General features: G+C 39.0%; 1 protein-coding gene and 1 pseudogene across 1 annotated transcript; both read right to left on the bottom strand.

The window, feature by feature from the left end:
- Window positions 1–12398: 12398 nt before the first annotated feature.
- Window positions 12399–31504, bottom strand: LOC104440195 (transcription factor MYB14). The gene is made up of 3 exons (XM_039313977.1): window positions 31221–31504; window positions 30036–30251; window positions 12399–12864 (listed from the first exon to the last, which is right to left on the bottom strand). Exons 1-3 carry the CDS (start codon window positions 31502–31504, stop codon window positions 12399–12401), a joined length of 966 nt encoding a protein of 321 aa, XP_039169911.1.
- A 1795-nt stretch (window positions 31505–33299) lies between these two features.
- On the bottom strand, window positions 33300–34739 carry LOC120294078 (annotated as a pseudogene).
- Between the last annotated feature and the right edge of the window lie 37350 nt (window positions 34740–72089).

Below are 72089 nucleotides of genomic sequence, written 5' to 3'. Positions count from 1 at the left end.
TTGCTGCGCACGTTCCCTCCTTTGACTTCTCTCTCCACGTTTTCTTTTCCCATTTTCGAACACCCCTCCCCAGCCGACAAACCCCCTTCAGTTTGGTCTTCTTTTGCCCTTGTTCTTTTGACGTTTTTTAAACCTATCCTTATCTCTCACACTTTCTTTCGTCCCTCACAGCTCACTTTCTCTCTCTCATTTGTCTCTCATCTCTCTAGAAGACCCACGAAGGAAGACCCCACCACAGCCGACACTCCCTCCTCCTTAGTGCGTTGGTCTTCCGTTTCGTTGGACTGGATGCAGCTGTCTTCTACTTCTTTTTTTATTCTGACTTCACGGAAGCAGCCCCTCCATTTGGATCGCACAGCCGCACGCCTCCATCGATCTCCATCTTCTCTGCTCTCTGCGGCGTCACCAAAGTCAACCACAGCCGCTTCGAAGACCCATCCGCTCCAGCAATTCGGTCTAGTTCGGCGCCAAAGCGAGAAGCCGCGAAATCAGCCCTCTGCCAGCCGTGGACAGCAGCCTATTTCTTCAGATTGCAGCAAGCGTTTGCAGGTTTTGTGATTCGTTTTTCGGCCCCATCCGTGCTCCCGTTGGCAGTCCCGCTTTGAGGTTTATTGGTCCTCGCCGCGTGCTCGTCAATCTGATCCGAGCATATCTTTAATCAGGTGAGTTTAGCTCACTAATCATTGATTAGTAGACTAATTATGCTTAAGAGTTCATTAGTGTTAATTAAGTAGGATTATGTGGTTAGATTAGAGTAGATTAGTGATTATTAATTAATTGTGATGCATATTAGACAAATTGATTGTGCATTTAGCAAGTAGACTTGTCCTATTATTTATTTAATGCATCTCGGTATTTTTCCCAGACCGTTTTGGGTTCCAAATAGGTGATACGGGCCTAAGTTTGATTTATTAGTATTTATTAATTAATTTTTATAATTAATTATTTAATTAATTATTTTTCGAAAATAAGGCTGGGATAGCCGACGACTGAAATTTCGTGATGATTGTCGTGGTGTAGTCCATTTATTTATTTGAGCTCTACGTTGCGTGGAATTGAATTAATTGTGGAATTTTAAGAATTGTTTCTAAGTTGTATTTATTTTAGTAATTGATTAACGAATAATCAGGTATCGCTTGTTAGTGCCAAAGTGTTGTGGTGGACTTCCGATTGTAGTGGAAATTGTGGAATTGAAAGTGAATATGTATAGTGGATCAATGGTAGGTTATAGATCACCTTAGAGAAGGCACGTGGGTTCGGTGATTAAGTATGGCATCTTGAAAGGGACACGTAATTTGATGCATTACCTCGGAGAATGCACGTGGTCTCAAAGGGTACATTTGGCATCTTGAAGAGACACGTGGGCTCGGTGACTTGATGCATCGCCTTGGAGAATGCACGTGGGCTTGGTGACCTGATGCATCACCTTGGAGAATGCATGTGGGCTCAATGAATTAGCATGTCGTCTTAGAGAATGCTTGTAGGCTCGGCGACTAGATGTTCCATCGAGGGAAAAATGTATTGTATCAATTAAGTGACCGGGTAAGGCCGAGCTGACATGTAATCAACTAGGTCGATTGATTATTGCTTGATCTAAGGTTGTGAATTGATTGATTGATTGAATTGATATGACCGAGAAATGGTCTAATTGTCATGTAATCGACTAGGTCGATTTGATTGACATTTCGATATGTTATGATTGTTTGAGTACCTATTGAACTGTACTGATTTGCAGGTGGAATCTGAGGCCAAGGTAAGTCCTCCGACTCATGTTGTGCATAGGCAATCCTTTTAGCGTATTGGTTTCCTAATCTGGTCTTAGGGAGTAGAACTCGCTGAGACGTTATCTTACTGGTTATTGAATAACCATTTTCAGGTCCTTAGACGGCATTGGTGAAGGACAGAGGCCTGAAGTGAAGGAGGGGAAACCTGAAGAATTGACGATCCTATCGGACTAGATAGTCATAGGGCAAATCTCTTTTGTTGGGAGTCAAGTATTTGTTGCAGATTTGAATTTTATGACCTTGTGGTTTAAAACCTGACTTGACCATTCATCTTGTATATATTTGCACTATGGTTTGCAATATATATAAGTGTGGTTGCTTTTAAAGTGAAAATTTAGAGTCCTACGTTTCTATCCCATTGTTTTATTGTCTAGGGATTTATCATTGCTTCCGCTTGTGCTTATTAAAATGAATGGGTCAGCGATATGTCCTGGGATATTGCTAGCAATTGACCAAGGGTGAAGGATGGGCACGTGACCGAGGATCGGGGCGTGACATTGAAATTATAACTTTACCATAAAACATGCTCTTTAATTACATAACATAATTTTACTAACAAGCTATTTCTTATTAAATGATCCTAACATGCAAAGTATTTGACATGCACCTAATATTTTTGTATTTTTTGTTAAAATTTGTAATAAAAGGAAAACTTAATTAAACTATCTAAAATGAATAATTTTCTAACCTAGTTTAGGGATTAATTTGATTTAAACCTTATCCTATCTTAGAAAACTATTTTTTTATTAGAAAAGCGATTATTAAAATGTGCAAACATTACTAAAGACCCTATCTTTAAAATGTTATTTAAATCCAAACCTAATCTATTCCAAAAATTATCTAAACATGCAATCTAAAAATGCAATCCTAATTTACGAAACCAACATGTTCTGACGCAAGATTTGATTTTTTGATTTGATTTATATTTTTTTAATGTTTTTCATGACAAGCAGTTATAAGATAAACATTATATCTAAACTAACCAAGATATTCATCAAACGAATGATTAAAATAATTGAAAAAATAATCCGTCGTCTCATGAATTAAATTAACGATTATTTTAATCCTAAACATCACAACATATAAGAAAGTTCAAAATAATTAAAAATTTGATCCGAAATCTTACGGACCAACTTAATAATTATATTGATTTAATAATCAAAACACTATCAAAATGCCCCAAAACCAATATAATTAAAAATGATCGACGTCTTACGGATCAAATTAATAATTACAGTAATTATGGGCAAAACCCTACGGATAATGCCTATAATATTCATGAAATGGACATCGACATCCAATGTTCTAATTTAAATAATAATGAAGCTTAATTAAAAAATAAAAAACTACATTGACTCTTTCTTTTTTTTTTTAAACAAAAGGGAAACCGGCGCGCGGAATTTGCGACCGAAGATTTGTGCTGGGGTCGGGGATGGTGGCGTGGGCGTTGGGCAGCAGGAGCAGTGATGGCAGCGATGCTTGGAGCTCCAGCGAAAGTTGGCTGGCGGCAACAGTGCTGGTGGTGGCTGCAGCGAGGCGGCAAAGGTGCTACTGGTGGCTGTAGCGAGGCGACGAAGGGCATCGACAGACAGCCGAGAAGAGATGGTGGTGTCGAGGTGTTGGTGATGTGGGTTGTTGGCGTCGGGCGCATGTATCGGACAAGCGGAGGTGTGGGCACGGCGACGGCGTCGGCAGAGTAGGGACGATGGTTTGGCGTCGGACGGAGGTAGAGGCTCGGTCGTTGGAGCTCGGGGTTGCAGCGAAGGTGGTGCGAGGTTGAACAGAGACAGAGGCGTGGTCGTTGGGGCGTCTGGCGTTCGGTGCTGCTGGTGTTGGTAGAGAGAGGCGGAGCGAGCGATGCAGCGGTGGCGACACGGCAACGTCGATTGCAGAGGCACAGTTGTTGAGGCGTTTGGTGTTTGATGCTATTGGTGCGAGCAGAGGGAGGCGAAGCAAGCGACACAGTGGCGGTGAGCACAATGACGGCGATTTGCAAAGGCACGCGGAGGGTGGTTGGTGCTCAACGACGGAGGAGGGAGACACTAGCGAGCGACGGCGGCGGGGGGCACGGTGCCGGCAGGGTGGTGGAGGTCGGCGGTGTTGCGCGTTGGGCATAAGCCAAGTAAGAAGACAACTCTTTTTTTATTTTTATTTTTTGTCTTTTCCCTCTCTTGTCTTTTCAACAGGCTTTCTCATTGCTGCACTCTTCTTTCTTTTCCTCTGACAAAAGAAGAAAAGAAAGAAAATTGTGGCTTCCCTAGTCAACGAAAGAGGGGTTCTTGCTTCTCCTTTTTTCCCCTTTTTTATCTCTCTCACGCCTTGTTTCACGAATTCTCTCCCTCCCGCTTCTTCTCAGTACTTTTTCTTGCATGAATTCTTTTCATGAATTTTTTGGTCCCCTCCCTCTTTTCATTCATGCGGGCTAACCCCCTTTTATATGCAACGAAATTGAGCCCCTATATGGAAGAAGCATAATTTCCTTTTTCTTTTTGATTGCATCTCGTGCGGCCAAGCTGTAATCTTCACAATTTTATTTCATTTTCTTTCCTTTATTCACGCCCATCGACAATTGAAAGATCTTATGTTTCTTTTATTATGTCAAAAATGCATATTACCCGAAGATTAACAGCAAATATATATCCCATTTGAAATATTCCATCGAAACCTTCCAATTTTCAGTGAAATATACCTCTCGGTATATATCATTTGAATATATAAAATATTTATTGAATATATCAAATCATTATTCCTTATCAGAAGAAAATGCACCTAAAATTATATGCTATGCAAATTTTTTTTAGGGGTTAAAATTAATCCCTAATTTTTATGCAAAAAATCAATGACCGGGTTGCCAAAATTTAGGTGTCAACAGCTGCCTCTCTTTGAAGGTGAGCTCATAGAGATTGCCTTCAAAGAAAAATCGAGACCTAAATTTTGGTCATGCACATACATTGAATGATTTTTGTTGGAAAATGAATTCCATTTTTTTTTTAAGACTATTTATGTGATGCATGGAAATGTTAATGCAAATGGTAAAAGGAACCTACATGGAATAACTTACCATCAAGGAGGGTAGAGTAATTCAAGATAGTGGGTGTTACATGTGCAAGACCCGTACCTTTCTACGGTCGCCCGGAATATTAATAAGGCTTTGTTAGGAGACTGCTTTTCTAGGACCCGTACCTTTTTACAGTCGCCCAATATGACAATATTAGTTGTCTAAGACCGAACCTTTCTTCGGTTGCCTTAATGAAAAAAAAAATTTGCTTTTCCAGGACCCGTACATTTCTATAATCGCCTGGATAGGAAACAAATGTTGTCTAAGACTCATTCCATTCTACAGTTGCCTAAATGGGGATTCTTTTTCTATGACTCGTACCTTTCTATGGTCGCTTGAATAGGAAATGGCTTTTCCATGACCAGTACCTTTCTATAGTCGCCTATTAGAGCCATAAATATTGTCTAGGACCCATACATTTCTACGGTCGCCTAAATGGGAAAAACTTTCCAAGACCCATACCTTTCTACAGTCGCATGAATGAGAAATTGCTTTTCTAAGACCCATACATTTCTACGGTCGCCTAAATGGGAAAAACTTTCCAAGACCCATACCTTTCTACAGTCGCATGAATGAGAAATTGCTTTTCTAAGACCCATACATTTCTACGGTCACCTGTTAAAGCAATAAATATTGTCTAGGACCCGTACCATTCTACGGTCACCTAGCATTGCGGCATAGATCATCTGACCAGGGCCCGAACCTCTCTTCGGTCGCCTTAATTAGATTGAATTTGGAGAAAAATCTTTGAGAGACAGCTCAACCGAGTCAAGTGTCGATGCACTTGAGAGAACATACCTGCATAATGACAAGTATTTAGAGATTGAGTAGAGATATACTTACCTAGTGATATCTCTGATTCATGGGAAGATGTCTCCTGGAACTTAGATATCCTATGAAGGTCTCTCACCTCCTAATATCATGAGGCATTCGTGTTAGTTAAGAGGAACTTCAGGCTACGGAAGCACACCGATTTGATAGGGGGACTCTGAGCTATAGAAGCACGCCAGGTCATATCAAGGGACACCGAGCTATGGAAGCATGCTGAGTCGATGAAAGGGACTATGGGCTACGAAAGCACGTCGGGTCAATATAAAAGACACCGGGCTACGAAAGCACGTTGGGTCGATGAAAGGGACTTTGGGCTACGAAAGCACGCCAGGTCAATATAAAGGACACCGGGCTACAAAAGCACGTCGGGCCAGTGAAAAGGGTTTCGGGCTACGAGAGCACGCCGAATCTCGAGAATTCAAGGAGCAACTTGAACGTCAAGTATTACTTGATCTTCAAGAAAATATTATCTATTAGACACGATTAGAGCAAAAACTTATATGCATTCATCAAAGAGGCAGACAATTTGAGCCACTTTAAAATGCACATTTCAAAGTTCAAGTTCAGTGAGGTTTTCATCAATTCAACCAAGGTTTATGCATAATGACCTTTACATCACCCAAATTTCCACTAGAGAGAATTATCATTCAAGACAATTTTCACTCATGACATGGATTTCCTATGAATACTAAATGAGACTTTTAGTTAGAAAGGACTTTCACTCATTCTCATTTAGAATGGCTATTTTATGAGAATCACTCTATCTCACCATATTGACAAGGGTTCGAATATTCTCGCAAGCAATACGACCTTACCAATCTAAGAGGTCTTTAATAGGGACCGTAATGTGGGCTTGGTCAATGGCTTAACAAATTGACTCTTTAAGTCAAGGCTATTGAAAGAATAACTTCATAATCATCTCCGGGTTTACAAGTCAAGAACTCTGCAAAATGAAAAAGAAATAATCATGCCCACACTTCTTTGAGCAATGCTTATGAACTCCCATGCTAATTCAAGTGCCCTAATCAAAAGAGACTTTGCAAGGGATGTAACGTAGGCTGGGTTCATGGGTTGAGAAATGAAAGGATCATTAGGCTCAAAATATATGTAAAGGGTGAAAGTTGATGATCATCTTGGTATTGTCGCCGGTCTCCTTCTTCACCAGGGATTGTCTTTATAATGCCCCATTGATTGTAAAAACTCAACATTTGTGTTCTTTGAATGCTGCTCCATAAGGGATACAACCTTTTGCAATTGATAGTCACCTATCTTGACTCGTTTTTTTTTTCCATCTATGAGCATTGGCCTTACTTCTACCGGCACATCAGTTTTTCATGCCTCTAGTTTTCATGCATTTTTTTCTTCACTCTTTTTTATGGGCATTGGCCTTACTTTTACCGGGCGCATTGCTTTTTCATGCCCCTTAGCTCTATTTTGATTTCAATTTTTACGCACAATGCATATGTCAAGCAATTACACTTTGAATGACACTTGAACTTTCAAGGGTCTTCATCTACCTTTTGCCTTGTCCTAATGTGGGGGATGATCATCAACTGGGTTTGAAGAAATAAAATTGCAGGCTCAAGTGAGCTATGCAAATGATATAAGTATGTAGGATAGAGAAACAAATGCTCTTTGTCATCCTAAGGCACTTAAATCACCACATGAATTCAATGTAGTAGCACGACTTGAAAATCGATGCAAGTGAGAGCAAGAAAATTTATTTCCATTTTCCTCATCTCATGATGCCATCTTACCTCCTAGTTGCCCCAATGTGGGGTGGTTCTTGACAGGGGTAATTTGAAAAGAATCTCCATAAGTGTATAAGGCTCAAAGGGGTTAAGCAACGGATCAGGTGTAGTGTTTGGGGTAGAGAAATAAACTGCCACTCATCATTTCGGTTGTCGTACCTTTTACGAGAGAACTTTTCCCTTTATGGATATGAATCTTCCTACACTCATCTCACAAGTGTATGAGTAGGGGACTGTGTATAGGATAGGGTTCACTTTTCATCATCCCAACTCATCTCATTTAGTATGCTCAATCCATTCATCATTTATTAAATTAGTCCATCTTGATGTTCTTTAGTGGAATTGGTGGACTAAACATGTAAGAGTCACCATGCAAAATCCTTTTTAAAAGAGCTCTACTAAAAAATATATTTATAGTTTTAAGCATTCATTTAAGGGGTTGCTCCACAAAGAGATTGCCTTAGCACTGTATGTCTTTGGATTGTCCCTATTATTCAAGACTGAAAATCCGCTTTTGCCCTAGAATCTGTAGTGCTCCTAATTCATCATCTGTTGAGTAACAGTTGAACCAATTGATCAATCATTGCAACCCGATGTGCCTTTCTCGGATGCTTTCTTATCAGGCCAAGAAAGTAATGCTCTGAAACATGAAGCAAATGAGTCAAAAAAAATTAAACAGGCTAACCTAATGCATGCTTTTGGAAATAGCTTGAAAAATGAATTTTTTATTCTTTTTTTTTTTTGGAATTTTTTGATGAGGAAACATGAAGAAGCCCAGTCCTTAGAATTTCTCATTGGATGCTATTTTCTTTTCATTGTTGAATATCGTCACCGGGCTGGTTTAGCATACCCCATCATGTCCTCAAAACAAAACTTGTAATTTTATTGATATTCATCAATCGAATCACATTTATTAAATGGCAAATGCAATGCTCAATCCCTAAATGGAAAGCAAAAAAGAAAATATTGAAAACATTTCCTAGAATGCAATAAAAATTCCCACTCAGGGGAATGTGCGAAAGCAATAAATTAGTCACTCTCGTGGGCTAGGGCCCATTTCTTCTGATGGTCCTTTGTCAACGGCGCCTATAAGGAGGTCATCAAACAGGCTCATGATTCCTTCTAGTGCATCATCATGGTTCTCTGTCTTTGGAGGTGCTGGATCGTCCATGCCGCCCCATCCATCTGGGACAATATCTTGAGGGTCAATGTAAAAGCTGGGAGGAGCCGAATACTTCACATAGTAGTCGAATTTGTCACTTGGCTGTCTCGGGGTGTCCATCACTTCTACTCCATCGTGCATCATTCTAGGAGGGCCAGGAAACGTCTCGCGAATGTTGTGAGGTAACGAGTTTTGCCTCCCTCACCCTTGCTTAGGTGGCAAGTTTTGCCTTTCTTGTCTCTGTCCTCCATAATTTTCTTCACCTCTTCCATGGTGTCCCAATCCAGCAAAATGGGACCTCCGAGGGGTTTCAATGGTGTCAAATGCCTTGACCCCTTCTTCCAAGACCATATGGTATCATCTGAAATCAAAAAAATGGAAATGAACTGTACGACGGTTTTCCCCATCGCATATAAAACAAGAGTGATGACGAAACCTTGTCATGGACCGACAAAAATTGCAACAAAGTAAGTAAATTGCAAAGTGAGAGTTCAAACAACTTACCTTCACCGAGAATTGATCACAATCACATAAACACATGCATGAAAAGTGAGGCTCGATTTCTATCTAGACGGCTTAACAAAGTGGAGCTAAGAGGATGATCTGACCGTCGCAGTCTTGCGTTTAATGTGTCAGGTCCTCTTAACTTTGGCTCAGTCGAATGGAATGCCCTATAGTCATGCAGTCTTGCGAACATGGACAAACACAATCAACACCATGAAAAACTTTCGGGGAAGAGAAGGTCAACCTCTAGATAGCAGTCTCGCTTTTGAGAAAGTGTCATTCTCAACACCATCATAAGAATCCTATCGCAGCCCAGGTCCGGCAGTAGGTTGTGTGTGCAACAATAGTGTAGTGCTAAAAGCAATAAAACATTCACAACAATTTAAATGCAAATAACACTTCTATTCAAGGAAAACTAAATCATTAATCTCAACACCTCCTTGCAAGACAATGATTAGCATAGACTACTTCTCCTTATACCTCCCATCTACAAGAACATTTAACACTTTATATTAGGGGCGTACTTGGTGTCCTCGCTGCCAAACAAAAATATTTTTGAAAGAAAAAGAAAAATTGACCTAAGTCCACTAAGAGTTTTAACTCAAGTCCCTAGTGGAGTCGTCAAGCTGTCGCGACCTCCTTAAAGTAGGCTGGACCACCTAAAGGTTCGGCTAATGGACTACTAAGTCTAAACTTAGCTCAGACTTTCCTAAGCCCATACCAAATCACGACTTAGGTTCAAATATTTAGCATGAAAAAGATTATTAGCTAGGAGTCGCCACTAATAAGTTTTCGGTAGGTTGATTAGACAGCTAAGTAAAATAACAGGATAATTATTTTACTCCTACGAACCAGAGACTTTGGGTACGGGGACTTGGTTACACTAGATTTCTCTAATGCCCTTTCGGTACCATTCTTTTTATTTTCAAAAATATTTTTGCAGGCAACTTGGATTTATTTTAACCTAAATCACTATCATGCAAATGGGTGATTGCACGGGTGCTCAATCATTATTAAACACTCAAAGAATCAAATAAATTGCATCAAAAGAATTAAACGCACAAAGCAAGCAATTTTTTTGGGTTTTCTTTTATCTTCAAATTATAACTTTAACATAAAACATGCACTTTAACTACATGACCTAATTTTACTAACAAGCTATTTCTAATTAAATGGTCCTAACATGCAAACTATTTGACATGCACCTAATATTTTTGTATTTTTTTGTTAAAGTTCGTAATAAAAAGAAAACTTAATTAAACATTCTAAAATGAATAATTTTCTAACCTAGTTTAGGGATTAATTTGATTTAAACCCAATCCTATCTTAGAAAACTATTTTTTAGAAAAGAGATTATTAAAATGTTCAAACATTATCTAAGACCCTATCTATAAAATATTATTAAAATCCAAACCTAATCTATTAAAAAAATTATCTAAACATGCAATCTAAAAACGCAATCCTAATTTACGAAACCAACTTGTTCCGATGCAATATTTGATTTTTTGATTTTTTGATTTTTGTAATTTTTTTTAATGTTTTTCAAGACAAGCAGTTATCAGATAAACATTATATCTCATGCCTCTCTCCGTCGTCCTTCACCGTCTCCTTCGCGAAGTGCTCTCTGGTGTCCATCTGAGATCAGCCATCCCAACCTCAAAGATCGCCTCCCACCGTTCTGCTCTCGCGCTTGCGTCGCACTCGTAGCAGGGTAGTTGGGTAAGCTCGAAAGCTTCAATTCCATCGCTCGTTCGTCCAATTTCGCGGTCTCCGCTGAAGATTCCACTGTCGTCCTTCACCGTCTCCTTCGCAAGCTGCTCTCTAGTGTCCATCTGAGATCAGCCATCCTAACCTCAAAGATCGCCTCCTGCCGTTTTGCTCTCGCACTCGCATCACACTCGTAGCAGGGTAGTTGAGTAAGCTCAGAAGCTTCGATTCCATCGCTCGTTCGTCCGATTTCACGGTCGCCACTGAAGATTCCGTTGTCATCCCTCACCGTCTCCTTCATGAGCCGCTCTTCGGTGTCCATCCGAGATCAACCATCCGAACCTCGAAGATCGTCTCCCGCTGTTCTGCTCTCGCACTCTCCTCTCTAGGTAAGATTTCCTCGCCTGTACCTTGACGACTCCCCCTTTCATTCTTGAAGCAGCGTTTCCTCATAGTTGGCAGGGGTTTGAGTTCTCTTCCTCGCGTCACTCCTTCACACTCGCTGCCCTCGAGCTCTCCTATCACCCTCGCGCTCGCTTTTGTCCAGGTCAGATTTTCTCAATTTATGTTGTGATTTTTGTGGAAATTTATGTGGGTAATTGAATATCTTATGGCTCCTTTCCCCTCGAATTGTCCTCTTTGTTCACTGATTTTCTTAACTATGTCCAGCACAATGATCGTAGCAGTTTAATGTGTGGTCTACTCTACATGTTTACGCTATTTTATTGGGAAATAAGTAAAGTTATCTGCCTTCTAAGTTCCAGAAATCTATTTAATACTATTATATAAAGACATGGTTATGTAAAGCAAAACAGTTCAGGATCTCATGAATTATTTGAAGTTCTGTCACGTAAGGTTCTGTATTTGAAGACTCGTGAAGAGTGGATGGCTTATATTTATCTATATGAGATTTGCGTGAATAAAGAAGAATTACTTTAAGATATTGCCGGTATGCAATCTAGGAGGAGCTATATATGACAATTTTCAAAAGAATATCAAGGAAAGACTGCTGGTGGTTTCCAAGAGATTTCAAGATTGACCCTTTGAAAATTCTTTGCTGTAATTTGATTGCTGTTATATGTTCTACTAGTCTAACGAATCCTCCTTCTTTAGGAAAACTATAGTCAGTTTGCTTTCCAGACCCTTTGATCTATATCTAAAATATGTGAATCTTGAACGTCTATTATTATATCTTGCTTGAGCATGAAAGCCATTTCCATGTGACGTTAGTTTATTGTCCGAATTTTTCTTAACTGAGGTCTCGCTTTCACGTCACCTCAACAAGTTCAAATGGAGAGACAATTTCCCAGCGCCACTTAATATTGCTACCTTCCCAACCTGCGATACCTATGAACTGTGATTTTTCCCGATAGAACATGATTAATTCAGTATGTATAACGAGTTATTAACTGCTTGTGGCTAAGATACAATCATCCAAACGGGCATATATTGGTTGTAATTCACATTTCCAGATGATTATTCAAGTATATACATATCTTATAGAAAGGTTGCTAAATTGACAGAACCAACTACCCTATAAATCTGTTCTTTATAGGCACACACAAGGTTACTGATCATTCTAAACAGACCAATTTTCTTAATCAATAGAAAACATCATGAGAAGATTCATCTAGTAGGAGCCGGGATTCGATATTGTTGTCGGTGATAAACGGTTCAGTCCAGAAACTCCCGCTAGACTCTGCAATATATGTGTCGCGAGAAGCTTCGTACTCCGTGTCTGAGAAGTCCACAGCTTCCATGCACGGCAATAATGAAGTCTCCCTCGAGCTCGAAGATGAATGGAGGGACGCAAACCCTTCCACGATCTGAGCAGTCATAGGGCCGTCCATAGGAAGGTCGAGAATATTGTTTGGACTTGTATCGGATATATTATTAGGTATAGCTTCATGATCCCATGAATGATTTTCTGTGATGGTTGCTTCTTGTGGAGACGTTGTTGATGATGGTGGGGTATTTTGATTCAAGTGCTTCTTCAAGTTGGTGTGCCAGTGAGTCTTGACTTTGTTGTCCGTTCTCCCTGGTAACTGAGATGCAATGGCTGACCATCTGTAATATATTGCATGTACAAATCGAACATTAGATATTCCCCTTTCTGGTTAAAATGTGTCATTGTTTTCGTGACGTTTGTTAGTTGCAGAGTGACACACTTGTTCTCCTTTTACAATGTGAAAACTCTCTATTAGTTGTTTTTAACTGTATTGACATAAAACTCATTTTCTTTGGTTGTTCTTTGAGGCTTCTATCTCCTCTGTTAGTTGTTCTTTACTAGTTCACCTTGATTTGGCTTTAATTCAATTGCTGAATTTTTTTCTTTATCATATGTCTCTCAAATCTGTTCATGCTCATATTGTTGGAAGATGGCGACTTCAACAATGGAAAAGGCATATTGGACTGCTGAAGATGTGGAAACATTTTATAAGTTGTGTGTTGAACAAATCAATAAGGGTATTCGTCCTGCAACCAACAAGAGAGATGGATGGACTGTCATAATTAATAAGTTCGAGGAGTTGAGGCGCAAAAAGTACGATAAAACTAAAATGAAGAGTAAGTGGGATAATCTTAAGGAAGAATGGAAAAGATGGAGGACATTAGTTTATAGTGAAACGGGATTAGGATGGGATCCAAGGAAGAAAACCATCGATGCGAGTGATGAATGGTGGGAGAGCAAAATCCAGGTGTTTATCATTTGTTCTTTTACTTTTCGATTAAGTTCTCATTTTTAATTATATACAACTTACTCAAACGCTTTTTATAACAGGCCAATCATAATGTTAAGGTTTTTAAGACAAAAGGCATACCTCCTGATCTTTAAGTGTCGCTAGATAGAATGTTTAGGGATATAATTGCTACTGGAGGAATCACTTGGAATCCTGCACAAGATTTATGTATTGATAAGGATGTTGATGCCACACAATGCAATATTGATGATGCCATAGGATCTACTGATGATAATTTGGAATGTCATGTGGATGAAAATATTGATGAACCAATTCAAAATCAGGCTCATAAAAGAGTAGCGTAGACTTCAATGAGGCAAACTCGAGGAAAGAAAGACAAGAATTTGAGCCCGGCACAAATGCTTGGAAGCCAAATTAACAGGCTTTCTTCTGTTGTTGAAAGTAGGAGTGCTGATGCTGTTGCCTCTCGAGTATATGAGGGATTTGGTCCTTACAAGGACCTCATATCTATGTTGGATGTCATACCGGAGATTGTGCAAGATGAAAAGCAGTACTTTTTTGCAATCAAACATTTTAAGAAAAGGGTGGACAATAGGCAGGTCTTCATGAGCTTGAATACTTATGTCCTGAGGGTGAAGTATCTCAAGCTTGAGATAGAAGAACTTAATCATGACTAAAATGTTGTCATAGCTTCTTATTTGAATTCTTGAATATGCTATTTTATTTTTATATGCTAACTCTATTTAAATTATGTATGGACCTAATTTATATTAATTTTTTTAATGTGAGAATTGTTTCTAATTGGGGTTTTCTTTATGTGGTTGACTTTGCATATATATGTTGATTGATACTATTGCTTTTCTTAATGGATTGTCAAGATTATTCATTATTTTTCTTATTCTAACTCTATAATTTGTTACGTTAGGCAATTATGGATGATTCTCAAGAAAAGGAAAATCGTGAACAAGAGGAAGATGAATTATTGGATTTGCTTTCAATTGCCAATGCTTCAATTACTTTTCAAGCAACGCACCTTAGCAAACAACCTTCTATGACCTCATCATATACAGGTCATGCATGGATGAGAGAGTTGATGGCTGAAGATACTAATCCAATAAGTTGCTATAATATGTTTAGAATGCATAGGGATGTATTTAATAATTGAACACATGACTTAGTAACACGCTATGGCCTTAAAGGATCTAGGAATACTAATGTTGTAGAAATGGTTGGAATGCTTCTTTATATATTGGGACATGGTTTAGGTAACAGGGTAGCACAAGAGCGTTTTCAATGCTCTAGGAAAACCATAAGTAGGCATTTTAGTTTAGTTTTAAATAAAGTATGCAATATGGGAAAAGATTTGATCCAACCAATTGCTCGACAATTTCGGGAAGTTCCGGAGAAGATTAAGAAAGATCAACGATTTTATCCATCTTTTAAGGTAAGTTACGATTGTACAATAAAAACAAAAAACTAAATTTAAATCATGTAATATTTGCATTATTTGTTTTAGGATTGCATTGGAGCTATGGATGGTAAACATATCCCAACAGTGTTACCAGGGTATGATCAAATTCGCTTTATTGGTCGAAAAGGAAAGACAACTCAAAATGTGTTGACCGTATGTAATTTTAATATGGAATTTATTTACGTTTATGCCAGTTGAGAGGGACAAGTTCATGATACTCGAGTCATCTATGATGCCATTGGAAGACGCGATGCACAATTTCCCCATCCACCTCCAGGTTGGTTAATTAATGGTTTATGAACATCCATATATAAATATATATTTATGTGGCATATGTTAATTAAATTTATATTATATTTGTGTAGGTAAATATTATTTAGTAAATGCTAGATATCCAAATCTCACAGGTTATTTGGGGTCATATAGAGAAGTTATATATCATTTGCCAGAATTTCGATAAGGTCCTACACTTACGGGTCATCGAGAAGTGTTCAACCGTGCACATTCCTCACTTCGCTCAGAAATTGAATGAGCCTTTGGCGTATTAAAAATGAAGTGGAAGATTTTAACTACTATGCCAAGTTATCCTTATGAAAAGCAAGTGCAAATTGTCATAGCTACAATGGTTTTGCACAATTTTATAAGAAAAATGCTGTAACTGATACGATTTTGAAATAGCAGATTTGGATCCTGAATATGAATATTCAGTTGACCATGATGTTGTAAATGAGGGGACAAGTGCTTCAAATGATAATGCATTCCCTAACATGTCACATTTACGTGATGAAATAGCTATGAACTTAATAAATAGTTAAGGACCTTTGTAATATTTAACTATAACTTATTTCTTTCTTTCAGACATATGTTGTTGTCATGTTTATTGTAATGAAATTACTCTATTTTTAATTGAGTTTGATGTGATTTTTTTATTTAAAATTTTATTAATATGTCTCTTATACATTATTATCAACTTGAAAAAATATATAAAAGTTAAGGTCATTGATTTTTATTTTTGATTTTAAACAAATTAAAGTTGCAAAATTTTAAAATTGGCACATGAAAGGACTTTCCAAATTTAATGTGTTTACCAAACAGCATTTTCCCCAAGTTGCATCTCAAGGCATCTTTTCAATTTTTTACCAAACAGCATTTGCATTTCGCCAAACTCCTTTGGACTAAAGGCCTTTGCATTTCTCCAAGGACATTCCCCCAAAGCCGAACCAAACGGGACCATAATTAAAACATGATCGGACGTCTTACGGATCAAATTAATAATTACAGTAATTCTAGGCAAACCCTACGGATAATGCCTAAAATATCCATGAAATGAACATCGACATCCAATGTTCTAATTTAAATAATAATGAAGCTTAATTAAAAAAAACTACCTTAACAGCTTCTTCTTTTAAAAAAAAATAAAAGGAAACCGGCGCATGGGATTTGCGACGATGATTTGCGCCGAGGTCGGGGACGGTGGAATGGGCGTTGGGCAGCGGGAGCAGCAATGGCAGTGATGGTGCTGCTGGTGGCTGCAGCGAGGCGACAAAGGTGTTACTGGTGGCTGCAGCGAGGCAACAGAGGGCAGCAGCAGGCAGCGGAGAAGAGACGGCGGCGTTGGGCATCGGTGACGTAGGTTGCTGGCGTTAGGTGCACGAATCGAACAGGCGGAGGCACGGGCGTGGCGACAGCATCGGGCAGAGCAGGGATGGTGGCGCGACGTCGGACGGAGGCAGAGGCGCGGTCGTCAGAGCTCGGGGTTGCAGCTGAGGTGGTGTGACGTCGGAGAGAGATAGAGGCGCCGTCGTCAGGGCGTCTGGTGTTCGGCACTACTGGTGCGGGCAAAAAGAGGCGGAGCGCGCGATGCAACGGCAAGAAGCGTGGTGATGTCAATTGTATGGGTGCGGTCGTCAAGTCGTCTGGCATTTGGTGCTGCTGGTACAGGCAGAGGGAGGTGGAGCAAGCGACGCAGCGGCGGCGAGCGCGGTGACAGCGGTTCGTGGAGGCGCACGGAGGGTGGATGGCGCTCAGCGACAAAGGAGGGAGACACGGGCAAGCGATGGCAGCAATAGGGGGCGCGGCGACGGTAGGGTGGCGAAGGTCGCTGGTGTCGGGCGTTGGGCATAAGCCAAGGAAGAAGACGACTCTTTTTTTATTTTTATTTTTTGTCTTTTCCTTCTCTTTGCTCACTCTCTCCTCTCTTGTCTTTTCAACAGGCTTTCTCATTGCTGCACTCTTCTTTCTTTTCCTCTGACAAGAGAAGAAAAGAAAGAAAATTGTGGCTTCCCTAGTCAATGAAAAGGGGGTTCTTGCTTCTCCTTTTTTCCCCTTTTTATCTCTCTCATGCCTTGTTTCACGAATTCTCTCCCTCACGCTTCTTCTCTGTACTCTTTCTTGCACGAATTCTTTTCATGATTTTTTTTTGTCCCCTCCCTCTCGTCATTCGTGCGGGCTAACCCCTTTTTATATGCAATGAAATTGAGCCCCTATATGGAAGAAGCATAATTTCCTTTTCTTTTCGATTGCATCACGAGCGGCCAAGGTGCAATCTTCACGATTTTATTTCATTTTATTTCCTTTGTTCATGCCCATCGACGATTGAAAGATGTGATGTTTCTTTTATTATGTCAAAAATGCATATTACCCGAAGATTAATGCCAAATATATATCCCATCTGAAATATTCCATCGAAACCTTCCAATTTTCAGTGAAAGATACCTCTCGGTATATATCATTTGAATATATAAAAGATTTACTGAATATATCAAATCGTTATTCCTTATCATAACAAGATGCGCCTAAAATTATATTCTATGCAATTTTTTTCTTTTTTTGGCATTAAAATTAATCCCTTAATTTTATGCAAAAAATAAATCACTAGGTCGCCAAAATTTAGGTGTCAACACTGTGCATCTTGAGGAAAAACATTGTTTTGGGTATTTTTCCTTTTTTTAACATTAAAAGAATATTTTGATTTTTGATCTTTTTTTGAAAAATAAATATTTTTTGGCATTTTTCTGATTTTTTTTTGAAAAATTGGGGAAACATGAGATATTTTGGGGTTTTTTTTATTTTTATAAAAAAATAAATTATTATTTTGGTATTTTTATTTATTATTAATTATTAAAATATTATAAATGACCCGGCTCGGATTCCCGAGTTGGGCTTGACCGGGTCGCCACCAATGGCCCATAGGCATGCCACATGGGTCGAATCGAGCTTCCTCAGTCCACAAAGTCGGCCCATGGATTTTGCAAAGCCCAACCACCGTTGACCAAAAATGGTCGAAGCCCTACCTAGTTGAGATCCATGCCCGACTCGGTTTTCGATCAAAACCCTACCCCGTTTGGAAACCTTCGCCCGACCCGATTTTGACTTGATGGGCGCCCCTCTCCTTGCTCACGTCTTTGCGGCACTGATGATGGTGGCTGAGGCATCGCTGGGTAGACAAACGGCAACGATGACAGTGACAATGATGACAATGACGATGGCAATGAGTCGCTCAACGGCGTTGCGGTACAACGGCGGGCTATTCAATGGGGGTGGTGTCACGGTACAGCAATAGCAAGCAAGGCTTGCATCGAGGGACCTGGGGACGCAACGGCAAGGTGGCAAGCGGTGTCGGAGGATGGTGGCTCGGCTCAAGGCAGCTGGTTTGGGGCTCGATTGCGGCGATGGCGTCGAGGCTACGAGGGTGTTCGATGGCGCGAGGCTAGTCAACAAGCGACACTTTGGTTGGTCATCGGGGGACAGAGTGGCTTAAGGACAATGCCAAGTGGTAACGACACGGTGAAAGTTCGGTACAACGACCACGAGTCTTTCCCCTTTCTAGATCCGGTGTCCATACGACCTCTTCTTCTCTTAGAGCTCCAAATCTAGCCTCGATCTCGACCTCCCTCTCCGGCCGACCTCGGATCTTCGGCCACTCACCTTCGGGCCTCCCCTAAAGTCTCTCAGGGAAGGATTTCGAGGCTTGCTGTCAGTGATTGCTCTCGACGTCGTTTTGGCCTTCCCCCGACTCCTTATTTATAGGCGCAAAGGGTCGGTCGGCGAAGGCTAGGTCGGCGATCCTTGGTGCGCCAACCGGCCTCATTCTGCTGGCCGAACCGGCGTCATCTTAGCCACCCTCCTATGTCCCTTGTTCTGCATTAATGGCATGTCTCCCTCACTACCGGTCTACCCTCGCCTCAACCTGTAGCTTGTCATCATGCATGAAACACAAAGGCATGGGGAAGAAGATGGAAGAAGAAGGAAGAAGGAGGGGGAAAGGGGGCCAGGTCACGCGGCCCGGTCGTAGGGGCCTGCACGAGAGAAAAAAAGGAGGGGGAGGGCTCGTAGGCCCACCCCGGCTGTTGTTTCTGTTTTCTCTTTTTTTCCATTTTTTGGTTTTCTTTTCTTTTTCCTTTATTATTATCTATTATTTATTATCCGAAAAGAGTAGAAAAAAGACAATATTAAGAATTATGTCGCATTATGGTAAGATGAAGTTAAAATTTAGCAAATTAAAGAATGACCTCCTTAAATCATAATATGTCTGTTGGAGAAATCTTCTTGGACTATTTTGAAGCTGACAAAACGTTTCCATCAGTCTAGTCTGAAGATTTACAGACTCTACTATTTAAAGTCTGAAGACCTCTGGACTGTCAGACTCAAGACTCAAAGTCTATTCTCATTAACAGTTCCTAATCCGTCGAAGAAGGGCTATCCGAACTGGGTGTTTCATTAAGGATTTAACCTTATCGACTGGAGAAGATCTCTTGGCTGGATATGACATAACCGAATTCTTTATTTGATCATGATTGATTCAGAGATTAAGGATCCGATGATTGGCGAAGTATACTCGGAAGGTTCTATTTATGGAAACCGAGATCCTGATTGTATGGGCGAGCAGGATTGATGGGCTATCGACATGTTCCTTAAATAGCTCAAATGATCTTCCTAATTGACTCCGTCCAACAGGTAGATTGAAGGAATTTCTTTGGTAAGTGTCAACGGGTATGATGGCATAAAAGAGTATATAAGGAAGACGTTCTAGTTGTTCGAGTGTGTGCGCCATAGAAGAATTCCAAAGTCTGAAGCTCTTTGTTCTTAGTCAATTCATTTGTTGAGCGAAATCTTGTACGCAAAAAAGAGTCTATATCTTTGAGAAACCTTGAGGAAGTGTGGTAAAGTATCTACACTGTGGAATCAAGGGAGAGCTTTGCTTGTCAGTAACAACTCTTTTGTTCATAGTGAAATCCAGCCGGTGGGCTGTCGGTGAAGAGTGGACGTAGACTTGGAATAAGCCGAACCACTATAATCTCGTATTCGTTTTCTCTTCCTTACTCTTTTTACTTTGATCATAATTCGTTTTTGCTAACAAAAGGCGAACTTTCTTTCTATTGTCTATTTCGTATTGCTCTCTTATCTCGAGAAATTACTTTTTCACCTATTCACCCCCTTCTAGGTGCTTATACTAGCTATCTCAATTGGTATCAGAGCCTGTGTACTCACTTTGTTTGAAGTGTTTTACTTCAGAGTTAAAGATCCATGACTAGTATGTTGGCTCCAGGGCTAGTAGAAAGGCAAAGCAATACCAAACCGCCTTACTTTGATGGAGAGGATTACAACATATGGAAAAACAAGATGAAGGCGTTCCTAAGATCAAAGGATCCTTTGGAATGGAACGTTGTAGACAAAGGAATCATTCCTAAAGCTACACTTGTCTCAGAGAGAGGAAAAGATACTGTTGAGTCTAGTGAAATGCCTCAGGAAGAGATAACCAAGAGACAAGCTCTTGATGCAAAATCAATTTATTCTTTATATTGTGCTTTGTCACCCACTGAATATAATAGAATATCTTTTTGTGTTACAGCGAAAGAAGTTTGGGATAGATTACATATCACCTATGAAGGAACCGATCAAGTGAAAGAAACCAGAATCAATATTCTCATCGGTCAATACGAAGCCTTCAAAATGAAATCAGGAGAATCTATTACTAACATGTTTAGTCGTTTTACAGAAATCGTGAATGGTCTTGAAAATCAAGGTCAACCAATTTCTGATCCCATGAAAGTTAACAAACTACTGCATGGACTCTCCAAGGATTGGAATCACATAAAGACCTCAATAAGGAAGACACAAAGAATTATGCCACTTTCGGTTGATGAATTGGTTGGGACTCTTCAGTCTTATGAAGTGGAGCGAATCAACGAAGATGAAGATCCTAAAGGTAAGAAATCCATTGCATTAAAATCTAATTATGATTCTGATGTTACAGATTCTGAAGACGATACGGATGATGAGGAGTTTGCTCTCATGATAAGAAGATTCAGAAAGCTGAACAGAAAAGGAAGAAGAGTCAATCCAAAGAAACAAATTTTTCAAAATCAACGAGACTAAGTTTGTTGAGGATGATGAATCAAACAAAGATGTAGTCTGATTTGAATGTAAGAAAAAGGGACACATTAGACCCAACTGTCCTCTTCTGAGGAAGAAGAAAGGAAAAGCTAAAAAGTATCGAAAAGCTCTTAAAGCAGAAACCTGGAGTAATACAGAGTGTGAAGAAAGTGATGATGATTATGCCAATATATGTTTGATGGCACAATCTGATTCAGATTCAAACTCCGAGACAGACTTCCGATTCTGACGGTGAATTTGAGTTGAGTAACTTTAAAATCCCTATTAAAGTTTCTAAATACATTGATGAGTTGTGTTTTAGTCTTAAGACTTCTCTTAAAAGGATTTCCAAACTCAAAAAGGAAAACTTTGCACTGAAACAACAAGAAAATGTTTTGAAAGAAAAAGTAAAATGTTTAGACATGAATGTTTCTACTCTTAAAGAAAGTGAAGATAATCTTTTGAAAGAAAATGTATTTTTAAAAAATGACATATCAAATATTTCCAAAAGATTTTCAATAGGATCTGAGAAACTTGAGAAAATTCTTTCAGCTTAAAGACCTTATTTCAATAAATCTAGTTTGGGAATGACTATGGAAACCATTCCTTTAATTGATTTTCCTAAAGTGAATGAAAGAATTAAGCAAAGACCCACAAGAAATGCTTACAAAAATCATTTTAAAAAGATCTTTGTAAAACCAATAGGTCGCAATGCTCTCAGATATTCAAAGTGCAATAGTGCAGATCATTTTGAAAATAAAGTCATATGGTTTGGAAACCTGTTAAGAAAGTATGGGCAAAAACTGCATATCATACTAACACCAATGGACCCAAGAAAATATGGGTACCAAAGAAAGCTTGAGTCTCTTTTCTAAATGCAGGTCAATATCAAGAAAAAGGTTAAATGGTATCTGGATAGTGGATGCTCAAGACATATGACAGGAAATTCAAGTTGCTTCATAAAACTCATACAAGTAAATGGTGGAAAAGTCTCATTTGGAGGAAACAGCAAAGGAAGAATTGTGGGATTCAGAACCGTAAAGATTGGAAACCTCACAATCAGCAATGTTTCTTTAGTGGAAGGACTCAACTACAATGCTCGACGTATCGATCACTGTGATACCAATTTCAAAATCAACTTTCAAGAGAGAATATGTTCAGAAACCAGTAAAGATTCTACTCAGTCATTCATGGGTCGAAGACATGAAAATATCTACCTCTTGGATGTGAAACCAGATGAATCGCAATGTCTACTCAATTCAAGACGAAGCGAACTTATGGCACAGAAAGCTTGGGCACATCAATATGAAGCAGATAGCCAAAATTTCAGCAAAGAAGCTTGTTCGTGGTTTACCCAATCTATCATACCAAAAGTCTTATCTATGTACACCATGCATATTGGGAAAGCAGGTGAGAAATTCCTTTAAACCAATAAATCAAGTTTCCACTAATCGTGTATTGTAGCTTCTGCATATGGATCTCTTTGGACCAACCAGAACTCAGAGCATTGGAGGTAAGAAATATTGCCTAGTAATTGCGGATGACTACTCACGATTTACTTGGGTATATTTCCTGACAAGTAAGTTTGAAACCTTCTCTTACTTTGGAAAATTTGCTAAAAAGGTTCAAAATGAAAAAGGGTATGTTATTTCAAGTATAAGAACAGATCATGGAGGTAAATTTGAAAATCAAGATTTTACAAAATCTTGTGATGAATTTGGTTTTCAGCATGTGTTTTCCTCTCCATATACTCCAGAGCAAAACAGAGTTGTGGAAAGAAAGAATAGGTCGCTTCAAGAAATGACTAAAACTCTTTTAATTGAAAGTAACATCTCTTCATGATTTTGGGCTGAAGCAGTTTCTATAGCCTTGTTATATTATTAATAGAGTTTTTCTAAGGCATATTCTAGAAAAAAACCCCCTATGAGTTATTCAAAGAAAAGAAGCCTATTGTTTCATACTTTCATGTGTTTTGGATGTAAATGCTTTATATTAAAAATGCAAATGATCGAGTTGGCAAGTTTGAAGAAAATCGACGAATGCATCTTCTTTGGATATTCTACCTCAAGCAAAGCCTACGAGTCTACAACAAGAAGACTCAACTGTGGAGGAATCAATGAATGTCAAATTCCAAGATTCTATGTAAAATGAATCTATTCGTACTCATCTTGAAGAATCAACTCAAGCCCAGACTCTACAAAGTCTAAATCTTAAGAAGCAAAGCTGGACTTTGAAAAACTAGCAACAAGTGATTATTGAAGATTCAAATTAAGGAAGTGATCATCAACCCGACAAATCAACCAAGAATCGGAAGCATAAGTCCAAATCATCCCAAAGATCTCATTATTGGGGACATTAATGAAGGAATTCGTACAAGATCCAAAAGGCGCGAAGAGTCTAGTGTTGTGGCTCTTATTTCTAAAATATAACCCAAAAACATAGAATAAGCTTTATCTGATGAAAGCTGGATTGAAGCTATACAAGAAGAACTCGGACAATTCAGTATTAATGATGTCTGGGAATTAACTCCTAAACCAAAAGGTAAATCTATTATTGAAACTAAATGGGTTTTTAGGAACAAGATGAACAAGAAAGGAAATGTCGTAAGAAACAAAGCAAGACTCGTGGCCAAAGGATATACGCAAGAAGAAGGGATAGACTATGATGAGACTTACGCACCAGTAGCGAGGTTAAAAACAATTAGATTATTACTTGTTTTTGCTTGTCATAAGAGTTTCAGGTTATTCCAAATGGACGTTAAAAGTACTTTCCTGAATGGATTTATCCAAGAGGAAGTCTAACAACCACTAGGTTTTGAAGACCCAAGGAAACCAGATTTTGTATTCAAACTCAAAAAGGCTTTATATGGTCTAAAGCAAACACCTCAAGCTTGGTACAACAGGCTGAGTAAGTTTTTAATTCAAAATGGCTTTGTCAAAGGTAAAGTAGACACTACTCTGTTTATCAAAAGAGAAAGCAAAAGTTTTATACGTGTTCAAATATATGTTGATGATATTATTTTTGGATCCCCTAATGAAAGTCTGTGCAATAAATTCTCTAGGTCTATGCAGGATGAATTTGAAATGAGCATGATGGGTGAGTTAACCTTCTTTCTCGGGCTTCAAGTGAAACAACTGAAGAAAGGAACTTTTATTCATCAAGAAAAATATGCTAATGATCTTGTCAAAAAGTTTGGACTAGAAAATTGCAAAAAGGCTGATATACCAATGTCAAGTTCCTCGAAGATAGACAAAGATGAAGGAGGAAGAAAAGTTGATCAGAAGTTATACAAGAGTATCATTGGATCACTTATTTATCTTACTACTTTTAGACCTGACATTTTGTTTAGTGTTTGCATTTGTGCCAGATTTCAAGCAGACCCTAAAGAATCTCATTTAAGTGCTGCAAAGCGTATTATCAAATATATTGCATCAACTTCAAACTTTGGTTTTTGGTATCCTAAAAAGGGAGACTTTACTCTTCTTGGATACTCAAACGCAGACCTAGCCGGATGCAGAGTTGATAGAAAGAGCACCTCAGGTACCTGTCAACTACTTGGAAGCATGACAGTATCTTGGTTTTCAAGGAAGCAAAGTACAGTAGCTCTCTCTACAGCAAAAGCAGAATATGTAGCTCTTGGGAGTTGTTGTTCACAAATTCTGTGGATAAAACAACAACTAAGAGACTTTGGAATTGAAGATTCATGCACGGAGATTAAATGTGACAACACCAGCGCAATCAATCTCACTAAGAATCCAATTCTTCACTCAAAAGCAAAACATATAGATATTCGACATCACTTCATTAGAGATCATGTTCAAAATGGAGAAGTTTCGATTCAATTTGTTGACTCAAAAACCAACCGCGAATATTTTTACAAAGTCTTTAGAGAAAAATCAATTTGAAGCTATTCGTTCCAAACTCAAAATCTTAAAGTCTCGAGGAAATTCAGACTCGGGACTGAAAGTCTAAAGATACCTGGACTCGATGATCAAGTTTTTCTTTTGTAAGTTATTTTACTTTATTATCTCTCGAATCTCATCTCGAAAAGGTACGATCATCAACCATGTTTGATTATTGCTATCTTTAATTGACGTGATTATTGCAACGTTTCCTTTTCGAAAAAGGAGTTATTTTTTAAATGACAATTATCTAATTTTTTTAAAAAGGCAATTATTTTAAAAAAAATGCATCTTTTTACTTTCTTTTATGACGTTCCGTATGCCTCTCTTCGACTGTCTTATATACTGTTGTTTCTTCTTCGCTTTACTCTCAAAAACCCTAAGAGAGCACCGGTCTTCCATTTCTATTTTCTTCTCTTGTTTAATCTTCGAAAAGTTGTCATCTTTCTTAGGAAAGTCAAGTTTGGAATCTTTCGAAGACTGTAAAGATGTCGTCTCAAATGAAGTCTTTGAGGATCGCAAACAGGGGACCATAGCAAATGCGTGAGGGGCCTACGCACTTTGATCTCATCGAGGAAGAAGAGTTTCCTAGTTTTCTAGTCAGCAGCAGAGCCCACAACATTCTCAGCAGTGTCCATCTACTCCATCTAGACCATAGGATGTTGCTTGTCGAGAAGAGGAAGAAATAATCAAAGATGCAGAACCCATAAGATCTTCTAAGCCCTCTTTTATCTACAAGCTTTATCGTGCTTTGAAAAGGGGTGGAACTCCTTTGAACCACATTGATGAATTTTTGAAAGACAAAAGGTACAAAAAGAAACCTTCTTTTTACGCACAATGGAACGGTTGGGAATTGCCCCTGCTGGATCGGCAGAAGAAGCAATGGCAAATATTCCAATCAATCCTCGTGTTGGAGGGCTGAATCAGATAGATGGGAATGATGATGACAAGTTGTACAATCAGTTCTAGCCAAAAATGGGTGTTGCAGCAAAAATTTGGGGAAAAAGGACAGACTTGTTTCGATCGGATGAACAAAAGCATGTATACTCTAAGTTGTTGAAGTGTGGGATGATAAACCCTAGAAGTGTGGATTTTGATTTCCTTGATGCTGTGAATGTTAATTTAAGGGAAAAATTTAGTCTTCTTCAACTTGAACAGTTCTGTTCTGACTCTACAGAAGCCTATGCTGAACTCACTGCTTATTTCTATTCGAATCTTAGTTTATTGGATGCGAATAGATTCTCTTTTAGTGTCTGAGATCAGGACTATGTGGTGGATGTAGATATGTTGGCTGATGTCATTGGGGTTGAGAGAGGGAGATATCAACCTATCAATATCTCCATTGCTCGTGCTACGTTGGAACTTGTTAAGGATAGAAAGACAGAGGTAAAGGTTTCTTACTCGAGGATGAGTGCGTTTAACATTTTGCTTCACAAGATTGTGCTTAATTGCCTCAGACCAAAATCTACTTCAAAGACTGATGTTTCAAACTTAGAGGTAAAGCTGATGTATGCAATCAATGCTGGGAAAAAGTTTTCTCTTCCTCACACTATTATGTTCCACATGTATAGAGCAGTGGTGAAGGACAATGGTCAACTTCCTTATCTAGCTCTTGTGACAAAGTTATTCAGACATTTGAATGTTCAGCCTCCACGATTTCTCTGTGTTCGATCTTGTGATCAAATGGTAGTGGGACTGAAAATGGTGTCTAAAATGCGTCTGAAGGAACTCAACAAGGCGTTGGAGAAATTCAAGGAGAAAACCCCTGTCAAAACTCATCAAATCTCTTTAGCAACAAAAAGAAAAGGGAATGAGCCCATGGTTGCTCTATCCAAGAAAAGAAGAGCTCTCATCGTTGAGGATGAAGATGATGAGGAAGACATCACCATTTCTGCAATGGCATTGAAAAACCTGAGTCGTTCTGTTCCATAATCAACGGACCGACAAGAGAAAGACTCAGAACAGAGGACTAGAGAAAGAGAAGATTTGGAAGCAGAAGAGAAAGAAACAAAGGAGAGAGAAGCTGAAGAAAGAGATGCAGAGGAGGAGAGATTTGAAGAAGAGGAAAGAGGAAATCAAGAGGAAGGAGAGCATGAGGAACTCTCTTCTCCACCTGAAGGCATGGAAACAGGGGGAGACCATGAGAAAAGAGGAATGTCCTCATATCCTGCTACCAGTGAAGGAGTCAGTCGCTCTCCAGTAGATCTAGAGGACATCTATGCCTCTCAATTTCCTGAAGAGGGACATGATGTTTCATCGCCCAATCTGCGTGATTATGCTGATTTGCCATCGTCTGCCTTTACTCCATCTGATCGTGCAGAAGCCAGTATGCAAACTGATAATTCAGCAGATTTTCGCAGAATTCTTGATGTTCTCTTAGAAATGAGGGGTCAGATATATGCTCTGGGATGCGAAGTTCAGAATTTGCAGACTGCAGGTCAAGCTTTTTCAGTTTCTTTGAATGATCATATCCAAGCCCTTTCTCTTCAGATTCAGGCAAATGCTAAGGGTGAAGATGTGGCACAACTGAAGGAGGACTTGAAAAAGCTGGAAGACATTGTCCAGTCAATGGGAGACTTCCAGCTCATTCATGTTCCCAAGCATTCTTGATTCCATTCTCTTCCCATCTAAACCTTTTTTAAGATGACAAAAAGGGGGAGAGATGTGATTTAAAACTTTGAACCTTAAACTTTTTGAACTTTTGGTTTGTTTTGATGTTCGACTTGACTTTTGTGTCTAGCTGTGGACTGAATTTGGGATTTAGGTTTGACTGCTTATATTAAGTACTATTGATATCTTATGAATGGCTTTACTCACATGAAAGACTAACCTATTTTTTGTGGTTGTAGATTCTAGTGTTATCATTAAGTTATTTATCTTTATGAGATATCCATATTTGCTTGAGTAAAGTTTTGCAGGTCAAAGTTATCCAAATCTGAAGGAAAGTTTTGTCAACATCAAAAAGGGGGAGATTGTTGGAGAAATCTTCCTGGAGTATTTTGAAGCTGACAAAACATTTCCATCAGTCTAGTCTGAGGATTTACAGACTCTACTATTTAAAGTCTGAAGACCTCCGGACTGCCAGAATCAAGACTCAAAGTCTATTCTCATTAACAGTTTCTAATTTATCGAAGAAGGGCTATCCAGAACTGGGTGTTTCATTAAGGATTTGATCTTATTGACTGGAGAAGATCTCTTGGCTGGATATGACATAACGGAATTCTTTATTTGATAATGATTGATTCAGAGATTAAGGATCCGATGATTGGCGAAGTATACTCGGAAGGTTCTACTTATGGAAACCAAGATCCTGATTGTATGGGCGAGCAGGATTGATGGGCTATCGACATGTTCCTTAAATAGCTCGAGTGATCTTCCTAATTGATTCCGTCCAACGGGTAGATTAAAGGAATTTCTTTGGTAAGTGCCAACGGGTATGATGGCATAAAGGAGTATATAAGGAAGACGTTCCAGTTGTTCGAGTGTGTGCGCGATAGAAGAATTCTGAAGTCTGAAGCTCTTTGTTCTTAGTCAATTCATTTGTTAAGCGAAATCTTGTACGCAAAAGAGAGTCTATATCTTTGAGAAACCTTGAGGAAGTGTGGTAGAGTATCTACACTGTAGAATCAAGGGAGAGCTTTGCTGTAACAACTCTTTTGTTCATAGTGAAATCCAGCCAGTGGGCTGTCAGTGCGGAAGAGTGGACATAGGCTTGGAATAAGCCGAACCACTATAATCTATGTGTTCATTTTCTCTTCCTTACTCTTTTTACTTTGATCATAATTCGTTTTTGCTAACAAAAGGCGAACTTTCTTTCTATTGTCTATTTCGTATTGCTCTCTTATCTTGAGAAATTATTTTTTCACCTATTCACCCCCCTCTAGGTGCTTATACTAGCTATCTCAATGTCAAGGGGCAACAGTGATCTAATTATCTGCTTAATCTTTCATCATGAGAGAAGCATAAATATTTTAGCCAAGTTGATAAAATGGATGTGTTTCCTATTAATTTGAAGCCACGAATTATCGTAAGGATTCCCACGTAATATATGTATTAGACATAAGCAATAATTTCTCTCTACTTTATGAATATGAGTATGCATATATTGTTTGTGAATTACCTGGGGAATTCACAACTGAGAATTGATTTCTGAACATATTCCTCCATAAGTACCCGTCGTCCATCAATATATGATCCAGTCTTGTATGTGTAACCAAAGTTTTTCTACAGAAAAATGAGTAATTCACACTTTATGTTAGAATTATTTAGATCCATATTTATCTCTTAACTAATAACAAAACAAATAAAAAAACATAGATGAGAAATTACTGAAAATGGATGTATCATTTGGTGAAGTACTCGGGTAATTCGGAGTTGAAAATTAACTTCTGATCATATTTCCTCCATTGATGCCCGTCATTGATCAATTATGGTCTAGTCTTGTCCATGTATCTTAAGTCCTTTTGTGCAAAAGTGAGTAATTCTCATTAAGCCTCTTTCATCCTCTGCCCAATAACAAAATAAATGAAATAGCAAAACAATCATTTCTATTCTCTGCAAGCTAGACAAGCTAGTTATATTCCAATCATCATCTGTTAAGTCATGTCCCAAAATCATATTAATAGTTAAAGAATCTTTGTTTGTATTCCATTTTTTTCCTAAATTCTAAGAGATCTTTACACTGTCATTTTCGAACATGTGATGCTCGCCTTATATGTAATCGTTCTTCCCAAAAAGAACCTTCATATGTGTTCTAAACTATGTGAAACTCCACTTGAATAGATAAATTACTTATCGTCTTGTTTGGGATTAAGGCTAGTGTTGAAGCAGGCGAGGATGGAGGAGTCCCCAGGGCTTGATGAATCCAGGTTGATTGGGGGGCCTTTGAGGATGAGGTTCTCGCAAGTGTGGTGGCCTCGGTACATGGTCCTGTAGACGGGCGGGTCATCCTTCATCTTTTGGACCTGCTTGGTTGCTTGATATCCCTGGTCGAACTTGTGATCGGACCTGTACTATTCACTGCCAGTGCCCCGCAAACACAGCTTTAATCACAAGCAATAACACATTATTTGCTTAATTGTTCATCTGGAGAGAAGCGTAATAATTTAGCCAAGTTGATAGACGCATGTGTTTCTTATTAAATTTGAAGACATAACTTACGGTAAAGATCCCCCATGATATTTGTTTTACACATCAAGCAAGAAATTATTTTTCTCTACTTTATCCAATATTTTTCTCAATATATGCATATATATGAGATATTTTTGGAAAAAGGTATATTATCTTTGAAGTACCTGATGAATTCAGAGATGAGAATCATTTTCTAACCATATTTCCTCCATTGGTGCCCGTCGTCAATCAAATTATGGTCCAGCCTTGTCCATGTATCTAAAGTCTTTCTGTACAAAAATGTGTAATTTTACATTTTATGTTAGAATTACTTAGACCCATATATATATAACAAATAAACAACTTCTATTCTCTGCAAGTCAGACAAGCTCGTTATAATTCAATCATGATCTGTCAAGTTGTGTCCCAAAATCATATGAACGGTGAAACCATCTTTTCCATCTTTCAATGTCTTCTCATTATCCTAAATTCTATGAGATCTTCACAATATCATTTTCAAACATGTGATGCTCACCTTAAATGTGATCATTCTTCCCAGAAAGAAACATGTGACAGTCCCTATTTCCTAATTCTCTCGCCTCATCTCGCTCTCGATCACCTTTCAGCTGAGCTCTCATCTGCAGCCCTCTATCGCGGCATCACAGTCACGGCATCAGCTCTGGCCCTCCCTCTCACTCACTGCCTCGTCACCCTCTTTACCTTTCCCTCTCGGTTGCCTCCGCTTATGTAGTGATCGTTGTATCCAATTTATGAACAGCAAAGCAACCTTTCCAAGTCTTTGTTCTTCCCAAGTTCTAAGAGATCTGTCCACTTACATGAAAAACACGAATTTCTGTGCTTAGTTACCTTCTATTGTAACATCCGCGGCGATCTCTAGGAACTGAAGTCTCGCTACTCTCCTTGGAGTCCTCGGACTTGACACAGGCCATGAGCGGGACTTGCAAAACCTCGTTGGGCTCGGCGTGGCTCAGCAGCGACAGGGTTTTGTTGAACGACTTGATGACATTATGGACCAGATCTTCGGCAGACACAGGGTGCCGGACGTCGCTGCCATTGCCGGCTTGAGAGAGGGCATTGAAGAGATCTTGGAGCTTCTTCGCGGATTCCTGGCCATAGAGGAGTTCTTTCATGGCGTCTTTGCAACTCAAGGGGTGGTTCTCAGGCCAAGAGGAACGATACATTGATGAGCGTGATTGTTGCAGTGATTATAGTGTTATGTAAACCGATTTTGTGGACCCATCCGGAAACAGAGAACTACCCACTAAGGATTGATTTCGGTTCCCGATCACCCCTAAGTACACCTGCAGTAGTTCTTGCTAATGCCCCAAACACAGCTTTAATCACATATGTGACACCTAAATTTTGGCGATCCAATCATTTATTTATTGCATAAAAATTAGGTATTAATTTTAGCCTCTAAAAAAATTAATCAAATACATATCATATAATTTTATGTGCATTTATTTTTAATTTGCATTTTGCATTGGACCGATAACGTAGATGGGTTCAAATTAATGATTCTGAGTTTTAAATTGACAGCTTAGACTAAGCCCACGAAGAAAAGCAAATTGCCCAAATCCGTTTTATTTTATGACAAAAATTATTTTGTGAGAAATAGTAATTTGAAATTTTCCGAATATGATGGAGATTTTTCAATATCATCGAATAGGGCAAGTGTGACAAAAAAAAAATGTGCGAGCTCATCTTTGCAAAATTTAGAATTTAAAAAAAATTCTATCACAACCTTGAATCTTAATCAATATATGATAAAATCGGTGAAAAAATATTACGTGGATGTTGATTTAAAATACTAGTCCCACTAACCTATAAATAGGTTGCTACTCTGCAAGAGAGAGGTGGGCCACACAATAGAAACGGTTACAATTTATGAGGTAAAAGGGCGCTTTTTCTCGGTTTTTAGGTCAAAAAAGACAACACAAAAGAAGAAAGAAAAGAAAGTTTTTGAGGAGAAAAAAGCAAAAGTCAGCGGAAGGTACAACAGAGAGAGCTGAAGAGAGAAGAGACAGGGAAAGAGGGACGTGCGAGGGACAACAGAAAAAAAGGAAAAAGAAGAGAAAGAGAAGGAAAAAGCAGAACAGCGCACTGTTCATCTTCTTCGGGCAGCATCTGTCTCGCCGGCCATCGCCGCTCGTCCGCGAGCACCGCGCCACCACCGCCCGTCCGTCACGCTCGCGGTTCCGCCAGTCACCGCCGCTCGAGCTCCCTCGCGACACCAGCAACCAGCCAAGCCGCCGCTGCCTCGCTCCTCCGCCCGAGCTCCGAGCGCCGACGCCAGAGCCGCTCCGCCCTCTGCTGCAGCCACCCGTCCCCCTCGCCGCGACACCTGACGCCGCTGCAACCCGAGCGCCGACGCCCGCGCCTGCTGCCTCGCCGCTCCGCCACTGCGCCTCTGCCTGCGCTGCTGTCCGAGCATCAGCAACCCGATCTCTTCGCCCCGCTGCAGCCCCCCTGAATCTGGTTTTTTCTGCCTCAGTCCGTCCGTCTGCAATCACCGACGCCTGCTGCCGGAACCCTTGCCCGCGAGCTCGCACCGCCGCCCTGCCGTGCCGATCCGCGACGACCTGACGCCTCCGCGCTGCTGCTCCTGGCCGCGTCTCCGCCTGCTACCCAACGCCAGCAGATCCTGAGCCGGTCGTCGCCCGTCTGCCTCGCTGCTCTGCCCACGATCTGCTCGTCGTCGCCGCCACCACAGTAGCTCTACTCGGCGTCCGACGGCCGCGCCTCCGCCTGTCCCCGGTGCCCAGCAGCCCGGCTCGCCTGCTGCAACCCGACGCCAGAAGCCGACGTTTCCTCCTGCTCGCTGGTTGCTGCCCGAACCGCCGGCAGCCGAAGCCCTCGCCGCGCCGGCCTGTGACCCGCCATCGCCATCCATAGCACATGACATACATACGTGTATCAATTTGGTTAACGCCAAGCAGATGCGACGGTGAGAGTTCGGCCGCGCCAGCCTACGCAAACTCCACCATTCTCTTCTTTCACCGTGAATCCCGATTTCCAGTGCCCACAGCCGAACCACCTCAATGGTCGGGCCACGTCTGGACCCAGTGGCTTCAACTCGAACCCAGCCATCCCCATGCGGGCCCTCCACTTCCCGAACACCTCGCATCTTTCAACCCGGTCCCTACCTTCGCAAGCAACCGAGTTCCCCGATTTCCGACTCAGCCCCTCCTCCGCCCTCGCTCGCTTTGAGTTGTCGCTCGGCACTGTAGACTCGATCGACTCGAGCAGCGCCCCGTAGTACGCCAGCGCCTCCCCCACACGCATCGGGAATGGCGCCGTGTTCCCGTTCATCTCCTGCTCCACCAGCGTCACCACCCGCGGCGCCAGACCCTTCTTCACGCGCCGGAGGAGCTCGTCGCGCGTGTTCTCCGCGGACACGCTCTCGTCCGGCATTCTGTACAGCTTGAACGCCAGGTTCACCGTCAGCACCTCGTTGGGCTCGCAGCCCAGCTACTCGCGGCTCAACTCGCTCTGCTTCTGGCTCACGATGTTGAATACCAACCTAACTCCCTTTTTGGCCGCGACTTCACTCAGTCGATCCCCAATCATCCTGAGCCTCTCCTCACCGTTGAAGCTATCTGCGAGCGTCGTGATCTTGAGGGTGGATTGATTGCCCGCCTGACTTATGGACAGATTGTGAAGGAGATTGCGGTACTGTTTTTCCCAACCGTCGAAATCAATTACGCGGAGCTTGTTAGTGGAGGGTTGCTCCGATGCAGCCTCCAAAATCGCGTAATTGGCAGCCATGAAACCGAGCTTAAAACAAGGAGACAGATGGTAAAGTGACTGAACCGACAACTCATGTTCCTTGGTGAGCAACTCCGCCACGGGAGGGGGGTAATCGACGGGGCTCACGCGCGATTTAAGCGCAGACAACATGTATCCCATCAATTTCTGCTCTGAATTACTCATGGGGTTCGGCACGGCAGACAAGCGCGTCAGGATCTCCGAAGCCACGTCTACTCTGCCCTTGTATATCGCCGTCGCAGCCTCCACTACCGACTGCTCCCACGAGATGGATACCGGAGACCTCTGGAGTCTCCGGACGGGGGTCTTGACGCTCTCACTTCCCTTAGAGACCCCGGACATGACACAGGCGTTGCTCGGGACCTGCGAAACCTCATAGGACTCAGCCCCGCTCGATAGGGATTGGGTGTTGCTGCTGAACGACCCGAGGACGCTGACGATCAGATCTCCCGCAAACAAGGGCTGCCGTGGGTCATCGCCAGTTTGAGAGTGAGCGTCGAAGGCATCTCTGAGCTTCTTGGGATTTTGGCCACAGAGTTCCTGGATCGCGCGCTTGCCGCTGGAGGAGAGGTTCTTAGGCCAAGCGGAACGCTCCATTGATGAAAGAGGTCTTGTGCTTTGCTTTGTGATGAGGGAGGAAAGTGAAGCATGAGAGAGAGAGAGAGAGAGAGAGTGGCTTTTTGACAATGACAAGAGAGCTCGGGGTCGTGCGAAAGATGCAGGGAAGATTGGTGGGAGGTGGTGCGAAAGTTCGATCTCTCGTGGGATCTAGAAAAAAAAAAAATGAATATCTTGTGCCATTAGTATTATTATTGTAATAATCGTTATCATATATCGTTGGGAGCGATGATTTAATTCTCTTGAATGTCATATTATGCAGGTGACTCAAAATTATATTTATGAAGCTTAAGGAGATCATTATTTCATATTTGTCATTCTGTTTTATTAATATTGTTAGAAATAATTGGAAAATAATTAATTGATTTCTCAATTGGTTTAATTGAATCGCAAACCTTAATTAAAAGGTGCGAAATTTTCAATTAAGTCTTAATCTTTTATTAAAAAAGTAATGAAACCCTAAAATTTATATTAAAACGTGAAAATTATCTAGTGACGCATATTCCACATAAAACCTGGGAAATTGAATGATCTCACAATTTCAGCATAAATTCCCAGAAACCAACAAAGACGGATCATCCATTCAGATGGCAGCAAACTTTTAAAGCAACTAGACGATCACCAAAATCACTTGGATCTGAATCGGAGCTGGAGTAGAGAATGAAAAATCCATGCCTGATGAAGGGCTTCCCTTGGGGCTGGTTGTGGCATTAGGAGCTACCAAAGAAGGTGGGATCGTGGACCTCAGAGCGCGGAAGCTTTCGCTGCCGCCATGGAAGAAGAAGGCGTTGAGCGGGAGGTGAAAGCTTCGTTGAAGTAGTCATGGACGGAAGCATCCATGACGACGATCAAATCGCAGAAGCAAACCAAAGCTACCATATATATATATATATATGTGAGCAATATGAGCTTTGACAAACGAACTAACCACGGAACAGAGATGCTTCCTTTTTCTTATTTTAATTTTTGAAAAATAAGGGGATTTCTACTTTCCCAATGAGCGTGTTTTTACGTGGTGGTCTACATTCCGTGATGGATTATCGGAAAAATAATCAAATTTACAATTTCATTAACTAAAAAGTTACGATGACTGAAGAATATTTTACTACAAAAATAGCGTAAAAAGTTCATTATCAACTGAGGTAGATTTTTAATTTTCATGGAAAATTACTAACCATATGATCGAAAGAACTTATGACTATCTAAGGAAAATTACACCTACATTAAATAAAAGTTACGATCCATTAGGTAGTCTATTAATTAATAGAAAAAGAGATGTACCATTAACTTGAAGAAAAATTGGGAATTTAAAAGGAAGATTACAATCAATTGCTTTTCTAGAAAGTCATTTTCCAAGAAAATTATCATATTTTTCGATGTTTAGCCAAAACCTGAAAAATGAAGTGAAAAATAATTTTTGTTGTATGGTATGGAAAACCTTGTCCTTCATGCACTCCTTTCTATACTATTTTTAATTATTTTATTTTTAAAAGTCAAAATTTAAATTATTTAATTTAATTTTTAAATCAAATTTAAATTATTTTTTTCTTCTTCTTCCTCAATCGGTTGCTAGCTAGTGATAAATGCCAAGCAAACTTGAGCCTTGCCACAAGCCAATGAGGCTCCAACTTGACAAATATCGACAAGGCTAAGCTTGCCTAAGCCAATGAGCTGGGTGGGGCTCGAGCTTGCCTAGCGGTCTTGATCGAGCTCAAGCATCGTCGGACTGTGGCAAGGCTCAAGCTCACTTGTGGCTAGTCACCAGCCGCCGACGATTGGCCAAAGAAGAAGAACAAGAAAATTTAATTATAAAAATAAATAAAAACTTGATTTTTCAAAAAAAATATATAAAAATAAATAATAAAACATTAAAATAAAAGAAAATTGTGTTTTGTGAAAAAAAGTGAAATGACAGAAGACATAGAAAATATTTTCCCCAACTTGAAAAGTGAAAATATTTTTTCCAATTAGTTCATTTTTCATGAAATAAACATAAAAAAATCCGAAAAACATTTTAATGAAAGTTATTTTCCGTTAAAAGAACAAATCCTTAATTGATGAGCGTTATGGCCCTAACAAAATAATTGAGGGGTTACGAAGAAATAAATCATGTTGACTTGGGAATGTGTTTTTGGGAGTGTCTTTGGAGGGAGGTGAATGTCGTGGAATTGGGGGTGGTGGTGGGCACGGGGCGGTACACGGTGATCCTGGCGTGCGTTGACCTGGGCGCTTCTCGGAAGCTTCGCTTTTTTTTTTTTTTTTGGGGTCGAAAAAGGGTCAAGAAGGTAAAGATATGATTCACTTTTAAGCTTCGGGAATGCAAACATACTCTCCCAATCCGCGTAAACATATTGACAGTAATGTACTAATACACATGATTTAAGAAATACTAACAAGCTTCACGCGATCCGTGGCTTTCTTATGTCAAGCATGACTGCATCAGGTAACTAATGCTCCAATATCCGGTCACGTATGTGGTTGAAATCTTAAACGGGATGACAAGATAAAGATTATAACTTCACATTCATGACTAAATTAAATGAATGGCCATGCCGACCAACGTTGATGTCAACAATTTCCAACAAAAGTTAATTGGATGGACTCAATTAACAAAATATGAAAATGTTTATGACTCAATTGGTAGAATGTGAAAAAGTTTAAAACTTAATTAGCAAAATGAAAAGGTTTAGAATTGAATTGACAAAAGTGTAATATGTTTATTACTTTTGAACCATTTTTGCCACACATGCATGTACAATAATTGCCTCCATTTGCAAGGTTGTTTTGTGGACAATTACAAATTATAGAATTTGGATTACTTACAATGACAAAAAGGGAAATTATTTTGCATAAAGAAAGTTATGAAATGATATATGATGGATAAGTTGCTATTATCAACAAAAATTGGGAATTTCAAACGAATATTACAATCAATTAGCCAAAATCTGTTTTCATTTTTCTCTTACGACACCATACAGGAGTACTCCGAAAAGATATTTTTGTAGTCCCACATCAAGATTGAAAATAATTATGCTAGGTCACAAAGTTGTTTCTCCAAATAGTAGTGGTCTTGTCTAGCACGTTTATGAAAGTAAATCTTAACAAAATCCCTAACTTCAAAGCAATATGAATTTCAAAAACGTATTTTTTTCTGGCTTGATTTAATGATAATTGTAATTTTTTGAGATGATAATTTGACATGGGTTTACAGTCTGAATTTGACACAAGAAAGTAAATTCTAACCCCTATCAATATGATGCATTCGGAGATTTTAAAACTCATAATATGTCGAAATTTGTCATCAAATCAATGGGGAATACATAGAATATATGATACTTTTTTTTTTATTGGTTTGATAATTGCATAACTGGGACTTCTGTACATTGACATTGACACTCTTCTCATCTTGTTTCTTACTTTGCGTTGAATGGAAGCCCACGAGATGAATCAACGATGGGCTTTGACTAGAGATCCGCGTCCGACAAGCAAACATAGCTTAGCCCGTGTTGGATTTTCAACTCCTAATTTTGATGTTTTAGTCATAACAAGTCCACAACTATTTAGGTATCACTAATCTTGCACGTTCCTTCAATTTAATGTTTGCGGGGCCAGAATTAGCGCCATAATAGAAACTAGTTAAATGTTAGAAGAGCTCTGAACACATCATTATAACTTGTCGGCATAAAAAAGGAGAAATTGTATGATTCAATCATGTTTAGTTTAACCGAATCTGAATCAACAATATTTAATTTTTGGCATCTATATTTGCATGGGACAAGTGAAAATATTTACACTTATTTGGTGAATACAAAAATCAAATCAACCTAGCTAGCGTGAAACGTTGGAGACAGGTCAAACATGTGACATGGGTCAGGCATTGTCGTGATTCCACGTCTTGTCCATCAAAATAGGAGGGCTGGAGCTAACATTGCTAGAAGCAAAAAGAAGGTTAAATTGCTTCGGTGTAGGTTGCTCATTTCCCAGCTTGTAGTTTTGTGATGACAGTGAATCCAGACCTCACCTATTCTTCAACTGCGGTTGTTCTCATCAGATTTGGGTGCATTTTGCAGACATGTTTCGTTCATCAAAGCATTGGTAATTGGAATGTTAGACTATCTTGGTTGAAGCAAGACCCACTAAAAGAAGTAAATTTCGCATGTGTTTGTTGCATTTATCAGTGGAGAGTTAGGAATTCTAAGCTGCATTCATTCTTCTCCTCTTCTTCTTGTTGGTGCTGTGATTTCAAACTATGAGATTCACAAGCAAACACTGCTTCGAAATATGTAGGGACTCTCCAAGTTACAATAACTTCTGAGCTACATTTGAGATTATGCACTTTGGAGGAGAGTTCCCTCATATTTATGGACCTCTAGATCAGTTATGTTCATTATGCAACAGCTATAAGTCGTTGTCCTTTGATAATTGATGTGTAACATACTATGATTAAAGAATGAGGAGAAAGAATCTCAGGCAAGTCTTCACTTGTTTACTACACAGGAAGTTCACTAATTTCCTGGGGGCAACCAAATATCCACGACCCAAATTTAGGCCTGGCTATTATTGGAGCACAAAATGTAGTTAAGAACAGCTCTCATCCCCAAATGGCTATGATCTTCATTTGCTTGTCTGTGAAGTTTAAACATGTCAAGCTCAAACCTAATTAATTCCACCTCCCGCCGCCCCAGTTGACATTCACAAAGCATTCAATGAAGCCAAAGTGAAATTAAATATATTCGCCCAAGGAGAGTTTTGACAAAATTTGTGAAGGTTAAACACATGTAGGGAAGATCGGGTGACTCATATTCTTGTGCCGAGTTGTCGGTGTTGATTGCTTGTTGGTGGGCACATAAAGCATCAACACCGGAGAGCTATAACCTTTACTACGGATCGAAGGAAATCGACGAAGATGGTTTAAGTATATGGGTAAAAGATAAACAATATAAAGCCACACCTGCAACAACTTACATAAAACAGAATATACTCACCAACAGAAAACAAAGATTCCTCAAGTGCAGTGATATTCAACGATAAGGAAGACAAATTCTCATTAGTCTTTTGCCAAAGATGACATGGTCTTGCTGTGGGAATCCTGACAGAAAGCAAAAGAATCAGATACATAATTAGGCCCTCCAACTTCAAGGAGAAAAGTGTTTTCTTCATACATCAGGCCAAATAATGGATTGCCTCTATTGAGAGGGGGGGATCGGTAGCCTGATTTAACATTATTGGAAGAAAAGGGAACGCAACAAAACACATTACCTCCAGTCTTCTAGCATAATTGCACAAAGCCTTCGTAGCAAGCTCAGCTCGCTGTGGAATTGACATGAAATCCAGCCCCCACCGACTACCATCGCCCCTCCTATGCTTGCAGGAGGAGGGGCAACTGCCCCAATGCTTGGTGCAGGACCATAACCCACTGCAGGAGGTGTATATGCAAACTCTTGTGGCTGCTGCACATAAAGCATTGCCCAAGTACCTGTATGATTACTGGGTCATTATCGATGGGGGGTGCAGGTTCAGGCTGAGCAGTTGGAGAGGATTTAATCTGCAAATCCTGCAAAAAGAGAAGCACAGAGAGCTTAGCTGACTTGAGAATATGAGAAACAAAAACTTATCTACATCAACAGTACATATCACATCTGAAGGAAAGGGCAAACGAAGAACGATAACTATTGGGTCAAACTACTGCATGAAAAGGATTCTGCAACTATGTCGATCGTTGTTAAACGAGTATTTACAGGGACAAACACATGAATACAGATATTCTAGGCTGTCCAAATGGGACATTGGCGCACCCCACCTGCTGTCCGACTTAAAAGCAACCTTGGAGAGACAGCACAAGCTTGGTGGACAAACATTCATTTTTTTCTCGGTTATTCACTTAGCGAACATTCATATTTTTCCCCTTTTAATGAATCAGTCACTTAGTGATGATTCTTAAACCAAAATTATACTGGCATGCGAAAACTGCAATACCATGACGGCTTAAAGTCCGAGATAAGCAACTAGTTTTCTCCTATTTAACAAACTCACTCAGCCAAAAACCAGAACAACACAAAACCATAGACGAAACTCCAAGCGAGAGAGAGAATTGATGGGATTCCTTAAAAAGAAAAGAAAAAGAAGAAAACGCCGAATATCAATGTCCAAATCCGCCGTCGAATTCAATCTCGAAGAAGAACTCTCGGTCGTCATGCTGTCTCAAACTCTTGATTTGCTCGGCTCGCTCAGGTCGCGGAGAGTATAAAAATTTTACAAGAGACGGAAGTGGGTTGGTGAGTAAACCGTAATTAATTATTTCCTAATTTAAATTAGGTAATATCATATTTTAGGTACTTTTCTATTTTAACTTTTAAAAGATAATCCCAAAAAATATTGACATTGCATCAATTCCATGCCTTGTCATCACTTGCCACGTCGTCTTTAGAATAGTTCATATTAATTTTACTTGTCATTAAAATTAGGTCATGTCACATGTCATTAATTTAATAATTCCTGCATATTAAACTTGGGTTAAAATTGCATATAGGAAAACCCAAAAATAATAAGTTAACATTACATGATTATTTAGAAGTGAATGTTTAGTTTAGGCTATGCATGCGTCTTCTTTCTTATTTTATTTTTATTTTTCCTTTTTTTACTTAAAATCCTTTGTATATTGGGAAATTCATAGTAAATTTGTGCTTTGTTCTTGGCAATTCTTATTTGTTGGTTCGGTTTATCGAGTGCTAGATCATTGATTACGCATCCTAGTGGTCAGCCTTAAAATTAATCAAGATTGCCCGCAAAATATTTTTGAAAATAAAGTCAAAAAAATACCGAAAATGGAATCAGATTAATCTAATGTAATCAAGTTCTCCAACTCATTGAATCCCTAGTGTGTACGTAGGGTCTAATTGATCTACCAATAATTTATTAGTGCAGACTCCTAATTGAATTAATTCACACATTAAATTGATTAAATTAAGACCCGAAAGTTTCCATGTTAAGACTTCCCTACTGGTGATTCATCTCTTGGTAGGTCCTCTTGAGTCTAATGTAAATCGAAAGTATGTTAAGTGAATGTAGCCAAAACAAGGAAATAAAATAATTCCTTTCTCTATAAATCAAAACGACACTGTGATATAGATAATCGTGATAATGCATTAATAATTCTCGATTATTCATGTAGCACGTGCACTTAATAAATTATAGATGGAAACTTATTATCCACTGCCATACGTCTTTATTCTTTCGAAGAGGAAGTTCGCCCCAAAAATTTCATTCGTTATCCTTTAGGACAGTTCGGCCCAAGCAATCATAGGAATGGTAGGTATGCTAATTATCCTAAAAATTAGTTTACAAAATTAGTTTAATACGCTATGTGTGAGATTGGAGAGCGAGGTCTCTTTCTATTTGCCTTTTATTTGCAATCGAGTCACGAGTTTAGTAATTGTTAATGAAGGTTAAAAATAGATAAGTATAGTAGAAATTGTGTGAAATGAGACTTAGATATTTTTAAAACTTATTATTTAATACATGGGTAATTTAAAAATCTATTTTCTTTCATTTATTAAAAGTAATATTAAAATAAGTGGAGAAATAAATGTATAGAAATGGCTTTTTTTCTTGTTTTCCTCCAAAAATTTTTGGAAAAACAAAAATAGCATTATTTAAACTTTGAAAAATACATAATTATTGCACTTATCAGACACTTTTAAAAGTTTCAGGCACGTGATTTTGACTAAATAAAAGGTTTTCAATCTACAAATCTTAGGAAAAAGTAAAGGGACAAGTGCATTAGAAGTCCTAAAACTTATCATGAAAATGCAATTAATTGAGTCCTAAAACCTTCAAAAAGTGCAATTAAGTCCTAAAACTTATCACGAAAGTTCTAAAACTTTCAAAAGGTTCAATGAAGTCCTAAAACTTTCAAAATGTGGAATCAATGGAATGACTTAGATTGAACCATTTTGATAAGTTTTAGGATTTGATTGCACTTTTTGAAAGTTTTAGGACTTAATTGCACTTTATGACAAGTTTTAGGAATTAATTGCATTTTTTGAAAGTTTTTGGACTTAATTGCATTTTCATGACAAATTTTATGACTTCCAATGCACTTATCCCAAAAGTAAAATACGTGTAACGGAAAACAATATATAGGGGATGAAAATTGGAGTATGGTTTTTCGGTAATATTAATAAAAGGAAAAAAAGAAAGAAGAAGGAAATAAAATAAACTAAAACACCATTTTTATATATTTTGAGTAAATTTGGCTCCTACATATATTGTTTCCCCATTTGTAGCTCTACGTCCCTCCAACGGACTGTGGCTGTGAGGAGCGGTGGCAAGGGGGAAAGGCGGCAACTTTCCTTGATGGGCCGCCGCAGCCACCTCCACCAGTGGGCATCACTGGATGGGAATGTAATGGGGAATGTTGGGTTGGAGGACAATGGGGGACTAGAGGCGGTTTGGATCGAAGCGGAGATGGACCGGAAAGACCGCCAGGCGCTCGCTAAGAAGGTTGCCAAGGTCGAAAACTAAGATAAATTTGATGGATATGGTTGATTATGGCTTATTGCCTTTTTAACCATCTTCTAAGGCTTGGAGTAGTTAGTTTACCTCAGCTGAATGGGTTCTTGGATATCAGTTGCGCTAGAATGGTTAGCTTTTGTTGTATTTGACCAAATGCAGCACCTTGTGTCCATAGTTGAGTTTGGAGAGAGAGAGAGAGAGAGAGTGATGCAAGCCAAGGGCAAGCTTTCTCAAATAGTAGGATCAGGAGAGTGACTCGCACACAGGAAACAGGACGAACAGAAATTTCAACACTGCGCAAGCTCAGGAGAACAGTCGTATCTTTGTCAATATAGATTGGATCGACTTGATTCCAAAGCCAAATGAACAAAGACTTTTGGATCTACAATTTCTATATTTTGGGTTTTCTGAAATAAGTACTGTAGGATGGTCGAATTTGGGTTGGAAGTGGGTGAAAATAACGAACAAAACAGGAAAAGATAGAAACTCCGTTGGTTGCTCTTCTAGGCCTCCAAGGAAGTTGAGGGAGCACCAATTCTTCTAGATCGATGATTGCAACTCTTCAAGGATGCGGATTTCAAAAGCTTCGACTCTTCAAGGATGGAGTGAAAACTCTTCTAGGTTTTCAAGGGTATGAACTCTACAAGGTTCACGATACTTGCTTCAAAGCAAAGTTTTCATTCATCAAAAGTCGTCCGTCTTCTACAAGAAATTGGATGGCTTATATCGTCAAAGAAATAAAGACATAGCATTGAAACTAGGAAAAATAGTAAAGAGCATAGAAACTATAAACTAGTAAAAATGTCATGCAGGCTCCCAATGTGTCTTTCAAGCTTCTAGGATGGACTTAAGATATCGATACGGCTTCTCAGTTTCGTCGAGCTTGAATGCGGGCCGATCTTCTTGATCGAGAGAGCTAGTCTTCAAGGCAGGCTGCATCATCCTCCCCATCTTTAAAAGAATTCGTCCTCGAATTCTCGCCATCATCATCAGAAGAATCTCCCACATAAGGTGTTAAATGTCGAACATTGAAGATGTCGTGAATCTTCATATGAGAAGGAAGATTTAATCAATACGCATTAGGATTGATGCGCTCAAGAACTTCGAGAGGTCCAAGCTTTCAATCACTAAGTTTGTTATAAGTGTCGACGGGATGCCGTTCCGGTGGCAAATAAGTCCAAACAAAATCTCCAGGTTCAAAGATAACTTCACATCGCTACTTGTCAATGTTCGTTTTATAGGATTCAGTTTTGCTCTCTAGTCTTTGGCACACATCTTCATGAATTGTCCTCATTTGAGAAACAATATCGTCAACTTTGCTGCTCGACTTCTTAGCAAAAGGAATTGGTGCAAGATCAAGAGCAATGTTCGGTTGTCGACCATATACGATCATAAATGGACTATATCCAGTGCTACGGTTCTCAACACAATTATATGCAAATTCTCTAAGTGACAACCGCGTCTCTCAAGAACAGGGATTATTATCGATCAAAGTCCTTAATAGATTTCCCAATGTTTGATTGACGACCTTAGTTTGTCAATCCATTTGAGGACGAAACACAGTACTATATTGCAGTTTAGTACCGACATTCTTCCATAGTTGTTGCCAAAAATGACTAAGAAATTTTGTATCCCGATCCAAAGTAATGGTCTTCGGAATGCCATGCAACTTATAGACTTTCTTGAAAAATAAGTCGGCAATACGCGAAGCATCCATAGTTTTTCGACATGGAATAAAATGTGCCATTTTTGAAAATCGATCGACAACAACAAAGATCAAATCCATACCTCTGTTTGTGCGTGGTAGTCCAAGGACAAAGTCCATAGAGATATCCTCCCATGGGGCATGTGGAATCGGCAAGGACAAATAAAGGCCAGCATTAGTAGCTTGTCCCTTTCCAATTTGGCAACGTTGACACCTCATCACATGTCGATGTACATCACGTTTCAAATGAGGCCAAAAGTATTTGGCTGAGACGAGTTGTACAGTTTTGTCGCGTCTAAAATGTCCTTCACGGTGAACTTCATCGATTACCCTTTGCCGAAGAGAACAGCCCGGCACACATAAACGATTTCCTTTGAAAAGAAAACCATCAGATACAGTAAAATCAGCAAGCGTTTTTTCATGTGCATTGGGAATGATCTTGGAAAAGTAGGGGTCTTCTTGATATAAATCCTGAAAAGAATCAAATCCAAGAATAGTAGAATGCATTGTAGAGAACAAGCTCTTCTTTCGACTAAGGGCATCGGCAACCTGATTCTGAGCTCCAGCCTTATGCTTAATAATGAAAATGAACTCGTGGATGTATTCAGCCCATTTTGCTCGCCTAGAGTTAACAAAATATACAAGATACGAACTCCTTTCAAAGCATCCTTCATATCCTTCATTATAAGCAACGTAGGGGAGAAGGAATTCTCAACTACAGGAGTTTTCAAAGGTTCCCTACTAGGTGCCAACGTAATCTTCTTGCCTTCAAATTCAAAAGAACATGTATTTCGATAACCATCATGCGTAATCCTCCTATCGAATTGCCATGGTCGACCAAGAATAATTTGACTAGCATCCATCAGCAGAACATCACACCATATCTTGTCATTATAAACAGAACCGATGGACAGATTAACAAGGCATCGTTTTGAAACAGTTACCTCAGCGCCTTTTTTCAACCATGGCATTTTATAAGGCGTAGGGTGCATTTTTAATTCCAACTTCAGCTTGTTTGCCGCTACTTCAAAAATTATATTCTCACAACAACCAGAGTCAATAATTAATTGACACACCTTTCCAATGATTGTGCAAGCAGAATGAAAAATATTGGTACACGGCCACTTATCTCCAATGTCATCTCGAGGAGTAAAAGAAATTTTCCTCACCATAAGAAGTTCGCCAATGTCAGCACGCACTATTTGTTTATCATCCGCAGCTTCTTCATCATTGTTCAACTCCAGTGGATCCTCAGCATTCTCATCAAATTCATTATTCACCAAGAAGGCTTTACCGGCTGGTCAATTCTTATTGATTCGACAATTGCTAGCATGATGACCCAACTCCCCACAAGAATAGCAATGTATTTCGGACATAGTAGGTTGCTTCAAAACATGGGGTTGAGTAGAAGGCTTACTAGCAGATTGCGTTGTAGCCTCAGCAACTTTAGCAGTGCTAGTGGTACTCTTAGTGGCTCGACTTGTCATGGTAGTTGATTGATGTCTCCGAGAATGAGAGAGCTCCATTTTGAGTGCCCGTTGGTGTGCATCTCCTAAGTCCCAAATGTTGAGGACTTCCAAGGCGTCTTGAATGTAAAATTGAAGACCGTTCAAGTATTTGTTCACAAGCACCTCCTCCGGGTCCTGGATATTGCTATGAATCACCAACTCATTGAATTCATTGGTGTATTGGCACCGTTTGCGTACCTCGTTTTATATTTTGGTACTGTTGGTAGAGCTATCTCTTATATCCTTTGGGAAGAAAATATTTTTGAATCTTGCCCTCCATCTTTCTCCACAAAGTAATTGGTGTTTTGCCAACGGCTTGGCGAGTTTGTTTTTCATGTCTCCACCAAGCAATCGCCTTGCCTCGGAATCGCATAGCAATGATCCCAACTCGACGATTCTCCGGAACATTTTGATGCTCAAACACCTCATTCACAAGTGTTAGCCAATCAACAATTTCATCAGGAGACTCAGTACCTGTAAATTCTAGAACATCTTTCTTGACTTCCTTTTCCCACTCTGGCTCACGAATATGTTGTAAAAGATGTCGAACATGCCTCTGACCATGAATAGATTGAACACTCTCCGAAGAGGAAGAGTCACCATGGGAATCTTTAGTCCTAGAACGGGGTGGAGAGTTATTTGCTTCAGCCCTCAAATGCTGAACTTCTCACGTCAATTTGTCAATCTGTTGTTGCAAATTCTCAGCGAGTGTATGCACTTCATCAAGGGGAATGGTTCTGCCGCCACGACGTCTAACTTGTCTAGGAGGCATTGTCCTCTCCTCCAAAGCTCTAATACCAAATGATGCAAGCCAAGGTTAGGCTTTCTCAAACAGTAGGATCGGGAGAGTGACTCGCACACGGGAAACGTGACAAACAGAAATTTCAGCATTGCGCAAGCTCAGGAGAACAGTCATATCTTTGTCCATACAGATCGGAGCAACTTGATTCCAAAGCCAAATGAACAAAGACTTATGGATCTACAATTTCTCTGTTTTGGGTTTTCTGAAATAAGCACTGTAGGATGGTCGAATTTGGGTTGGAAGTGGGTGAAAATAACGAACAGAATAGGAAAAGATAGAAACTCCGTTGGTTGCTCTTCTAGGCCTCCAAGGAAGTTGAGGGGGCACCAATTCTTCTAGATCGATGACTACAACTCTTCAAGGATGTAGATTTCGAAAGCTCCGACTCTTCAAGGACGGAGTGAAAACTCTTTTAGGTTTTCAAGGGTATGAACTCTACAAGGTTCACGATACTTGCTTCAAAGCAAAGTTTTCATTCATCAAAAGTCGTCTGTCTTCTACAAGAAATTGGATGGCTTATATCGTCAAAGAAATAAAGACAGAGCATTGAAACTAGGAGAAATAGTAAAGAGCATAGAAATTATAAACTAGTAAAAGCGTCATGCGGGCTCCCAAGGTGTCTTTCAATCTTCCGGGATGGACTCAAGATATTGATACGGCTTCTTGGTTTCGTCGAGCTTGAATGCGGGCCAATCTTCTTGGTCAAGAGAGCTGGTCTTTAATGCAGGCTGCATCAAAGAGTGGGTGGTAGTGTTTAAGGGATAGGATAAATATTTTTCGCGATAAACCAGGCATACTATGTTTTGACGACATGCTTGTTCCTTCGAGTGTATGAAGCTGTTCTGGGTTGATAGTTGCTTTTGACAATAGTATTATAATGTTCTATGCTCCTGTTTGTTGGATTGAAATTTTGTCGTGTGTAATTTACCTACCTGAGCAAACAGAGCATGAGATGTAGTTTGGGATAGGTGGGCTCACTACTTGGGTAACATCCAATTCATCGACCAGTCAAACCCTCCTGGGGGAGATATTATGCTCCTCTGTATGCAGCGAGATTTTTAGACGCATTAATAGATGATGTGAAAAGTGAGATGTCACGGAATTGCCTTTTTGTTCGCTACAATTCAAGAAACATCTCGTCTGATCGAGGTGCATGCATGGGACATGAAAGGGCATGGATGCCATAAAGTGCCCAGGTCGTCCTGAGATGAGTCATTAACACGTTATTATTAATCTTTAAATGGACTTGGCAATTTAGCAGCAGTAATGAGACTTATTGAGCTACTTCAGGGAAAAACTACCATCAAATCCTCCTACGTAAATCACCATTTCCGTGAGCAAGGTAGTAGGAATCCCAAAAGTATTTTAGGAGAGTTATGGGGTTCTTTGGAATTTGTCAAAGTGTGGGGACTAGATAAGCCTCTCAAATATGTCTCAAATGGCAACTGATCTGTGGCTCGATCTTGGCGAGATGAACATGCAATATGTTGCTTAATACTCAACATTTCTCATTTGATTATTTATTGTGATTTCTTGTTTGCATTAATAGTTGGAAGAATTGTGTCTGTTATTTTGGATGATGGTGTTGTTGTTTTTCGGTGAGGTTCACAGTGGAAGTGTACTTTTGCCAACTTTTGGATGAGCAATTGTCACGAAATTTCACGTTTATCTGTATATATAATGTTGTATTAGGTCAAGCATTTGACATTTAGGAATTAAATTCCCTGAAATTCGTATATAATAAGATCTAGCAGTTGTTGTTAACCTAAATAGAAGTCTTTTGGCCGTTATTTGATCACCAGTATAATATGGTGCTGCTTCTTATCGACAAAAAGGAGTGGAATCTGAAGTTTGAAGAGTTAGGTCACACATCATCAAAAGCACAATAGCTCCTCCAACAAGAACAATCAGCACATCTGATTGCAATGTCTGAAGTTGAGAAGGAAGAGGAAATTCTGAGGAAAGCTTTGGCTTTTGAAAGGCAATGCACGGCAGAAGTATGCTACTTCTTGCTAATAGTCTTGCAATTTGAATTTTCTTTTACTTGAATTCTCTAGATTTTGCATTGCATTTTAATTGTCTATATTTTGAAAGTACAGTCAACTAATGACAAGCCCGTACTGAATTTGTGTTGCAAAAATTTCGTTCATGGGCACTAGGGATTGCTAAATCGGATAGTTAAAAGGTAAAACAAACTCAATTGTGTTGTCAAAATTACATTCAAGGTAGTGCGAGGCAGATGTATGCTACTTCTTGCTGATAGTCTTGCAATTTGAATGCTCTAGATTTTGCATTGCATTCTAATTGTCTTATATTTTGGAAATACAGTCAACTAATGACAAGCTGTCTATTGAATCTGTGTTGCCAAAATTTTGATCATTGGCACTAGGGTTTGCTAAATCGGAGAATTTAAAGGTATAACAAACTCAATTGCAAGATGCTTCTTCTATGATCTGGCATAATGATCGTACTCCCGGTGGAGAACTCTTGCTGGACCACTAGTTTGATTCCGATTGCCAAATTATGTGTTGCTAGTCATGTTAGATTTCTGGAGACATAAGATCTGAGGAAAGCCTTGGCTTTTGAAAGGTAATGTGTGGCATGTGTATGCTACTTCTTGCTGATTGCAATTTGAACTTTCAGTTTTTTGAATGCTGTAGATTTTGCATTGTATCTATTTTCAAAGTCTTCTATTTTGGAAATACAGTCGAGTAATGACAAACTGTTTGCTGAATTTGTGTTGGGAAAACTTCGTTCATGGGCACTAGGGATTGCTAAATCACATAGTTAAAAGGTAAAACAGGCTCAATTGTGAGATAATACTTGTATGATCTGACATAAGCGTGGAGCACTCTTGCTGGAGTACTAGTTTGCTTCCGATTGCCAAATTATGTGTTGCCATTAATGTTAGAATTCGGAAGATATAAAATCATGGGTATTTCTCTGTGTTTTTTTAATGTTTTGTAAATATCTCGCCTAAGATTTTTTGCTCTATTATAGTCCATTCTCATGCACAGGGAATCAAATATAGGCAGTGGAGTTCAAGTGCAGATTTACTCTAGACTAGTTAGTCCAGATTGTTGCTGAGTGCCCCATTACTATATTTCATCCTCGAGGACAAGGAATCAAATGTAGGTACTTGGATTAATCAAATGAGGAATTTTCTCTAACCCTAATTATTGCATTAGTGTTAGATCGCCTGTGTGAATATATGTGTGTTCATCATGAGTATATTTAACTGCCTGCGGAGTGTATGATCGATGCCCTTTATAATTCGGCACCTCTTGTATGTAGGACTCGTGTCTCTCTTTTTTTTCCTCGTTTCTTTTCTTGCAATTGGTCTCTTGTGTCTTGGTAAAGTAGGACTTGTCTGAAAATGTTCAATTTTTCCATTTCCAGCCAGTTTTATTAACTATATGTAGCCAACTCAAGCATATAAATCAACAGTTTGTGTTTGCTTGATTGTAGGGTGGATTAGCCACTCTGGTTGATTGTGTTAATCTGGTGGTTGATTAATTTGAGAGTGCTCTACCGATTCTCAAGAAAAAGTTCAAGATATTTGTCCTTGCTATATTCTTCATGAATTATTGATGAGGATCTTCTTTTGCCTAAAAGGTTAACGAGAGTGCTGTTTTAGCTTTTTGTGGGGTTATAGTATAATTTGGCGAGAGCTTGCTCCTTTCATTCAATTGAAGTTTCAGTTTTCTGGCAACAAGTCACCATCTTCTTAAAAGTAAGTTCTCTAACTCCTCTGTAAAAGCCAAGCGTAAAAGGGAAAAGAAGTATTGCTTTTGTAAGCTCCTTTCACGCATGAATGATTATGCCATTATGGATCTTAGTCCATTTTCAGGGAAACTTATCTAGTAAAAACCTCTTACATTAGTGAAGAAACCTACACCAAGATTAACAATGTCCAACAGATCATCAAAATCAGACTCCACGGTCATGTCAAAACCATGAGAACTAGACATCACATCACATCCCCTTGATCACCTCTAATCTCCTCGGCAGATTTGAATACAACATAGTAATGGAATGATGTGGATTGATCGTTAGTGTTGCTATTGTCTGTCATGGCTGTGGCCGTGGGGGTTCAGATCATCCGCACTTGGCAATTTTGGCTCCTAATTCACTGATAGAAAGTCAAAGAAGATGGGGTGTTGATGCCGTCACCTTGTTTGTCAATGCGGCTAGTGTTGAAACTTAAGGGGATGCAGTCGTCCCTAGGGCTTGGCCAGTACAGGATGACGGAGGTGTTGGAGAAAACTTCCTTAAGTGTTTTGAAGTTGACAAAACGTTTCCATCAATCTAATCTGAAGATTTGCAGACTCTTCTATCAAAATCTGAAGACCTCCGGACTGCCAGACTCAAGACTCAAAGTCTATCCTCATTGACAGTTTTTAGACCGTTGAAGAAGACTTATCTAGAGCTGAATGTTTCGTTAAGGATTTGAAGATCTCTTGGCTGGATACAGCATGTCAGAATCCATTATTCAAATTGAGATTGATTCAAGGATTTTGGATCCGTTGATTGGCAAAGTATACTTGGAAGGTTCTACTTATGGAAACCTAGATCCTGATTGTATGGGCGAGCAGGATTGGTGGGCTATCATCATATTCCTTAAATAACTCGAAATCTTCCTAATTGATTCTGTCCAACGGCTAGATTGGAAGAACTCCTTGGGTAAGTGCCAATGGGTGTGATGGCATGAAGGAGTATATAAGGAAGACACTTCGTTGTTCGAGTGTGTGCGCGATAGAAGAATTCCAAAGTCGAAGCTCCTTGTTCTTAGTCAATTCATTTGTTCAGCGAAATCTTCTATTCAAAAGAGAGTTAATATTTTTGTGAGACCTTGAGGAAGTGTAGCAGAGTCTCTACATTATGGAATCAAGGAAGAGCTTACTGTAACAACTCTTTTGATTCATAGTGAAATCCAGCCGGTAGGCTGTCAATGCGGAAGAGTGGACGTAGGCTTGGATTAAGCCGAACCACTATAAATCTCGTGTTCTTACTCTCTTCCCTAAGCTCTTTTACTTTGATTATAACTTAACTTGTTTACAAGAGTCTATATTCCTTTTCATAATCTATTGTTAATTAGAATTGCACAATTCTCTCTGGAAAATTTGTTTTTGCACCTATTCACCCCCCTCTAGGTACTCATACTAGCTTTCACAATTGATATCAGAGCCTGTGTACTCACTTAAGTTGAAGTGTTTTACTTCAGAGTTAAAGATCCATGACTAGTATGTTGGCTCCAAGACTAGTTGAAGGGCAAAGCAATACCAGACCGCCTTATTTTGATGGAAATGAATACAACATATGGAAAAACAAGATGAAGGCATTCCTTAGATCAAAGGATCCTCTGGAATGGGACGTAGTAGACAAAGGAATCATTCCTAAAGCTGCACCTGTCTCAGAAAGAGGAAAAGAAGCTGTTGAGTCTAGTGAAATGACTCAATAAGAGATAACCAAGAGACAAGCTCTTGATGCAAAGGAAATTTATTCTTTATATTGTGCATTATCTCCCACTGAATATAACAGAATATCTTCTTGTGAAACAGTTAAAGAAGTCTGGGATAGATTACACATCACCTACGAAGGAACTGATCAAGTGAAAGAAACCAGAATCAACATTCTGCTTAGTCAATATGAAGCATTCAAAATGAAATCAGGAGAATCTATCACTGACATGTATAGTCATTTTACAGAAATCGTGAATGGTCTTGAATATCAAGGTCAACCAATTTCTGGACCAGTGAAGGTAAACAAGCTACTGCGTGGACTGTCCAAGGATTGGAATCATATAAAGACCTCAATAAGGGAGACAAAAATAATCATGCCACTCTCAGTTAATGAATTGGAGCAAATCAATGAAGATGAAGATCCTAAAGGTAATAAATCCATTGCATTAAAATATAATGATGATTCTAATGTCACAGATTTTGAAGACAATATAGATGATGAAGAACTTGCTCTCATGATAAGAAGCTTCAAAAAACTTAACAGAAAGGGGAGAAGATTCAATCCAAAGAAACAAAGTTCTCAAAAGCAACAAAATAAATCAGTTGAGGATGATGAATCCAATAAAGATGTAGTCTGCTTTGAATGCAAGAAAAAGGGACACATCAGACCAAATTGTCCCCTTCTGAAGAGAAATAAAAGAAAAGCTGAGAAATATCGAAAGGCACTTAAAGCAGAAACTTGGAGTGATACCAAATTTGAGGAAAGTGATGATGATTATGCCAATATTTGTCTCATGGCACAATTAGACTCAGATTCAGACTCTGAGACAGACTCAGACTCAGACGGTGAAATCGAGGTAAGTAATTTAAAAATTCCTATCAAAGTTTCTAAATATATTGATGAATTATGTCTTAGTCTCAAAACTTCTCTCAAAAGGATTTCCAAACTCAAAAGGGAAAATTCTGCACTAAAGCAATAAGAAATTGTTTGGAAAGAAAAAATTGAAAGTTTAGACAAAAGTGTTATTATTTTAAAAGAAAATGCAGATAGTCTTTCAAAAGAAAATGCATTCCTGAAAAATGATATCTCAAGCATTTCTAAAAGATTTTCTATAGGATCTGAGAAACTAGAAAAAAGTATTTATGCACAAAGACCTTATTTCAATAAATATGGTTTGGGAATGATCATGAAACCATTCCTTTAATTGACTTTCCTAAAGTAAAGGAAAGAATTAAACAAAGACCTACAAAAGATTTTTACAAAAGACATTTCCAAAAAGTTTTTGTGAAACCCGTAGGCCGTAGTGCTCTTAAATGTTCTAAGTGTAACAGCTCAGAACACTTTGAGAAAGAATGTCATATGATCTGGAAACCTGTGAAGAAGGTTTGGGCAAAGACTATATATCACACTAACTCCTCTAGACCCAAAAAAAATATGGATACCAAAGAAAGCATGAGTTTTTTTTCTAAATGCAAGTTACTATCAAGAAAAATGTTAAATGGTAATTGGATAGTGAATGCTCGAGACATATGACATGAGACTCAAACTGCTTTATAAAGCTTGTGCAAGTTAATGGTGGAAAAGTTTCCTTTGGAGGAAATAGAAAAGGAAGAATTGTGGGATACGGAACCATAAGGATTGGAAGCCTCATGATCAATAATGTTTTCTTAGTAGAATGACTCAACTACAACTTGCTGAGTATCAGTCAGTTGTGCGACACTGGTTTCAAAATCAACTTTCAAGAAGGAATATGCTCAGGAACCAATAAAGATTCCTCTCAGTCTTTCACGGGGCGAAGACATGGGAATATCTACCTCTTGGATATCAAACCAGACGAAACTCAATGTCTAATCTCAATTCAAGAGGAAGCAAACTTATGGCACAGAAAACTTGAGCACATCAACATGAAACAAATAGCCAAAGTCTCAGCAAAGAACCTTGTTCATGGACTGCCCAAACTGTCATACCAAAAGTCTAATCTATGCACACCATGTGTGTTGGGAAAACAGGTAAGAAATTCATTCAAGCCAATAAATCAAGTATCCATTAATCGTGTTTTGCAGCTCTTACATATGGATCTCTTTGGACCAACCAGAACTCAAAGCATTGGAGGTAAGAAATACTGCCTAGTAATTATATATGACTACTCACGATTCACTTGAGTATATTTCTTGGCAAGTAAATCTGAAACCTTTTCTTATTTTATAAAGTTTGCTAAAAAGGTTCAAAATGAGAAATGATGTGTTATTTCAAGTATACAGACAGACCATGGAGGTGAATTTAAAAATCAAGACTTTACAAAATTCTATGATGAATCTGGTTTTCAGCATGTGTTCTCTTCACCATATACCCCAGAACAAAATGGAGTTGTGGAAAGAAAGAATAGAACACTTCAGGAAATGGCTAGAACTCTTTTAATTGAAAGTAACATCTCTTCTTGTTTTTGGGCTAAAGCAATTTCTACGCTATATTATTAATAGAGTCTTTCTAAGGCCTATTCTGGAGAAAACTCCCTACGAGTTATTCAAAGGAAATAAGCCAATTTTTTTGTATTTTCATGTGTTTAGATGCAAATGTTTTATATTGAAAAATGTAAATGATCGAGTTGGCAAGTTTGAAGAAAAATCAGACGAAGGCATCTTCCTTGGATATTCAACCACCAGCAAATCTTGCAGAGTATACAACAAAAAGACTCAATCTGTGGAGGAATCGATGAATGTTAAATTTCAAGACGTTATGCAAAATCAATCGATTCAGATTCAACCTGAAGAATCTGAAGCTACTCCGGACTCTACAAAGTCTAAATCTCCAGAAGCAGCTTAGACCTCAAAAGACCAGCAACAAATGATCATCGAAGAATCAAATGAAGAAAATGTTCAACAGTCTAATAGATCAACCAGCAACTGGAAGCATAAGTTCAGTCATCCTAAAGGTCTCATTATTGGCGATATTAATGAAGGAATTCGCACAAGATCCAAAAGGCGCGAAGAGTCTAGTGTTGTGGCTCTTATTTTTGAAATAGAACCCCAAAACATAGAAGAAACTCTAACTGATGAAAGCTGGATTGAAGCTATACAAGAAGAACTCAGGCAATTCAGTATCAATGATGTCCGGGAATTGACTCCTAAATCAAAAGGTAAATCCATCATTGGAGCCAAATGGGTTTTCAGGAACAAGATGAACGAGAAAAGAAAAGTCGTGAGAAACAAAGCAAGACTCGTGGCCAAAGGATATACACAAGAAGAAGGGATAGACTATGATGAGACTTACACACCTGTAGCAAGGTTAGAAGCAATTAGATTATTACTTGCTTTCGCTTATCATAAGAATTTCAGGTTATTCCAAATGAACGTCAAAAGTGCTTTCCTAAATGGATTTATCCAAGAGGAAGTCTATGTGAAACAACCACCTGGTTTTGAAGACCCAAGGAAACCAGACTCTGTATTTAGACTGAAAAAGGCTATATATGGTTTAAAGCAAGCATCTCGAGCTTGGTACGACAGACTAAGTAAGTTTTTAATTCAAAATGGCTTTATCAAAGGTAAAGTAGATACTACATTGTTTATCAAAAGAGAAAGCAAAAGTTTTTTACTTGTCCAAATTTATGTTGATGATATTATTTTTGAATCTTCTAATGAAAATCTGTGCAAAAAATTCTCTAAGTCTATGCAGGATGAGTTTGAAATGAGCATGATGGGTGAGCTAACCTTCTTTCTCGGACTTCAAGTGAAACAACTGAAGGAGGGAACCTTTATTCATTAAGAAAAATATGCTAAAGAACTTGTCAAAAAGTTTGGACTGGAGAATTGCAAAAAAACTAATATACCAATATCAAGTTCTTCGAAGTTGGACAAAGATGAAGGAGGAAAGAAAGTTGACCAGAAGCTATACAGGAGTATTATTAGATCACTTCTTTATCTTACTACTTCTAGACCTGACATTTTGTTTAGTGTTTGTATTTGTGCCAGATTTCAATCAGACCCTAAAGAATCTCATTTAAGTGCTGCAAAGCGTATTATCAAATACATTGCCTCAACTTCAAATTTAGGTCTTTGGTATCCTAAAGAATGAGACTTTACTCTTCTTGGATACTCAAATGCAGATCTAGCAGGATGCAGAGTTGATAGAAAGAGCACCTCGGGCACTTGTCAACTACTTGGAAACAGGATGGTGTCTTGGTTTTCAAGGAAGCAAAGTATCGTAGCTCTTTCTACGGCAGAAGCAGAATATGTAGCTCTTGAAAGTTGTTGTGCACAAATTCTGTGGATAAAACGACAGCTAAGAGACTTTGGAATTAAAGATTCATGCACTGAGATCAAATGTGACAACACCAGTGCAATCAATCTCACCAAAAATCCAATTCTTCATTCAAGAGCAAAATATATGGAGATTCGACATCATTTCATCAGAGATCATGTTCAAAATGGAGAAGTTTCAATTCAGTTCATTGATTCAAAGAATCAACTGGCGGATATATTTACAAAGCTTTTTGAGAAAAATCAATTCAAAGTTATTCATTCCAGACTCAATATCTTAAAGTCTGAAGAAGTTCAGACCCAGGAATGAAAGTCTAAAAGACACTCAGACTCAGACGATCAAGATTCTCGACTGTAAGTTATTTTTATTTTAGAAAATTATCTCTCGGATCAAATCTCGAAAAGGTACGATCATCTATCCGTAATTGATTGATGCTATTTTCAATTTCCGTGATTATTGCAATCTTTCCTTTTCGAAAAAGAAGTCATTTTTAAAATGGCAGTTATCTAATTTTTTTAAAAGGCCGTTATTTTTTTTTTTTAAAAGGCATCTTTATATTCCTTTTACGATGTTCTGTATGCCCCGCTTCGATTGTCTTATATACTGTTGGTTCTTCTTCGTTTTACCCACAAAAACCCTAAGAGAGCACAGATCTTCCACTTCTGTCTTCTTCTCTTGTTTAATCCTCAAAAAGATTTCATCTTTCTTGCGAAACAAGCTTGAAATCTCTCAAAAATTGTGAAAAATGTCGTCCCAAAGAAAGTCTTCAAGGATCGCGAACAGGGGACCACAGCAAATGCGTGAGGGACTTACGCATTTTGATCTCACAGAGGAAGAAGAATCTCCTCAATAGCGATAGAGCCCACAACATTCTCATCAGCATCCATCTTCTCCTTCTAGACCTCAGAATATTGAACATTGGGAAGAGGAGGAAATCATCGAAGAAGCAGAACCTGTAAGAACTCTAAAGCCTGGTTTTATGTATAAGTTTTACCGTGCTTTGAAGAGGGGTGGTACTCCTTTGAACTACATTGACGAATTTTTGAAAGATAAAAGGTATCGAAATGAAACCTATTTTTTATGCACAATGGAACGATTGGGTATTGCTCTTGCGGGGTCAGCAGAAGAAGCTTTTGCAAACATCCCAAGCAATCCACGTGTTGGAGGGCTGAGTCAACCTGATGGGAACGATGATGATAGGATGTACACTCAATTTAAACCTAGCATGGGTGTTGCAGCAAAAGTTCAAAGCAAGAGGACAGATCTGTTTCGTTCGGAGGAACACAAGCAACTGTACTCATAGTTGTTAAAGCGTGGGGTGATTAACCCTAGAAGTGTGGACTTTGATTTTCTTGACTCTCTTAATGTTAATCTGCGAGAGAAATTCAATCTTCTTCAATTGGAAAGATTTTGTTTTGAATCTACAGAGGCTTATGCTGAACTTACTGCTTACTTTTATTTAAATCTCAGTTTCTTGGATGCAAATAGATTCTCTTTCAGTGTTCAAGATTAGGACTATGTGGTTAACATGGATACATTGGCTGATGTTATTGGAGTTGAAAGAGGGAAATATCAATCAATTAGCGTGTCTATTGGCCGTGCGACGATAGAGCTTGTTCGGGATAGAACGACGGAAGGAAAGATTTCATATTTGAGGATGAATGCCTCAAATATCCTGCTTCACAAGATAGTAATCAATTGCCTCAGACCAAAATCAAACTTCGAAGACCGATGTTTCAAACTCGGAGGCAAAGCTAATGTATGCCATTAACATTGGCAAGAAGTTCTCTCTTCCTCACAATATTATGTTTCATATGTACAGATCAATGGTGAAGGACAAAGGTCAACTTCCTTACTCAGCACTTGTCACCAAGTTATTCAGACATTTGAACATTCAGCCTCCTCATATTCTCTGTGTTCGAACTTGCAATCAAATGGTGGTGGGACTAAAGATGGTCTCTAAAATGCGTCTGAAGGAACTTAACAAGGCTTTGGAGAAATTCAAGGTCAAAACCCTTGTCAAGACTCACCTAGTCTCTTTGACTGCAAAGTGGAAAGGGAAGGAGCCCATGACTGCTCCATCGAAGAAAAGAAGAGCACTCATCTTGGAAGATGAAGAGAATGAGGATGATATCACTATTTCTGCGCTTGCATTGAAGAACTTAAGTCGTTATGTTCTAGAGATTGAGGAGAGACAGGAACAAGACAAGGATGAGATCGAACAGAGGACTGGAGAGAGAGAAGAATTGGAGAAAGAAGCAGAGGAGGAAAGGATTGAGAAAGAGGAAGAAGAGGTCAGAGAAGAACAAGAAGAGGCAAAGCATGAAGAGTACTTCTCACCACCTGAAGGCATTGAAACAGGGGGAGATGCTGAGAAAAGAGGTACATCTTCAATTGCTGCCACCAGTGAAGGAGTAAGTCGTTCTCCAGCAGATCCAGAGGACATTTATGCCTCTCAATTTCCTGAGGAAGGACATGAGGTTTCATCGCCAAATCTGAGTGATCGTGCTGATTTGCCATCATCTGCCAATACACCTACTGATCGTGCAGGAGCCAGTACTCAGACTGACAATTCAACAGACTTTCACAGAGTGTTTGATGTTCTCTTGGAGATGCGAGGCCAAATTTATGCTCTGGGATGCGAAGTTCAGAACTTGCAGAATGCAGGTCAAGCCTCTTCAGTTTCTTTGCATAATCAAATTCATGCCCTTACACTTCAAGTGCAAGCAAATGCCAAGGGTGAAGATGTTGCTCAACTGAATGAGGATTTGAAAAAGCTGGAAGGGATTGTCCAGTCAATTGGAGATTTCCAGCTTGTTCGTGTTCCCAAGCAATCATAATTCCACTCTCTTTTCATCTTTACCTTTTTAATGCTAACAAAAAGGGGGAGAGATGTGTGCAGATTTGAGTTTTAAACTCTTGAACTTTTACTTTTGTGGTTGATTGATGGTTGATTGACTTTTCCTTTGTGTTTGGCTATTTGGATTTAGACTGGATTTGGATTGACTGTTTAAACGTTTGTTTATCTTAGGCACTACTGATATTTCATGGCAAAGATAGTTGCTCATTTACGGGACTAACCTACTTTCTGTAGATGCAGATTTTAATGTTATCTTTGCTATGCCAATTATCTTTTATGAGATATCCATGTTTGCTTGAAGTATTGTTTTACAAGTCAAAATTATCCAAATCTGCGGGAAAGTTTTGTCACCATCAAAAAGGGGAGATTGTTAGAGAAAACTTCCTTGAGTGTTTTGAAGTTGACAAAACATTTCCATCGTCTAGTTTGAAGACTTGCGAGACTCTTCTATCAAAGTCTGAAAACCTCCGGACTGCCGGACTCAAGACTCAAAGTCTATCCTCATTGACGGTTTCTAGACCGTCGAAGAAGACTTATCTAGAACTGAATGTTTCGATAAGAATTTGATTGTATCAACTGGAGAAGATCTATTGGCTGGATACAGCATGTCGGAATCCATTATTCAAATTGAGATTGATTCAGGGATTTTGGATCCATTGATTGGCAAAGTATACTTGGAAGGTTCTACTTATGGAAACCTAGATCTTGATTGTATGGGCAAGCAGGATTGGTGGGTTATCGTCATATTCCTTAAATAACTCGAAATCTTCCTAATTGATTCTGTCCAACGGGTAGATTTGAAGAACTCCTTTGGTAAGTGTCAACGGGTTTGATGGCATAAATGAGTATATAAGGAAGATGCTTCGATTGTTCGAGTGTGTGCGCGATAGAAGAATTTCAAAGTCTGAAGCTCCTTGTTCTTAGTCAATTCATTTGTTGAGCGAAATTTTGTATTCAAAAGAGAGTTAATATTTTTGTGAGACCTTGAGGAAGTGTAGCAGAGTCTATACACTGTGGAATCAAGGAAGAGCTTACTGTAATAACTCTTTTGATTCATAGTGAAATCCAATCGATGGGCTGTCAGTGCGGAAGAGTGGACGTAGGCTTGGATTAAGCCGAACCACTATAAATCTCGTGTTCTTACTATCTTCCCTAAGCTCTTTTACTTTGATCGTAACTTAACTTGTTTACAAGAGTCTACATTCCTTTTCATAATCTATTGTTAATTAGAATTGCACACTTCTCTCTAGAAAATTTGTTTTTGCACCTATTCACCCTCCTCTAGGTGCTCGTACTAGCTTTCACAGGAGGGGAATTTGAGGATGAGGTTCTTGCAGGTGTGGTGGCCTTCGTACATGGTCCTGTAGAGGGTTGGGCCGTCCTGTATCATTTGGACCACTTGGCCGATAGACACCCCTGGTCGTTCTTGTGCGTGCACCTAAAGTAGTTCCTGCAACTGCCCCCAAACACAGCTTTAATCATTTGTTACCAAACATGTATGAAAATTAACACATTAATGAACACTTGATAGGAGATCTGGCGGTTCAGATGCTCCGAATCTGAAGGATAACCCGGAAAAATTCACATGTGATGATAGATGATGAAAAGTGAAATGGTGCACTCATTTTGATTAGATTCTAGACCATGCCGTGTCACGATATAAAAATGATGGAATTCAGTGAATTTGAGAGAGAGCTGAGTTGGCCCTAATCTATTAGCGCGTGACGGGCCGACAACCATCTAAGCATTTGTTTAATTGTTCATCATGAGAGGAGCATAAATATAGATTAGCCAAGTTTATGAAATGGGTGAGTTTCTTTACCTTGTAAAGATTCCCACATAATATTCGTTTTAGACATCAAGCAATATTTGATCTCTCTCTACTTCATACGATAAATTTTCTCCTATATTCGAGAGATTAATGGAAATGGACATATCATCTGCGAAATATCTTGGGAACTCTGATTTGAGAGTCGCTTTCATACCGTATCTCCTCCATTGGTGTTCAAATTATCTTCTAGCCTTGTCTGTGTATCTGAGGTCTTTCTATAGAAAAATAAGTAATTCGCAATGCGTGAATTATCTAGATCCATATTTATATCTTAACTAATAAAAAAAGAAAATATATATGAGTAATTAATGAACATAGATGTATCATTTGTTAAGGACCCGGGTAACTCGAAGTTAAGAATTGATTTTTTATCGTTTGTGCTCAATTGCTACCCATCGTCCATCAAATTACGGTCCAGTCTTGTCAATATATCTGAAGTCTTTCTACACAAGAATCAGTAATTTTACATTTCATATTAGAATTACTTAGACCCATATATATAATTAGTTCTATCTAAAACCTCTTTCGACCTCTACCCAATAACAATATAAATGAAATAACAGAAAAAAAAAAAAGATTTCTATTTTCAGCAAGTTAGATAAGCTTACTATAATCCAATCCTGATCTGTCAAGTTGTGTCCCGAAATCATATGAACGGCATAACCACCTTTTCATGTCTTTTTCTAAATTTTAAGAGATCTTCATGCGATGCTCACCATATATGCAATTATTCTGCCCAAAAAGAAATTTCATTTAATATTTGAATTACACAGAACACCACTTAAATAGATAAATTAGATTTTAGACAAAATGAGAAGTAAAAGAACACGAATTTTGGCCCTTAATTACCTCGGGAGAGCGGTGTTGATTCTCTCACTTCCCTCGGAGACCTCGGATTAGACACAGGCGTTGGTCGGCGAGGCCTGCAAGACCTCGTCGGACTCTGTGCTGCTTGATAGGGACAGGGTGTTGCTGAACGAGCTGAGGAAGTTGACGACCAGATGTTCCGCAAACGGGGGCTGCCCTGTGTTGTTGCCATTTTGAGAGTGAGCGTCGAAGAGATCCGTAAACTTCTTTGTGGGATTCTGGGCATGGAGGAGATCCTGGATGGCGCGCTTGCGGCTTGAGGGCAAGTTCTTAGGCCAAGCGGAACGCTCCGTTGATGAGAGACGTCTTGTGCTTTGCTTTGTGATGGGGGTGTGAAAGTCGAGAGAGGGGATCATGCGGACAAAAGAGCTCAGGGCCCTGAGCACGAAGCGAGGAAGATGGAGCGGAAGGCGGTGCGAAAATTCCTCGTCCTGTTGGGTTTTTGATAAATAAAAAAAAAAGGAATATCTGGTCTTATTAGTATTATTATTATAATAATTGTTATCATATTCATATATCGATGGGAGTGATAATTAAATTCTCTTAAACATCATACTATGCATGTGACCCAAATAATATCCATGAAGCCTAAGGATATCAGAAAAATTATCCAAAAAATCATAAACCTATTAAACTTTTGCCAATGGAGTTCTAAATTTTTTTATGACTTTTTTTGGGGGTTTTTGGATCTAGGGCCAACAAGGGTTGCTGTCCAACCCTCCTCGGCCACATGCAAGGGCCAGCGACCCTTACCTCTAGGTGAGGGTGTCGCAGCCCTTACCTAGAGCTGGTGAGGGGTGTGATGCCCTCACCTAGAGCCAGCGAGAGTTGATCGGCCCTAAATCCAAAAAATAAAAAATAAAAAAAAAACCAAAAAATATCCAAAATATTATTTTAAAAGTGCCACATCAGCGCCAGCCATCCACGTTAGCAATTTCCGACTAAAAAAGGCTGAATAGACTAAATCTGCAATAAGTAAAAATGTTTAGGACTCAATTGGCAAATTTGAAAAGTTTAGAGTTGAATTGGCAAAAGTGCAATAAGTTTAAAATTTTTTTAATAATTTTCCCTAAGGAAATCATTATTAAGATTTGTTATTTTTTTTATTAATATTATTTAAAATAGCTGGAATATAATTAAGCAATTTCCCATAACTTTCATGATTCTTCTTTTATAATTGTGCACTATCTTCATTCAATTCGTTGATAGGCCCTTTTGTATAGTACAAAAGCTTTAATTTACTTTAGTTTTAATAGGTACCCTTCAGATTTTTTTGTTTTTTTAGCACGAGTCTATTTACCTAGGGTGAATTTTCTCATCATTAGGAAACTGAGATACTTCACAAATATTACCCACCATCTGATAACTCGGAATTCTTTATTTTCGATATGCAAAAAGAAGTGAATCAAAGTAATTAATTTCCTGAATTTAAATAGCTTTGTTGATACCTAAATTTTGCCAATTCAGTCATTCATTTATTACACAAAAAATTAGGGATTAATGTTTAAACCCTAAACAAAAATATTAGAACTAAATTGCATAATATATAGTTGTAGGAGCATTATTATTATTATTATTATTATTATTATTATTATTATTATTATTATTATTATTATTATTATTATTATTATTATTACTACTACTACTACTACTACTACTACTACTACTACTACTACTACTACTACTACTACTACTACTACTACTACTACTACTATATTTGCATTGAATCGGTGATGAATGGATTTGACTTGATGATTCTGAGTTTTAATTTGACGAGGTGGACTAAGCTCACAAAGAGAGAGAATTGGCTTGAGCTGGTCATTTTCTTATGACTGATTAACTCATGAGGAATGGCAATTTGATATTTTCGATGATATGTCGGTGGATTTTTCATATCTATTCATGTATCCTCATAACGCCAAGCGTGGGAAGGAGATATTGCGAGCTCATCTTTGCAAGATTCAGAATCTAGGAAAATTCTATTATGATCAAGAGCTTTTAGCAATGTTCAATTAATCTTTGGGTTGTTATTAAAATAATGAAGTCAATGGACTATCCAATGGGAAAAAGAATTTTTTGTTGATCCTGTGAATGTAAACGTGCGGACAAAGACATCAGAAAAAGGCAAGAAAGGATTAGCGGATGGGAAGGAATGTTTAAAAGAAATATGTTTCAATGAGGACCCATGGATCCGCCATGCATACGAAGGAAAGAAAAAAGACAACCTCACAAACGGTAGGTGGCTTTCTTCAGTATATTCATATTTCCTATTTTGAAGTGCAGAGTAGGACACTATAAAAGCAGGCTCACAATAAACAAAGGGGGAGGAGGCCACACAATTCAATACAGGGCAAATTGAGAGGAGAGAGCCAGGGGGATCCAATAGAGAATAGTAACCGGAGTTCTTTCTGCTATTTCGGTCCCAATTCTGAGATCGCTCTATCACCGCCTCCCGAGATCCACTAGCTATCACTTTGTTGCTACTAGACATCCATGCAGTACCTACACTGCGATGGCCCCTCTTGGCCGAGCTCTTGCCTTTCACAACAGCGAAGCTCTCCCCATTTTGCAGGATCTCGATTGAGCACCATGGAGTTTTTACCGTGCCATGAGCCGTGACATCCTTGCCATGTCGAGCTGAGACCAATTTGGTGCCTCCCCGCAACGAAATCATTCTCTGTTTTGCAGGTTCACTGTGAGACTATCTCGGGGAACGTTTGGGCATCCACCTCACCATCGGTCCATCACAATGAGTTGTTCCTTTCCTGGCCGAGAATTACTGGACCAGCAGGCTTTGCCGAGCAGCCCGTAATGAGAGTCCCATCGTCGGTCCGCACATGACACCACCACCGCGGATTCCCCATCAACAAAGCTGCTGCCGCACTGAGACCAACTTCAGGTGTAAACCGAGGAGATCATCAAGCTATCAAGGGAGTTATCAATTCTTAATAAAAATTCCACTTTTCTTTCTCTATAGTCACGTACAAGGGACACATATCATGCCCATGTGAACACCTGAAAATAAGAGAAGAAGAGTTTTCTGGTTTTCTCATGGCTTCACTTTCCTGACGTGGTTATTATACATTTAATGCACTGCCACACATAGCCATGATCTCCAGTGATCGCAGACACCACCTGGCACAAGCCCAGCCCACTCCATTGATTTTCCCAGATTTGCTGAGTAGTTCGTTGACGATTTCAGTCCAATTTAGCGAGCTGCTGCAACCACCGCGAAGTAGTCCCTCCTCAGCTGCATATCACTGTGAACCACCGATCATCGCCGTCCGAATCTTCTGTTGGAAATTAGATCCAGAGAAAACACAAACTGTTTGTTGTAATCAGAACATCAATGTAAAGAAGCCGATAATAGTTCTATAATATCATTTTTTTTATGTAAACTTACAAATCTTTGAGAAGAATAAAATAAGATATCACTGGAAAAATAACATAAAATTGGAGGTGAGGTACGAATAACCGAATCTCCTTAAGGCGATTAGCTCCTACCAAAGGTGCTCCACTAATTCACGAACTATGCCTCCCAAGATACAACACCTCGAACCTGTTTGGATTAGCACTATGCAAATAGGGCTCAGTCGAATTGTTCAATTGAACCAGCACACCCAGAAAAATCAGAAGAGTAGAAAAGGACATCAAAGCTCTTTTTGGAATCGAATCGGGAAAACCCAAAAACCCCAATGAAGCTCTATGCTCCTATCTATATATAGAGATTTTTTAGTTCATGTACAGAAGAGATTCATGAATTAAATAGACGCATATATCCACGAAATTCATGAATCAAGATATACGCAAATCCAAGAGATTCATGAATCCAAAGACACATGAATTCAAAAAATTCGTAAACTTAATAAATACATGAACTAAAAGATACATGAATCTAGGAAATTTATGAATTCAATAGATACATGAATAGAAAACTATAGGAAATTCATGAATCCAAAAAGAGATACGTGAACAGAAAAAAAACATATCTTAATTTATTGGCTTTTGTTGATCCATTAACCATAATAATAACCATAATTATAACAATCCCCCACATTAATGGATCAACAAAACATTTTTGACTCGAAGGAATCTGAGCATGCTTGTTGAAATAAACCGCATCAAGATAGGTAGCTTTCGCTTTGAACCTTCTTTAGTGAAAGCCTATCGGACTTACTTAACTAGTCGATGGACTAAGCCTTGAATCGACAGTTGTTTGTGTAAGCCTAGACAATAAACCTCACACGGAGTATTTCCAATTCAAGATTGGTTCTCGGTTGTGTTCGTTCTTTCGGCCCTGAACCTCTCGGGATTCATACGTGCTTTAGAAAATCTAGCCTTTAAAAATTTTCATAAATTCGGCCAGCTCCACGCATATAAGTGCACTCCTATTAAAGATATTCTACCATATCTCACTTGGATGTTACATTCCAAGTTCTAGGAATCATTAAACGCATAGCGTACCCTTAATAACGCTGTAGGAAAGCACTGTTGCATCATAGGAATGAGAGACAGTGCTTACACTAGAGTTTCCAAAATTTGCGTTGTCCTATTGAACCTAGACCATGGGATCTCCAATCACATAGGTTAGGTTTCCACCCTGGAATCTCTTTATTGGGTTAAGGCTCTTAAACCCATTCCCCTCGATGCGCAGTTTATATGCTCTCTTGACAAACCTTTTGTCAGCGGATCCGCAATATTCTCCTTTGACTTTACAAAGTAAAAAAAAAAATGATTTCATTTGAGAGCAACTGCCTTACAGTATTGTGTCTACGACAAATGTGTCTAGACTTACCGTTATAGATCACATTATGCACCCCCACACTTTAGAAAATTGTAGGATGGTAACTTTTCATTCCATAACTCGTATGGAGTTTTACCTAGCCTTTTGTGGGGTATTTGATTAAGAATAAAATTTGCAGTTAAAACTTCCTCCCCCCACAAGTTCTAAGGTAAACTTGAACTCAAAAGCATGGCGTTAGCCTTCTCCTTTAATGCTCTGTTCAATCGTTCAGCAACTCCATTTTGTTGTAGAGTATAAGGTGCAGTCATTTGGAGAATTATTCCAAAACTAGCACAAAACTCTTTGAAATTGATTGAACTATATTCTCCTCCTCTATCAGACCTAAGCACTTTGATTCGTTTATCAAGTTGGTTTTCAACTTCATTTTTATACTTGACAAACATGCTCATAGTCTCATCTTTGCTAGTTAGAAAAATAAACATAGCAAAATCTAGTACAGTCATCCACAAATGTGATGAAGTACTTTCCACCTCTATTTTCTACAAACTTTAAATCGCATAGATCACTATGGATTAATTGTAGAGGTTCACTTGTTCTTTCAATGGATTTGAAAGGTTTTTTGGCAACTTGGCCTCAACACAAGTCTCACACTTGTAACGGGCATCCAACTCAAATCTTGGAATTAACCTCAAATTTGCTATTCTCTTCATTGTACCATAGTTTACATGTCCTAATCTACCATGCCATAGATAAGGAGACACAACAGTGTAAACTGAAGACTTTTCTTTATTAATAGTCTTTTGGTACACATAATTCGAGTTTACATCAATAACAGCCACATTGGCTTTAAATAGGTCATTACACAAGTACCATTTCCCCACATACATCCCTCCTTTCGAAAGTACAAACTTGTCAGATTCAAATACAACTTTGAAACCCTTATTGACAAGTGTGGGGTCAGAAATTAGATTTTTCCGAACCTCTGGTACATGCAGCACATTCAACAAGGCAACCTCCTTGCCAGATTTAAACTTCAGGATCAACCTTCCTCTTCCGGCAATCTTTACTGATGCAGAGTTAACCATATAAAGCTTATCATCTTCTTCAACCTTCTCATAAGATGAGAACATATGTTTATCTGCACAGATGTGATTTGTGGCACCTATGTCTAGCCACCAGCCATTAGTGTTCGACATTAGAGATGCTTCGAACATCACCACAGTAGACAATCTCTCATTAGCTGTAACTGGAGGTGTTGCCATCACAGTAGGCAAGGTTCATTGAACCATCCCTCCAAAAATAGAGTCAAAAGCCATTTGGCCTATACTCTTCTGAAAAACAGTCCCGGGCATACCAGTCATATGACTTGTACTGGCACCACCAAAATTGGTGTTAGCCCAAGGGCCCATAGCATTAACTGCTACAAATTCAAACCCTGAGGGTTGAATATCTTCCATAGCAGCGGTCGAATCAACCATAGGAACGTCTCCTGAAACATTATGAACATTGAATGGCACTTGATTGTTTTCAACCATCTCAATAATCTAACAAGAACAACAAACAGCGAATGATATAATCGCCTTAAGATTGTTGGAAATTAGATCCAAAGAAAACACAAATTGTTTGTTGTAATCAGAACATCAATGTAAAGAAGCCGATAACAGTTATATAATATCCTTCTTTTTATGTAAACTTACAAATCTTTGAGAAGAATAAAATAAGATATCACTAGAAAAATAACATAAAATTAGATGTGATGTATGAATAACTGAATCTCCTTAAGGCGATTAGTTCCTACCAAAGATGCTCCGCAGATTCACGAACTATGCCTCTCAAGATACAACACCTCAAACCTGTTTGGATTAGCACTATGCAAACAGGGCTCAGTTGAACCGTTTAATTGAACCAGCACACCTAGAAAAATCAGAAGAGTAGAAAAGGACATCAAAGCTCCTTTTGGAATCGAATTGGGAAAATCCAAAAACCCCCCAATGAAGCTCTATGCTCCTATCTATTTATAAAGATTTTTTAGTTCATGTACAGAAGAGATTCATGAATTAAATAGACGCATGTATCCATGAAATTCATAAATCAAGAGATACGCGAATCCAAGAGATTCATGAATCCAAAGACAAATGAATGCAAGAGATTCGTAAACTTAATAAATACATGAACTAAAAGATACGTGAATCTAGGAAATTCATGAATTCAATAGATACATGAACAGAAAACTATAGGAAATTCATGAATCCAAAAAGAGATACGTGAACAGAAAAAACGTATCTTAATTTATTGGCTTTTGTTGCTCCATTAACCATAATTAGAACCATAATTATAACATCTTCATCTGTGATCCACTACCCGGTTCAAATTTGGGAAACCATATCTTTCGGATTAGGTAAAGTTCACATACCAAGTTGATTTGAATATTTCCTTGTCTATTTGCTATTGGTATTTGTGGAAGCGTGTGTTTGATGTGTGTGCAAGGGAGTGTTTTGTGTGTGAACTATCAAGAGAGCAAAAGAACTAACAACAATATGGATGAGAAATGATTGGGAAAAGTAATAATAAGAATGTGTAAAAGAGAGTGGCAGCAAAGAAGCTTACCTTGTTGGTCTGCTGCGCTCCCCCCTTCCTATTTATTAGGAAGCTTCACCGACTTCTGGCCCACCATCTTTGACTTCTAGTAGATTTTTTACAATTTTTTTTCTTGAACAACCAACTCTTCTAGGCAAAAATCTCTGCCATTTGCAAAGATAATTTTATGGACTCTTCTAGGATTTTTCTTGACTTCTCTAGCTCATTTATATCTTGAAGTTCCTAGAAATTGGATCAAAAATTTAACACTCCTCCTTGATCCAATTCCGTGTTACTCTAAGCATATCCCGCAAGGTCTCGAACTTGGCTGGCGATAATGCTTTAGTGAATATGTCCACTACTTGATCCTCAGTCTTGCAATATTTGTGTTCGATCTCTCTATTATTTTACACCTCTTGTACGAAGTGATATTTAATGTCGATATGTTTGGTTCTTCCATGGAATACTTGATTCTTTTATATAGTGATCGCCGACTTATTGTCGTAAAGTAACGGAGTCGGTTCTATATGTGCTTCTCCAATGTCTTCTAGAATTCTTCAAAACCATATTGCTTGACTGGCGATTGTGGTAGCTGCAATGTATTCAACCTCTGTAGTAGACTGTGTCACTAAGTCTTGTTTTTTGGATGCCCAATATTCCAGAACTCAGTGTGAATGCATAGTCAGTAGTACTTCTCCTATCATCAGCTAAACCTGCTCAGTCGCTATCAGTGTAGCCAATGAGCTTGGCGTTTGCACTTGGCCAATACCAAATGCCGTAATCTAGAGTTCCTCGTAAATATTCGAGAATTCTCTTGGCAGCTCCAAAGTGAATTTGACTCGGACTTTACATAAATCGTGATAGTAGACTTGTCACATACATAATATTTGCCCGTGTAGTAGTGAGATATAACAGACTGCCAATCAGACTTCTGTAGAGGGAGGCATAAGCTTTTTCTGCTTCATCTTCCTTCAGTAGTTTCTCATCTGTCATGAGCAGAGTTGAAACTACTTTGCAATAGTTCATCTTGAATTTCTTTAGGAGGTTCTTGGTATATTTCTTCTGCGAGATAAAAACTCCTTCATTTTGGTCAATCTCGATGCCAAGGAAATAATGCATCAAACCCAAGTCCGTCATCTCAAATGTCTTCATCATTTATTCTTTGAATTCTTGGATCATTGCCTCATTGTTTCCTGTATAGATGAGATCATCCACATACAAAGAGACAATAAGAGTGTCAGACTCGCCTTGGGTTTTAATGTAGAGCGTTGGCTCACTCATACTCCTCCGGAATCCTTGCTTGATGAAGTATTCATCGATTCTACTATACCACGCTCGTGGTGCTTGCTTTAACCCATACAATGCTTTCTTGAGTTTGAGAACTTTTTCTTCTTGGCCTTTGAGGATAAAGCCTTGTGGTTGTTCTATGTATATTTCTTCTTGAAGATATCCATTTAAGAATGATGACTTTGCATCTAATTGATGGATCTTCCATTCTTTTGTGCTGCTATGGCTATAAGTGCCCGAATAGTATCAAGGCAAGCAACAGAGCGAAAGTTTTTGTATAGTCGATACCCGGTTGTTGCAAGTAGCCTTTCGCCACAAGCCTTGCTTTGTTCTTCTGGATTGATCCATTTGAGTTGACTTTCGTCTTGTAGACCCATTTAACGCCAATGATCTCTTTGTCTTTGGGTTAATCAACAAGCTACCAAGTTTCATTTTTCTTGATCATCTTGATCTCTCCCTCCATGGCTTTTATCCAAACTTCTTCTTTGGACGCCTATTGTAGTTTTTTTTGTTCTAAAGCAGAAAAGTTGCATGTGTTGTAAATTCTTCTAAGGGTTTTCACCCTTAGTATTAGTGATTATGGAGTAGATTCTTCTTGCGTCACTCTTGGAGATGTTGGTGGAGTTACGTTGTGAGTTGTGGAATCTAGCACTTCTCCTCTTCTTGTGACGTTGACTCCTCTTGAGTAGGTGGTATGTTTGGTAAGATGATGTACTTCTTCTCAATTTTCTGGTCCTCCTAGTTCCAAGCAGCATTCTCGTCGAACTCAACGTCTCAACTGATCATGAGCTTCCTAGTTCTTAGGTTGTAGACCCGATAGCCTTTTGATTAGTCACTATAGCCAATGAATATTCCCTTTTCTATCTTTTCATCAAGCTTACTCCTTTTCTGAGCAAGGATGTGAACGTAGGATA

Source organism: Eucalyptus grandis, chromosome 5 (assembly GCF_016545825.1).
Source record: "Eucalyptus grandis isolate ANBG69807.140 chromosome 5, ASM1654582v1, whole genome shotgun sequence".
NCBI lineage: Eukaryota > Viridiplantae > Streptophyta > Magnoliopsida > Myrtales > Myrtaceae > Eucalyptus > Eucalyptus grandis.
Note: the sequence above shows the minus strand (reverse complement) of the source record. Positions and strands in the feature narration are given on the sequence as shown.

Coding starts and splice junctions, on each gene's coding strand:
- LOC104440195 (XM_039313977.1), bottom strand. CDS start 31,504: ATGAAAGAACTCCTCTATGGCCAGGAATCCGCGAAGAAGCTCCAAGAT. Junction 30,252..31,220: donor CGCGGATGTTACAATAGAAG/GTAACTAAGCAC, acceptor TGAATAGTACAG/GTCCGATCACAAGTTCGACC. Junction 12,865..30,035: donor AATCCCAAACAAGACGATAA/GTAATTTATCTA, acceptor AATATATTACAG/ATGGTCAGCCATTGCATCTC.